We start from the raw sequence: 72,089 nt of genomic DNA, 5'->3' as shown, positions 1-72,089 counted from the left end.
GAGTGAATATATTAATAAATTATTTCTTCTTTTCTTAGTTGGTTCATTGACAACCCATAGAAACTGCACAGTAGTAAAGTAGATGTATTTCTTTCTTTTTTTTTTTTAAGATTTTGTTTATTCATGAGAGATACAGAGACAGAGGCAGAGACATTGGCAGAGGGAAAAGCAGGGGAGATCCCCTGTGGGAAGCCCAATGTGGGACTTGATCCTGGAGCTCCAGGATCACGACCTGAGCCAAAGGCAGATGCTCAACCACTGACACCCAGGTGCCCCCAGTGGATGTATTTCAATTAGTTTGTCTCTCTCTCTCTACAGAGAGATTGGCAATTACCATTACCAACTCCTAGGAGATTAGGTTCCTCTGGCCTCTGACCTAGTAAGAGTAGACCTTTGTGTAAAAAAAAAAAAAAAAGCTACTGGTTCATTAAGAATATGGTCTCTTCAGATTAGTCAGCCAGACAATATAAATTACTAATTAATTAAATAAAATACAAATTAAAAAGAGGGATAGAAGGGAGTTCAACATGAGTTGGAGGGTAGACGTAATGTATAGATTAGCCCAGAGAATTCTCATTCGCATTGTTGATGCCAAGAGATAGGCCTGTAACCCGAAGGGACATTGACAGAGAGCCTGGCAGTGACCCTCCAATGCTTTCTAAATGTACCAGGGAAACTGAAGAATGTGAGGCATATGGTGAGGGAGCCAATTTGTGTGTTTAACCGGCATTTAATATGGAATAAGAAAATTTTCCGATAGAAGAAAGGGTTGGGGGTGCAGTGATAGATGTCTGGAGTGTTGGAGAGCGAGTCTCTGTGTGTGTAGCCTAGGCAGTAACATGTGGCTAAAACAGATGCTAAGAGTCTTCTGAAAGGGGGAAAACGTTTCTAAAAATAGAGGTTGTGTTTAGAGGGAGAAAGGGACTATCTCAAGGGTGGTCTTTAATTAGGGGGAGAAATGGAATATAGTGTAGGGAGGAAATAAAACTCCAGCCATTGTTGGATAGCAGTTAATAGAGTCAAATGTTTTCTTTTCTTTCTTATTTAGTTAATTATTTGAGAGAGAGAGCATGAGCAAGGGAGGGGGCAGAGAAGCAGAGACAGAAGCAGGTTCCCCACTAAGCTGGGAGCCCAATGCGGGGCTTGATATCAGGACCTTGGGATCAGGACCTTAGCTGAGGGCAGATCTTTAACCTACTGAGCCTCCCAGGTGCCCCTAGAGTTGAATGTTTTCTGTCCACTGGTCACCATCTGAAGCCACAATGTAGACACAGGTAGCACAGAACTACCAAGCAATAACCTCCCTGGGCAACTGAACCCTTTTCAAAAGCCATGGGCAAGCCTTTTAAAACCTAGGATCCATGACTGAACTTGGAAATGTGGGAATGCCTGAAACACATGTTTGTGATCATTCCCACGTGTATTTATTTCTGGAGAAATTTTTTGTAACTTTTTCTTGGATTCCTAAAGGGGTCTGAGATTTTTAAAAGGGCAAGATATGCTGCTGGATGGCTTTGCTGATGCTACACTTTTGGTGAGAAAGCTCTCCCACTTTTCCTGAGGTGGTGACAATCCAAGAGACTTTAACAAGGGGGCAAAATAGGTACTAAAAGTCTTTCTATGGCTTGGTAAATCGATGACCAATCCTGCTATGTTGAAAGTAACTCTGGCTATCCAGAGACTCCACAAAACAGTTCCTGTTGCTTTGTGAATATGACTATGTAGATTTTGGCTGATGGACAAATGACTCATTGCCCTTGAAAACACTATGGAAAAGCTATGCTTTGCATCTGTCTTGGGAATAAACTTGCTTTTGATTGACACTGTGATGGCAAACAATTTAAAGTAAAGGAAGACAGAATGTCATCTTTGGGGGCAGATACTAGTATGAGAAGTCAAAAGTGTGAGGGAAGTGCTTTTAAAGAGGTGCTATTTTTCTGTGTTCTTTTATGCCACAGGAAAAAGCACAGGAAAAACATTTTTATTTTTACTCTTATTTAAAAGTCAGTGATTGCAACATTAATTGTAAGTGAAAAAAACACTGTTAACCTGGATACACAGGGTTTGGTAATAAATGGTTTAGGGGACCCTGTAACTTTAATTATTGTCAAAATTTCAAATAACTGAACTGTGTGTGTGTGTGTGTGTGTGTGTAATACTATTTTGTGAAAACTCACAAGTACTTTTTGGAAATTCCTTATAAAACATCAGATGCTTATTTTCCTGGAGCATTGGCCTCAAAATCTTTAATTTATTGGCTAGAATGAATTGTTCTAGTACCAAGATACATTTACGACTCTTTTAATTCAGTTGGTGTATTTGGTATATGCAGATGATATATTAATTTAAAAAAAAACATGATGGAGGATTTTTCAGGCCTGAAAGAATCCAAGCCTCTTCATTCAGGGAGTTGCCTTGACACCAGGAAAATCAGATTTCATGAATATAACTTGATATTATCCTTTAACTTGATATTTACCCCAGGAAGATAAGATGGGAAAACAACACATCCAATTCAATAATAGATAAGAAACATACACTTTTTCTTTTCTGAGAGCTATGTAACCTTTGGGTCAATTTGGATGTTTAGAGAATTTTTCTTTCGTACTTTGTGGGAATTTTAAAGATATATATATATCTCAAAGAGTTTATATCAAACAGAATGACCTACTTAAAATAGAAAAAAAAATTGAACAGTTCCACTCTTCTGAGCCAGCAGAAGCTGAAATTCCTTGATACTATTCTTCTCTACTGAGTGTCTCACTTCAGAGCTTCTCTTTTAATTTTCTTGACACTTCTCATTTCAGAGGGACTAAAACGCATCAGCTGAAACACCCCTTCAAATGTGTATGGGAGATTCTCTCCAGGACACTTCTTGGACTCTTCACTCAGTGTTATTATCTGATAAGAAAGGACCTACATCCAGAAGCCCACACTGTCACTCAAGCTCTCTCCATGCTAGCTATCCTTGAAAGTGACCTAACAGTGCGGATCCGTGCCCACTGCTCTGGGGACACCTCTGCTCCCTGGCTCACTGGAATCCATAGCAAGGCTCTGCTGTGCTCAGTGACCCAGTTGCCAGTTGGCTTTGGTCAAGCTTCAGGATTTAAGATTTTGTCACCTTCTTAGTCTCAAATGTCCACATCACCATGTCATTCCCTACTTCACTGTAACTACTTATACCTCACAGAACCCGGAGAATATACAGGACCTGGAGAGTGTAGAAAAGTCTTTACAAAAGTGAATAATCTGACTTTTAAGAACTATACTTCCCTACTTTTTAGTATTCATTTCTTTGAGAACTTTTGCTGTTTTCCAGATTTTACATGGCCAATGTGAGAATAATCCCCTTTACTGAGCTTTCTAACAAGTTGTAAACTTATTTGAACAGATCTTTGAACCTATTGCTAATTAATTCTGCTTGTTTTCTCTGGGAGCCAAGAGGGAAGAGGAGAGAGGGAGAGACAGAGAAAGATGTGTGTGTATGCATGCCCTTGTATACGTACCATCCATGAGAAACTGGTGTTCAGAATTGTACAATTTTTTTGAGATATAACTGGTATATAACATTGTATTAGTTTCAGGATTACAACATGATGATTCAATATTTGTATGTATAGTGAAATGTTTGCTACAGTAAGTCTAGTTACCATCCATCGCCACACATGGTTACAAATTTTTTTCTTGTGATGAGAACTTTTAAGACCTATCCTTATCAATTTTCAAATTTCAGATGCAGTATTATTAACTATAATAATGCTGTGCATTACATCTCTAGGACTTCTCTATTTTTAACCAGAAGTTTGTACTCTTTGACCACCTTTGTGGTGACCACCATTTTTCCCACTCCTTACCCCAAATTCTAGAACTTACAGGCCTATTTTGCACATGCCCAATTATTGTATCAGAAATCTCTAGTTCCTTTATATTTTTTTAAATTGAAAATTTCAGTCTAAAACATGATTTCCTTAATCATAGTCTTCCCTTTATAGACTATTTTAATCTTAGAAAGCATGCACTAATTTATTTATAGACTACAAATTCAATAATCCTATGAAATCATGTTATTAATCATGATGTTTTGAGTAGATATAGGGGGACTTGGTCAAACCAGAGATGGTTTTTCTAATACCATTCTCAATGTGGCTAGATTTTTTTTCAAAGAAGATTTTATTTATTTACTTATGAGAGGATCACGACCCAAGCCAAAGGTAGACGCTCTACCACTGAGCCCTCCACATGCCCCATGATGAGATTAATATGCAGTCTTATATAGAAACTGCAGACCTCTGCCGACAGAAGGGACAGAATGAGGTAGAAACCTGCTATCTAGTGGCTCAGGGACCTATTAGAAACTGATTCCATTTAATGTAGCAAATTTAAGAAAAAAAATAACAGTGCTTCAGAATCCATCTAGAAATATCAAAACTCTCCATAAAAATAAAAATCTTTACTTATAAGATCTCAGGACATGAAATTTTATCAATTATAATTTTCTCCGTGTAAGACTGGGAGTGATTTACTCATATTTGGAAGCTGAAGTGAGTGTCAGGCTGCTAGGGAGTGAGTTTTCTCTGGTGAGTGTCAGTCAGGACTTGCTCACTCTGTGAGAGAACCCTCCTATGGTTGAACTCATGCCTGAAAAATATCTGAGAGAACTTCAGTGACTTATTCTGTGTTTGTTCCTCTCAAATCTGAAATTCTAATCACGATCTTTGGAATCAGGCCCACTGCATATTCAGGTATTCTCAAAAATAGGTGGACTCTCCTTCTAGCTTGAGATGTTGACCTGAGTCATGAGCAAACCACATGGGCAAGTGGTCTGGTTGGAGGGCTTACTCAGTCTCTAATCATTTGCAAGATATGATGTGCTCTGAGGAACCAGCAAATAGTAATCAGACCGATATTCATCCACCATTGTAATTCTGAAGGTTTTCAAATGAAAACCTTGGTAATCCTATAAAATGACTTATTATTAAACCACTATGATTTTGTACTTCATAAATATATAAGCACGCATACTGAAATTCATTTTGATAGAAAATTCATGTCTTTTTAATCAGAAAATTGATGTCATTTATTATATCCCAAGTATCATTCTATTAATCCTTTCTGGGAAGCCCAGAAGTAAGCTGATCAAAGAAAAGAGCACTACATTATAAAATGATAAATTTTATGTCTGTTTGATATGAAAGAAACTATACTGTAAAATGGGAAAAATAAATGCGGTTGTCTTTGAAGCAAAAATTTTAGAAATGATTCCTTACTCTTACTAAATTAAAAGATAACATCTCTTGATCAGAAAAAAAATCACTCCTGGGGCCACTTTTCCTTTCCTTACCTCGGAGGATTTTTGTGAGGATAGAGGAAGAAAATGTAAAACGTTTTATTCATTCTTTCAAAAATTTTTACTGAATGCTCATTTTATGGAAGCTTCTAATAGTGAGTCTAATCTATAAAATATCTAATCTATGAAAGCGGTTTACATATCAATGCATTATATCTGTTTTCTTTCACCCAACATGGTGCCTTTGTAAGTAGTATACACACCCATGCACAGGAAAAGAAGGGGGAAAGGAACTTCTTTGTTAACAGTGACCACATATAATGTCTTTTCCATTCCCTTTGCTATTTCTTCAGTGCAGTCTGGAGCAACCTGAGCATGGAAATCATCCCTAATAAGTGGGTGACTTCCCTAAATTTGGAAGTGTCCTTTGGATAGGACGCTTTAAGTTACCAAAGTCTTATAGAAGTCCCTGCAGTTGGATGGAGCTAGAACTGAACTGAAATTCTGGCTTAGCATTGGTTTCATCAGTGTAGCCTTTACTTAAAATCGAGGAAGCTAATGTCTGTTCACCTGGCGGATAAAAGCATTTATTAAACGAAATCAGTTGTATGAAGTACCTGGCATCTTGCTCAATAGTGCAGGAGGGCCTGACCAAGAGTGTTGAGGGTCTTTTCAAGATGCAAGAGCCCTGTCTTTTGTTAGATGGGGTGTAAGATGGTGGGGTGTGCCTTTAAACTGTGAGTCCCCTTGATTTGCACTGGAATCATTTGGGTGGGAAAATATTTGGTACTTCAGTGAAACTGATAATTATAAGCATCCAAGTGTATGTAACAAAGGAAACCTCTCAATGAACTCAAGACACTGTCAATGCTATTCAACCAAAGTCCACCAAGATACACATCTTTAGATGGAGGCAGGGACACACACTTTGGGGACAGTGTGGTATCTCAGTAAGAAGTAGTAAGGAAGGACTTCTAGCATTTGGGGCTGTCCTAAGGATTTGGGGATGGTTTAAGAAAGCAGAACTTTATTTTAGATCAGCTGCTCTCAGGGAGAGGGTGTTGGTGTAAAGAGGGAAATGTCTATGACTAGGTATTATATTAGTCCGCTAAGGCTGTCTGGAACATTTGCCAATACCACCAAGCAATTCTCCAATTCTCAGTGGACACCAACTGGGTATCCTACAGATTTAACTTCATTCTCAAACCATCCTTATGGAAACAGCATCAGATACTTCATATTAAGAGCTCAGTCCCACAAAGCTGACTCCACTTCAAATGCCATTCAAATTGTCACCTGTATTTCTGAATGACTGACTATAAATCGGTTTCCCTCAGCTTCCTCCTAGGGTTTGCTAACTTGCTATCATAGCTCACAAAACTCAGGAGAACATTTACTTACTTTATCAGTTTATCATAAAGTATACAGGTGGACATCCAAGTGAAGAGGTACAGAGAGTGAGTTCTGGAAGGGTCTCAAGAGCAGGAGCTCCTGTCTCCATGAAACTGGGGTGTACCACTCTCCAGGTACATGACATTCACAAGCCCAGAAGCTCATCAAATCTTGTTGCTGAAGAGTTCTTGAGCCTTTAGGTTTAATCTCCTGCCTGCCACTCTCCTACCTTTCCCAGTAGTTGGTGGCTGGGGCTGAAATTCCAACCCTATAATCACTTGGTCTTTCTAGTGACCAGCTCTATCCTAAGGCTATGTAAGGACCCCATCTTAAGTCATCCCATTAGCATAACCTCAAGTGTGCTCCAAAGTGTGTCTTGCTATGAATGGCAAGACACACTGTCACTTAGGGGATCACTAGAATTTTAGTTCTGTGTCAGAAACCAGGATGAAGACCAAATATATTTCCTATTATACCACAGGCTGCTATAACAAATTATCACCAATTGGGTGGCTTAAAAACAGGATTTATATCTTCACAATTCTAGAGGATAGAAGTCTAAGAGCAAGATGTTGTTTGGGTTGGTTTCTTCTGAGGCCTCTCTCCATGCCTTGTAGATGGCCATCTTCTCTTTTCGTCTTAACATGGTCTTCCCTCTGTCTCTCTACTCTAATCTTCTCTTATAATGACTTTATCATATTGAGTTAGGTGACCTGATTTTAACTTATCTCTTTAGAGATCTTACCTCCAAAAATAGTTACTTCTGATATACTGATATGGGCTTCAACATATGAATCTTGATGGGTCACAGTTCATCCCATAAGAAATGTCTTAAATAATCTTACCCAGAAGTTCAGACTAGGGTAAGGTATTTACTCATACTAGTTGGGATAGGGATCTTTGGTCCTTAATGTGGCTTTGCCAATGTTCATGTTTTGTTGTGTTAGACACACATGGTAATCTTGTGTTTGTCTTGATCCATCATGGCCATAGAACATCATTTTAAAAAAAGATTTTATTTATTTGAGGCAGAGAGAGAGATCTTGTGAGCACAAGTGGGGGGAAGGGGCAGAGGGAGAGGGAGAAGCAGGCTCCCCACTGGGCAGGGTGCCTGAAGCAGGGCTTAATCCCAGGACCCAGGATCATGACCTGAGCTGAAAGCAGACTCTTAAATGATTGAGCTACATAGGTGTCCCTGCACCCAGAAGTACACCAAGTCCTACGTGGGAGTGCCAGGCCAACTTGTGGATGCCAGGGACTGCTTTTCTCTTTCTCAGCATCATAAAAAAAAAGAGGACAAACTGAAATACAACACCAGTTCATATTGCTACCCTTACCAATTTAAGACTATGTATCTTGGCCAGTACAACATAGGGAGCTTTTCCAAACACCTAATAAGTGTGAATAAAAACCTCTTCCTAAGCAAGATAAATGGATAAATAAGAAATTGCAATGAAAACTATGATGCTAAACTATATCACAAGACTCTTGCATAAAATGACTTATTAAAAACTGAAATAAGAAACAAAATGATTTCCTATGGTTACTCAGCATAACGGGGAAGGCTGAGCAAGTACTGCTTGAGTGAAGGATGAGCCTGACACCATAGATATGGTAACGGGATGAGAGTCAGGGTCATAGAGGGAGGAGCTTGGGCTTTAGTGGCAGGACTTAATTTAAACCTTGACTTTTCTCCTTATTAACTGGGTTGCTTAGCTTCTTTGAGCCTGTTTCCTCACCTATAAAACAGATATCATACTAATACTTCAAGGGTTATTGTGAGGAACAGGAAGGGAAAATGCATGTGAAGAACTGAACCTAGCATACTGCCTGACACACAATAAATATCATAGTAGTGATGATGATGATGATGATGATGATGGGGAGGAGGAATCTTCCTTACACTTTTTGGTCCTCATTCTCCAGATACAATCTTTTGGCAAATCTTATGAGCCCATGCCTTTAAAATTTATAATGAATCTGGCAGCTTCACCATCTTTTCTTTCCCAGTCCAGGTCATCATAAATCTCTTGCATGAACTATTGTACACTCTTCCCAGGTGGTCCACCTACTTCTGTTCTTGACTCTCTGCTCCCATACCACGGTTTGTTATCCACCTAGAGTAAAATTGAACCATGGTACATCTCTATTTGTCCCAACTCCAGAATAAAAGATGGACAGACGACAAGTAAGTGTGTGAAAAGATGATGAACATCATACATCATTGGGGAATTACAGATGAAAACAACAATGAGATACCACTATAGACCTCCTAGAGTGGCCCAAATCCAGAATGCTAACAGACCAAATACTGGTGGAAAACTAAACATTCTCTTACCCTATGATCAGTAATTGTGCTCTTTGGCAGTTACCTAAATGAGTTAAAAAGGTATATCCCAACAAATCCCTGCACATGAATGTATATAGAAACTTTTCTCACAATTGCCAGAACTTGGAAGCAACCAAGATGTCCTTCAGGATTAACAAGCTGGACAAATAAACTGGTAAATCCAGAATGGAGTATGATTCAGTGCTAAGAAGAAATGAGCTATTGTGTCATGAAAAAATATGGAGGAAACTTAATTACTTACCACCAAGTGAAAGAAGTTAGCCTGCATACTACTATTTGTATATATTAGATATTTCATTATAGAAATTTAAAAGTGTTCTGTCTTTATGTATGTTATTACACCTGCCTTATACAAATTCCAAAGTTGACAGTATGCCCAGGCAGAGACACTTAAATATATTTAAATGTCAAGAAGCTTCCAGCTCCTGAGTGCTGTGAATTCTGAGGTCTATAGTAAGGTTACCGGTTATTACCTTAAAATTCTGTTTAAGAATAACTTCCTTGGGCACGTGCGGGGCTCAGTCACTTTAGTGTCTGCCTTTGGCTCAGGTCATGATCCTGGAGTCCTGGGATCAAACCTGGCGTTGGGCTCCCTGCTCAGCAGGGCGTCTGCTTCTTCCTCTGCCTCTTCCCTGACCCATGCTCTTACTCTGTCTCTCTCAAATAAATCTTTTTTTTTTTTTTTAAAGAATAGGGGGATCCCTGGGTGGCTCAGGGGTTTGGTGCCTGCCTTCCCCCCAGGGCGTGATCTTGGAGACCCGGGATCGAGTCCCACATCAGGCTCCCTGCATGGAGCCTGCTTCTCCCTCTGCCTGTGTCCCTGCCTCTCTATTTGTCTCTCTCTCTCTCTGTCTCTTATGAATAAATGAATAAAGTCTTCAAAAAAATAAAAAAGAAATAAAAAAGAATAACTTCTCATCCTTAGCAACTGTAAAAAAAAAAGTGATAATAGTGAATGCTATCACTTGGAGGACATTAACAAAAGGAGATTTCAGAGATATTGCAACTGTATTAAACTTTCCTGTATGACTGTATGATGTGAAAGCAAGTTTAAATAAGCTACCCTTGGAGTTTAGCATTGGGGTCTGAAGGAGAAAAAGACATAAAGAATATGTCAGAACAATAGCAAAAGTCTGAGACATTGTTTTTGTGTGGAAAAATCCTCATTGCTGTGCAGAAATCTCTAGAAATGTTATACTCTAGGGTTTGAGAGACTGAGGTGAAGCAATAAAAAATAAACTCTCTTCTGGAAAAAACCCGAGCTGAAAACTGATGAAGTAAGAATAGTGCTGAGGTTCAGCTGCATTTTTATCTCACATGCCCACCTGCATTCAGATTTGACCAGGTCATGAGGTAAAATGGGTTTGTGTGGTCATGCCTGGTGGCCATTTATCTCCATAATGAACCCACTCAATAACACAAAGGCAAGGAGAGGGTAAATCAGGCCATTTCCAAATGTGATTTTCTAATTTGCCTAAAAGCCGGAGACCCTGTTTGACAATTGACTAGATAATTCTCCTGACAAATCATGTTAATGATATATTTATTTAATTACTTGCTAATCCGTATGGATTATTCGTACACCACCGTGGTCCACGAATAATACAAAGCAACCTAATGAGGATATTTATTTGTGTATTTATTAAAGATTTTATTTATTTATTTGAGAGAAGGAGAGTACAAGCAAGTGGAGGAACAGAGGGAGAGGGAGAAGCAGAATCCTTGCTGAGCAGAGCTCCACTCCATCCCAGGACCCAGAGATCATGATCTGAGCAGAAGGCAATGGTTGACTGAGGCACCCAGGCACCCCTTAATCAGGAGATCTATATAGTTCCTCACATTTAATGTGTTTAGCAAGTTTCATCAGTTCTTACAATAAGGCTGTGAGACCAGGATCAACAGCTCACTTTCACAGCTGGAGGAGCTGCAGTCCACAAAGATTGGTCAACCCGCTCAGTTGCGGGGAGGTATTGGTGTTGTCTCCTTGCTAGGGGGGAAGGTGAAACAGAAAAGAAGCTGATTGCTAAAGAAGACATACCCAGTTTAAGGTAGGATTTAGAGGTGGGATTTGAACTCAGATTTACTAACTTCAAAGGACTGTCATCAACCACTGTGGTTTATTATTTCCTCAAAATGTTTTTCTGAAGATTTTAACCAATAAAAAAAGAATCATTCAGTTGATCCATGTTTCCAAATACTATTTTTAGAACATGGATGCAATTTAGAGTAGATTTCAAATTCTTCTGATGATATGAGACATTTTTATTTCCAAAGTCTTGGTCCAATAAGAAAATTAATAATAAGAAAATTCCGAATATATTCCGGATAAATTCCGAATAAATTCCGAATATAAGAAATAAGAAAATAAGAAAATTCCGCTTATATTTACTTGTGTGATTTTACCCAGTAAATTCCAAGAGAAAGTTAACCTTGGTAGAAAAACATCTGCTGTTTTATCTGTGGAGAAACCCTGAGTCATTGCAGTTGATTTCGAAAAGAGTTCAAAATAGTGTGTTAGCCTTTACTGTTCATTGTATGCTCTCGACAAATGTGTTTTCAACCTGACAAAATAGAATTGATTACCTGTGACTCATTTTTTTTACTATTAAAATGCCATTAGTTTTCAGTGCATTATAGAAGTTGAAATAAGAATATAAGAGGTGACAGTGGAAAATTAACTCTGGATGCTATCCCATTTAAAATTTGAATTTCTTTTAGATGTGAAGAAAAGTCCAAACTGGTGTTGGAAGACATTCTCTGAGAGCTATTTACCATGTATTTAGTCAAAGCAAATACATGAATGAACTGTCTGCTTTTTGCTGAATACTAAATAGTGATGGAATATTATTGTACTAACACCTATTTCTCCTGGCCACAAGGTTTTGAGACTAAGAATCCCCTAAGGCTGACGCTGGCACTCTGCAGTTCAGTTCATGCTCCTCCAGGGGGCACTGGAACCTAGCCTCTGTAACGTTCTTCCTCTGTGTGAAGTGGAATAGGTGGTGCTTGAGATGTGACTATCATGAATCCTCTTGTTGCACTTGATTATCTGGGTCGTCACACTTCTGAAATGCTTGCCTGGGGGACTCCCTAAGAATCTGAAGCCTAGACCTATACCAGTGGTTCACTAATCCTGCTCTGATGCCAGGCTAACCCAGCTGCTCATACCTGGGCCAGATGCCTCTGTGTGGGTGTCTCAGGCTTCAGGCTACTGCAATGGGTGATGATGACCTTTATCTTCTTCACACTTTCCTTCTGTTGTGGACACTCCTTTTAGAATGTAAAACTGATCCCCCGTACCATTCTGATGGTTCTCAAACATGGTTGAGAAACCTCCAGCATGCATCAGCCCCATTTCTCTGGATTTTGGTGATTTTTTCCCTTATATTTCTGGCAAATCACCTTCCTAGGATCCTGTCAACAGATTAGACATAGGTCTTGTCAAAGCTTTTACAACACATAGGTATCAAGCTTTTCATTGGCAGTGGTATAGTGTAGATTTCTCTAAGTACGTTGTGGAGAATTAAATTGGAACTGTTCTTTTTTTTTTTTGTAAATTTATTTTTTATTGGTGTTCAATTTGCCAACATACAGAATAACACCCAGTGCTCATTCCATCAAGTACCCCCTCAGTGCCATTCACCCAGTCACCCCCCACCCCCCGCCCACCTCTCCTTCCCTCACCCCCTAGTTCGTTTCCCAGAGTTAGGAGTCTCTCATGTTCTGTCTCCCTTTCTGATATTTCCCACTCATTTTTTTCTCCTTTCCCCTTTATTTTCTGTCATTATTTTTTATATTCCCCAAATGAATGAGACCATATAATGTTTGTCCTTCTCCGATTGACTTATTTCACTCAGCATAATACCGTCCAGTTCCATCCACCTTGAAGCAAATGGTGGGTATTTGTCGTTTCTAATGGCTGAGGAATATTCCATTGTATACATAAACCACATCTTCTTTATCCATTCATCTTTCGAGGGACACCGAGGCTCCTTCCACAGTTTGGCTATTGTGGACATTGCTGCTAGAAACATCGGGGTGCAGGTGTCCCGGCGTTTCACTGCATCTGCATCTTTGGGGTAAATCCCCAGCAGTGCAATTGCTGGGTCGTAGGGCAGGTCTATTTTTAACTCTTTGAGGAACCTCCACACAGTTTTCCAGAGTGGCTGCACCAGTTCACATTCCCACCAACAGTGCAGGAGGGTTCCCCTTTATCCACATCCTCTCCAACATTTGTGGTTTCCTGCCTTAATTTGCCCCATTCTCACTGGCGTGAGGTGCTATCTCATTGTGGTTTTGATTTGTATTTCCCTGATGGCCAGTGATGTGGAGCATTTTCTTATGTGCTTGTTGGCCATGTCTGTGTCTCCCTCTGTGAGATTTCCATTCATGTCTTTTGAAATTGGGAATGTTCTATAACAATTAAAGAAAAAAAATCAGAACATAATTATAAAAGAGTTACACATGAAACAATTAAATATTAGGAAAAACTCAAAATAAAACATTAAATTTAAGGGTGGCATATAAACTTCCAGTTATAAGTCCTGGAGATATAATGTATAGCATGGTGACTACAGTTGATAATACTGTATTGTGTATTTGAAAATTGCTAAGAGAGTAAATCCTAAAACTTCTGATCACAAGAAAAATAATTGTAATTGTGTGTGGTGACAGATGGCAACTAGATTTATTGTGGTGATCATTTTTTAATGTATACAAATACATATATACAAATATATACACAAATATATATAAACATTTTATAATATATAAAATCATTGTTATACACATGAAACTAATATAATGTATGTCAATTACATCTCAATGAAAAAATAGAATAAATATAAGGTGAGGAAGTTAGCATGTAACAAGCATTTCTTTAAAACCAAGTAGTTTTAGGTTTATGTCTAGGCATGTTGAAAATCTGAATGGTTCACACATAATATTGTCTTTAAAACTGGCCTATTTTACTAAGAATGTATTGGTTGAAACTTTTGCTTAATGACTGGGAAATGGATATTCATTGTGAGAGCCCAGCCATCAATAAGACCTTCGTGAGGTTTTGAAGAAGCACTATACTCAGTATTGACTTTGCTTTTGGAATCTAGGACACAGCTGAAATTGCTTAGCGCCAACGACTGACTGTCTCATCTGGAGTAATCTTCTCACAATCTTTTTTTGACCTAATAGATATTTCAATCTCACACATTCGCCAAACAGACATCAGCTCTCTTCTCTTTCCATTGTCTCCTTGAAGAGAACTGATAGTTCTTTGAAATCCGAAAACGACAACAAAATAGCAAACTTTAGTTCTAAAAAGTAGTGTAGAACTAAGACTATAGCTTAATATGATATAACTTGCTCATATACCACATTTTAGAACCCTTGTTATGTGCTCATAAATGGCCTAATTTAGCATCGAAAAATAATAGTTTTGTTTATTGCTCAGTAGAAAGACATTTGGGTTATTTCTAGTTTTTGGCCATTATGAATAAAGCTGCTAAAAATTGGTATGCTAGTTTTTAACAGAAAATATATCAGTAGTTATGAGGAGGGGCGTTGGGGTAAAAATTGACTACAAAGACAAAGGGGAATTTTTTGGGGAAAGGATGGTTAATGGAATTATTCTGTATCTTGATTGTGGTACAGACTGAACAACTGTATGTACTTGTCAAAACTCAAAGCTGTTCACTAAAATGAGATTTTTACTATATGGAGATCATTCCTTAATATAAAAAAAGGTAATAATTTTTATTTAGTTGTTCTCTTACTGCATCACTCTCTCTGAAAGTATCAAGGACATAGAGTGGAAAAGAGTACAAGAGGTTAAGAAAGGAATTATATAATCATATCATACAAATGATATTACAGATAGAAAATGTTTATAGAGAGATGCCTGGGTGGCTCAGTGATTGAGCATCTGCCTTTGGCTCAGGGCATGATCCCAGAGTCCTGGGATCTAGTCCCACACTGGGCTGGCTCCCTGCAGGGAACCTGCTTCTCCTTCTGCCTATGTCTCTGCCTCTCTTTGTGTGTCTCATGAATAAATAAATAAAATCTTAAAAAAAAGAAAAGAAAATGTTTATGGAGTGAAATAGAAACATTTGCTCTATGCTTAAGAAGGATGGTGTGGTATTGTGAAAGACACTGCTATGTGTATCTTAAAACCATTTTATTTACCTCCTGGGCACACTATTGGATGATAATTTTCAGCCTCCCTTGCAATTATGTCTGGTCATATGACTAAATCCTGTAGAAGTTTTCATGCCACCTCCAAGTTTGGTCCATAAAAATTTAAATTCTACTCTTTCTCTTCCCACAAATTCTGGTTGGATGCAGAAGATCCACTAACAGATTTAAGTTTCTGTGGACTTAACTGGAATTACTAAGTAGAAGCTACCTGAGTCCCTGAATCATATGGAAGGAAACCTTCGATTGGACTATAATGAGAATAAAAAAATAAACTTTTATTTTGTTAAAGTAACTGGAATTTATTAGGTTTCTTTGTTGTAGAATCTGTGTTACTTATCCTAATGTAAATAGAAACAATCATATTTCTTTGCCTTTCAGGCATATTAAGAGCTTGGAATTTTTGGTAAGAGAGTAATGAGGTGATAAATTCATGAGGGTGGAGGGCTACAGATATTTTTGGATGTGGCATATTTGGTGGGAATATTTTGAGGGGATTTCTTTTGATCTATGGGTTTTCGAACACTTTTTGTATTTCGTTTGGGCTATATTATTATATGGTACCTGAGTTGTCTTATTAATGGGAAGGGTATATTAAAAACATTCTACTATGTTGGTAGGTTTTTCTATTTCTAATTGTATTTATGTAATTTTTGCTTTATATTCACTGAAACTGTGTTATTAGTTGCATATTATTTTAGAACTGATATTCTTCCGTGTGTATTGAAACTTTTATCATAATGTGTTGACCTATTTCTAGTAATGCTCTTAGTTTATGAATGAATTGTTGGTATTAATGGAATTATGCAAGCTTTCCTTTAGTTAGTATTTGCTTAGCATATAAATTTATATTTTTATGCTTTTGTACTTTCTATATGTTTTTGATATAATTCCTATAAATAAGATATAGTTGAATTAAATAGTTTATCATTTTCTTTTTCTTAAATTGAAACATTTAGTCCATATAATTTTAAGTTATTAATATATTTGGAATAACCTCTTTTGTTTTATTTATTGATTTCAGGGTGTCTTACCCATAGAATGGTTTTAGTGAAAGGATAGATATATAGATCAATGGGACGGAATTAGGAATCCAGAAATAGACTCATACCTATGTAGTAACTTGTTTTCAACAATGGTGATGAGGCAATTTATTAAAGAAAGGAAAGTCTTTTCAACAAATACTGTGAGAACAAATGGATATTCATATAAAAAAGTAAACATCAATCCTTACCTTACCTTATACACAAAAATTAACTTGAAGTAGATTATAGACTTAAATGGAAAAATTAAAAGTAAAAAAATTCTAGAAGAAATCTTAAGCTGAATTTTTTTTTTTGCCATTTTGAGTAGAAACTTTTTCTTAGATACTACACAAAAAGCATTAACCACAAAAGAAAAAAATTGGTAAATTGGACCTTATTAAAATTACAGACTTTTGCTCCTCAAAAGACACCACTAAGGAAATGTAAGATAAGCCACAGACTTGAATAAATTATTGCAATACATATTTCTGACAAAAAATATATCTAGAATATATATAAAAGCTTTCTTAATTAAAAAATAAGGACATGAACTGCCCAATTTAAAAACAAGCAAAGAATTTCAATAGATACTTTAGAAAACAGTGGTCATTATGACATAAAATGATGTTTGACATCATTAGGAGAATATAAGTCGAGGCCATGAGATGCCACTGCTTACCGGTAGAACACTGACATTAAAATTAGCAAAGATACACATATTCATGAGAATGTGAAGCAACTGAAACTCTCATATGCTTACAAGTACTTTAAAAAATTGACACTTTATTTTTTTATTATTTTTTAAGATTTTATTTATTTGACAGAGAGAGAGAGAGAGAGAGAGAGAGAAAGCACAAGCTGGGGGAGCAGCATGCTGAGGGAGAGGGAGAAGCAGGCTTCCCATGGAGGAGGGAGCCCAATGCTGGGCTCGATTCCAGAACCTTGGGATACTGACCCAAACCAAAGGCAGATGCTTACCTGACTGAGCCACTTTGACGCCCACATTTAATGAGTAAACAAATACCTACCTCATGATCCAGGCATTTCATTTGAGGTACGAAATAAAAAAATGTCCTTTAAAAATTTGGTATATCTATTCAACTGAATATTATTCCAAAATAAAAAAAAACAATGAAATACTGATTCATAATGCAACATGAATCATCCTCAAAATCATTATGCTAAGTGAAAGAGTCCATACAAAAAATACATTTTGTATGATGCCATTCATGCAAAAAAGAACAGAAAATGCTCTATTGGCAAAAATATCTTATCTGTGGTTGTCTGGTGCCAGTGGTAAGGGATGGGATGCACAACAGAGGGGCTTGAGCAAATTGTACGCATTATATGCTTGCAGTTCATTTTCAATATATTATACACTGATACATTTGGATTACTTGTTTTAATTGGATTTAGAATGCTGGTAGCTGATTTCTTGCAGCATACATATAAGCCCACCATCTCTGGTTTCCACTGTCACAAATGATAATCAGCTGTTAACATAAATTATTTCTTTATAGTAATGTCTTCCCTCCTCCTCCTTTTTTTCTGGTTCTATTTAGAACTTCTGTTTTTCTTTGGTTTTTGATAGTTTCATTGCGATGTGGATTTCTCTTTCTTAACCCTACCTGATATTTATTTATGATACTTTCTGAATCTGTGGAGAGAGGTCCTCTGTAAGTTTTAGAAACTTTAAGTCATTGCTTATTCAAATATTCTCATGGTTCATTCTCTTTCCCCTCTCCTTCTATTCAACTCTTATTTGTGCATGCATGGGGCATTGTTTTCTGCTCCTGCACCTTTTAAAATCATGAAAGCCAAGGCTTCAAATTCTTAAGCTCAGAAATTGGCTTTCTCCAAGGAATAACCTATTTTAAATTCTCTATTTACCTTGCTGAATTTCTGCCCTCACTTATATTTTGGCATGTGAGTATTACTGTCTTGTTAGATATAGGTATTTGAAAAGATTTCCAAATACATCTGATTTAGCATTTTAATTTGTTTTTCATTGGAGGATCAGCTACAGAATCCAGTTTGTACTATCGGAAAATGGAACTGCACGATACAGATGACTTCATTTATTTTTTATTTACTTTTTTAAAAATTTTTATTTATTTATGATAGTCACAGAGAGAGAGGGAGAGAGAGGCAGAGACACAGGCAGAGGGAGAAGCATGCACCGGGAGCCCGACGTGGGATTCGATCCCGGGTCTCCAGGATCGCGCCCTGGGCCAAAGGCAGGCGCTAAACCGCTGCGCCACCCAGGGATCCCCTTTTATTTACTTTTTAAAAGATTTAAAAAAAAATTTAGTCGAGAGAGAGAGAGAGAGATCCCAGGACTCCAGGATCACGTCCAGGGGCGGAAGGCAGGCACCAAACTGCTGAGCCACCCAAGGATCCCCCAGATGACTCCATTTTAAAAATTGCATTATGATATATTTATTACAATTTAAATTCTTTCTTTAACAGTCATCCCTTAAACACTATAAACCTCAGGTTCTAACTGTTTTGGGGACATGAAAAAGAATTTATAAACACAAAACACATTAGAAAATCTTGGAGAGATTTTGTTTTTGTGGTATAGAATAATCTCAGGTTTACTTCAACAAGATTGCAACAAAGCCAACTTTTACATTGAAGAAGAGACATTATTGCAAAGAGTACGTGATTCCTTAACAGTTCACATTAAAAATCATGTCTTTATTTCAAGGATAATCTCAAATTACAAGAAGAATATTTGGTAGCTGTGATGAAAATCTTTTGAGACACAATATTAGAAGAAAAAGAAACAATTCATTTCTTTCCTCTAGGTTAGTGAAATAATATTTCAGAAATGACATATCTTACAGGTAAAAAGTTTTAATTTGATCATTAATCAGCTCATGCCAATTTTAAGTGTATTCATTAGACAAGTTATTCTCAATATTTTGGAATTTGATATCTAGTTTGACTTCATAATCATTTTACCTTATTTTATAAAACCTTTGAATTCAGATAATGTGATGGGGTTAACCAAATTTGAGCTGTAGCATTCCTAATGTGCATTTGCCAAAGTCCTATATTTGGCTTATATATGCCAATTTTAGCTGTTTTCTACATCTCTCAGGTATATAACTGTACTCTTAGCCTATAAAATTGATTATACACACAAACACACATACATCAATAAAATAAGCAGTTTGCTTTTAGCTCCAAAAGATTTATATAAACATTTGTAATGAACTAATTTATATGTCTATACTATTTTTGATACTGCTACCAATGTCCTAAACGTATTTGTTGCTCAATGTTTGTAAATAAAGAAGGAAATTCTGAATTTATAGCTTATTATGGGCCATTCTGGATGAGATTCTTACTTTTTTCTTTAAATAAGACATTTCTATGTGACAACTTGCTACGCACTTTGAAGTTTGTTAGTTGTGCATTCATAATTTCGATGCATGGTAATTTCATATCCAGCTCTATTCCTGAAAAAAGTGTTGTTTTAATAAGCCTTACTTTAAATTTCTGAACAGCAAATTAAGAGCATGAGCTTATATCAGGTTCCAGTTTTGAAGAAGCACGTCTTGTTTGGATATGTGTAGTCAAAACCTTTGAACAGAAAGTAATAAGGAAGATGGAGAGCAATATTGGATCATGTGGAATGAGCATAGATTTGGAAGTTTAAGTCTGGCTCTACTGTTTAACGGTATGTAGTAGCAGAAGAAAAAATTGTATTTCTATAAATTTTAAATAGCTCCAATCTAAAATAGGTTGAATAGCCATAAAAAATAAGTAAAATAAGTTGAATATTGCTCATCAAACAGGGTTATGTGTATCAAGTAGAATATGTGTGATTACTGTTACATAGGTACTCAAAAAATTAACTTCTCTAATTTGGAGTTATCCGAAGTTTATTTGTGGGACAAGGACTACAGGAGCGTACAGCTTAGGCTTAAAGCTGTAAGAAAAAGAGAAAAGGAACAATGAGAAAGGAATCGTGTTTCCTGAGAGGAGTCCCTCTATTGCTCTGTTGCTAGAGATAGTTTTTGTTTTTGGTTTTTTTTTTTTTTTTTTTTTGAGATAGTTTTAAACGAATGAATGGTTCTGTTTGCATTTTGTATTTTGAAAACTTCTGCTTCTGATGTCCAGATAAGGCCATCATAGATAGGACAGTTAGGACAGATGTTCAACTGAAGGGGGCATGCAAAGATTCAGTTCACAAGACCTAATATTTTTAATATTTTAGTATTATTTTAACATTTTTCCAAGCCCCATTGAAGACAAGTGATTTGTATGGAGGATTGTTTGATGCAGCCCATTCTTTTCTGTGAACTAAGCTGGAGCTTCAAGGAGCTAAGCAGTTAATATTTATTTATTTTTATTACATATCAGGTATTCTACTAAGAGTGAAAGAGAATGGTTATAACATTTTAAAGTGATCTGTCATCAGCTCTTGCTAAAGTTAATTACTCCTCCATCTTTGAAAAGCACTTTACTTGGTTTCTTTTCTGTCTTGGTTTGCTCCACCCTCACCGGCTTTCCTTTCTAACTTACCTACCTGGTGTTGCTTATCTCCTTGACCTTTGAGAATTGGAATGTCAGTGACTCAGTCCTTGGTTCTTTCCTTCTACAGCTACATCAGCTCCCTTGGAGAGCTCATATAGTCTTGTGGTTGAAATATTATGCTGAAAACTACAAAATGTATCTTCAGCCCAGATCTTGCCCACAGTCTTTTATGTTTAATTGCCTCCATGGCATTTGTACTTGGATTTCAAACTTTACATTTCTTAAACTGAGTTCCTGATTTCCCCAGGGCCTGATCATCTCAGTCTTCTGGGCTCAGGTTAAATGCAAATCCTTCCAGTTGCTCAGGCCAAAAATATTGGACTCCTGTCTTTCCCTCATCTTTGACTCCTCTCTTAATCTCTCATCCCAAGTATAATCTATGAGTAAATTTTATTGGTTCGTATTTGAACTATGTCAAGGTTCTGACTGCTTCTGCCACTGTTACCACTCTGATCCAAGCCATGTATCATGTTTCACCTGGATTATTACAATCGCATCCTGTGTTACAACAACTGCTATAACCTCAGTGGCTTTCTGCCTTTTCTTCTTTGTACCTTGGCTCAAATATTGTTTTCTCAGTGAGTCCATTCCTGTTGCCCAATTAAAATTGCAACCATCAGTAGGAGTATGATAAGTCCAGGTGTGCATGTGTGAAAAATAAGCTTGGTGCAGTGTGTGGGGAGACTGAAGGGCAGGTGGGAGGGGTATAATTGAAAGGCTGATCTGATACTCCAGACAGAAATGATGAAAACCTGACTTAAGATACTCAACAAAGGCTCAGATGTACACATCTAATCAATCACAAAGATCTCATCTAAACTGCTTACTTGCAGTCTCCCAGTAGCAGGGGTGAGAAGTCTGCCCAAGTGTGGATAGCACTTTAGAGCCCAGAGATCACCAGGAACACTGGTGTTGGCTGAAGCTAAGTGCTGTCTGTAATGCTGTCCATGGCCATGACAGCAAAGTTCTCAAAGTGTGGATCTCAGCCATCTTCTCATGAAGATATGATTTTGTGATCAAAAGAAGATATGAGCATTTACATTATTAAATGTTCACAAATTGCTGGGTTTTGAATTTGATCCTTGATTCTTCAGGCCTATTTGGCTTCTCTCAAATGAACATCATGATCTGTAAATGATTTATGTTGTTATTGATTTTATTCCCTACAACTTAAAAAGTATTGAATAACTACAATGCTCACTTTGTAAGGGACTATTGGACATACCAATATGACTAATACTTAGAGAAAAACCTGCAAACAACAGCACCTATTTATTACTGTCTTGGCCCATTACAAGCATCCCCTTATTTGCAAGGCCCATAAAAACTTGTGGGTTTTCCAAGTAATACTTTAATAGAATTGCTTCTTTAACAGTTTACCATTTGTGTTTATATTAACCTTCTAAATCTGAATCCAATAATTTCCCATATATGGTCTTTTTGTTTTTGTTGTCCTAGAATGCTCTGAAATTTAGCATGTGATGTTGGATATACTAAGTTGTGTGTGTGTGTGTGTGTGTGTGTGTGTGTGTTTGCACGCACATGCAGTTATGCCATGGCTAAGGCACAAGATGGATGAACAACTAGGTTACAACCAAGTGAGTCCTAAGGAACCAAGACCATCCATCATTTCTAACTGTCAGAACATGTTTATTCCTCTAGACAGTACAAAATCCAGAAACAATTTGTTTTGTTTTTTAAATGATAGATGCTGCTTCTCATTAATGATTTTTTTCTCTATTTGATACATGTGTATGTTAATAGTGAAGAAATATGGAAGCCCAAGCTTCCTAGGAAACTGCACATTTGTAAAATCCTCTAATGTAAAACATTATAAAGAATGTGTCTTTTCCCAGCACTGGAGAAAATTTGTGATCTAAAGCATCTGAGCTTGGATTGTAATTCCTCTGTGAGTTCATTTCACACTGAGTAGTAGAACTCGATAAAATATACTTGACTAAATTCTGGGCACTGATGGTATTTCATTTTTGTGGGTGTTCTTAGCTTCACTGGACTTAGAAATAGCTTTGTTCTAGGGGTGTAAATAACATTTTCTCATAGCCTTCTCATCCTTTATATTTCCTTTGCAGGATCCTTCCTTTGTGTCACCTTCTCATTCTACATCTATCTGTCCCAGCACAAGCTGGGTATTCCAAAATAAACTTATTTTGGGGGGAATCTTGAAATTAGGAGTCTTCATTAGCACACAGTACATGGCTGCACATATTTCTCTTTTAGACTCACTTCTCATTTTAGTAAAATAATTCATTTGAAAGGCTTTGTGGTTTGTTGGGTGCTCACTTTTTTTCTTTTCTGGAGGAAAATTATGTGGTTCTGAAAAGTTAAGTGAAAGATTTTTTTCCCATTGTTACAAGCCTTGCAGAGAAAAAGGAGAGTGTAGGAGGCATATGTGCATTATTCTAGAATAGGGTATAAACAAATGAACAAAAATACTCTCCATAGCAAAATAAAATTTTTGTTTAATAGTTGTTCATTTTGGGGAAAATGAGACAGAATTTTGTTTTGAACCTTTGATACCCTCAATAAAAGAGGTACCATCATAAGAAATTATCATTGGTGTGGAAGGATAAGCAGATGATCACTGAGGAGGCTGCTAAATTCCATTGAGAATTGGTCCAACAATCAGGCTGTTTCCCCGCAAAATGTCAGCTTAACTGAGGTATAATAAACATACAAAGATGCAATGTTTAAACTGTACATCGGGGCAGCCCGGGTGGCTCAGCAGTTTAGCGCCTACCTTCATCCCAGGGCGTGACCCTGGAGACCCCGGATCGGGCTCCCGGCATGGAACCTGTTGCTCCCTCTGCCTTTCTCTCTGTCTCCTCTCTGTGTATTCTCATGAATAAATAATAAAATCTTTAAAAAAAGATAGGTACTATTTAAAAAATAAACTGTACATTGTGGTGATTTGATATACATACATGTTGATCTATTTAATTTTCTTGGGGAGAACATTTAGGTTTTACTCTGGTAGGAAATATTAAATTAGGCAACAATATTATCAACTATCATCACCATGTTATATAGTAGATCTGTAGAACTTTTATCTTACATCTTATATCTTACTTCTTATAGCTGAAGGTTGGTACCCTTTTACCAACCTCTGCTTGTTGTCCCCCTTCTCCAGCCCCTGGCTACAACTTTTCTACTGTTTATATGAGTTTGGCTTTTTTTTTTTTTTTTTTGAGGTGTTATGCTGAATGAAGACATTGAAGCAGATAAACCTGAAAGAAAGCGTTTCGAAAACGCAAGTGATCTTGTAAACTGTTCCCAAATAGTATTTCAAAATCCAATTATGGCGAAAGAAATGTTTTGGTAAAAGGTATCAGTATCAAATTTCTGTAATATATATATGTATATGTATACATATACATATACAAATATATATATATATATATATATATATATTTCCTCTTAAGTGTTCTCATGAACAGTTGTATTAGGACAGTGCCTGGTGTGCAGGAAGTTCTCAATAAAATGTTCACTGAAAAATTTTGGAAGTGATATTTATTGAGCACTTACTTGCCAGACACTCCTCTAAGCAGTGGAAGTATGTGGAATATAGCAGTACATGGAAACAACAGTTGGGATGTAATGAGAATTCTTGTACCTCTCTCCACTGGGTTTACAAGCCTTTAAAGCACTGGCACCTCTCCAAAGGTAGATGTGCTGGAACATGATGCTCCTCAAAAATGTGACATTTAGAGTGCCAACATTGAGATTACTTTCAGCCAAGGTGGTAGGTGATTAACACCAACCCCTACGCATTCCCAAGCCAAAGTAGTTTTAAGATCACATCTAAGCAGTCATCTCTGAACTTTTTGATTGAACACCATGCCATGATATTTTTGAGCACCTCTTCTAAAATATATGTATGTGTGTAGTATACAAATGTATAACTGTACTAAATATTATCATTATTATAAAACCTATACAAATAAGAAATTGCAAACTGATGAAATAACAATAACAAATGTGAATAAAAGTTATAATATTCTTTTCTGTAATCCCAACAGATCATCTTGTTGATTCCCTTAATCTTAGCGTTTGAATCAATCGGAAGCTGCTACATGAGGACAGCTTTCTCTCTGGTTATAGGTGCTTTTGGTGTTTTCTTTCTCATAAAGAAGAATTTTAGATAGATTTCTAAAATTTTATAGCAACAATCCAGCTTCATTCCTGGCATATCAGGTACTTAAAGCAAATGAGATCTCTTTATTTTACATCTTAGGTACTTGCCAGAAAGTCTGGTGTGGATTTTACTGTCCTTTTGTCTCAAAAGACAGATTAAAACAATTCATGTTTGAGAGTCATAATTTAAGGCTCTTCTCAGCTGGTGTTACCACAGAGGAGTTGAAGTTATGGAGAGATACTAAGTCTGTGGTCCTATCCAGTTGTAGGCTTGTTCAAGACCCTTGGAGGGACATGTAGGAGTCTGAAAAAGTATGGCCCAAGAGATAAGTTGATCGTTAATTTTCTGGATTTTCTAATGTAATATCACCAGAAAGTTAGATTGATACTTTGGATTACTTTAGTTCACTGTAGAAATTTACTCAAATAATTATAACAAATGTTTTAAACATTAAAAAAATTTATTTATTTAAGAGAAAAAGAGAGAAAGAGAGAGAGAGAGAGAAGGCACACATATGAGTGAGGAGGGGGAAGGAGCAGAGCTGGAGAGAAATTTTAGCAGACTCTGTGCTCAGCATGGAGCCAGTGGATGGCCCAATCTCACAACCCTGAGATCACAACTTGAACCAAAATCAAGAGTCAGTTGCTTAACTGACTGTGCTACCCAAGTGCCCAGCATTTTTGTTTTTTAAAGAAGATTATCATAAAAAATCCACATAGAATATATTGTTATGGAAGATACACGCATTTAGCAATATTCATCATATCATTAAATATTATTAATGCAAATGAAAAGTACAATAGGGCAACAATAGTTTTTTTACTTCCCATTTCATGAACAATTTTATTACTTTTTTTGAGGGAACCCAAATGTTAAATTTTATAGTTAGTTCATCTTATATCAAGAATTAAAAAATAGGGATGCCTGGGTAGCTCAGTAGTTGAGTGTCTGCCTTCGGCTCAGGATGTGATCCTGGAGTCTTGGGATCGAGTCCTACATCTGGCTCCCTGCAGAGAGCCTGCTTCTCCCCCTGCCTATGTCTCTGCCTCTCTCTGTCTCTCATGAATAAATAAATAAAATCTTAAAAAAATTAAAATACATTTTCTTCAAAAGACTGCCATTTTTATAAAAGGAAGTATACCTTAAGGAAGTATTCCTTACAAAGTGTGCTTTAAAGATTGCCATGAAAATTGTAGGACTGAGAAAAATACTTGGGTGTTTTTTAATTTTTTTGTGAATGATTTGATAATTAAGCTATATAACTCTGATATTTCCCAAAGGGATACATAAGGATGGATCTTTTTCATCTTTGAAAGCATAAAAGATATTTGAAATATTTCCTATCCAAAAACCTTCTCTTGACCCCTCATATCCCACCAGTTCCTGTCTAATTTATCTTCCTCACTAGCAAACTTCCTTGAAATAGTGTCAACACTTTCTGTCTTCTCATGTCCCACTGAATCCACTCCAGTCTTTCCCCTCATTCCACAACTGTTTCTTATCCATGCCCCCCCAATGTCCTCTATGTTGCTGAATCCAGTGGTGAATCCTTATTCCTTATCTTGCTGACTGAGCAGCGCCATTTGATATTACTGGTTGCTCCATTTTCTTTGAAACTGTGTCTGCACTTGGTCACCAGAATATCATTCCCTTTATGTTTTTTTTCTGCCTCACTGGACTGTTTTCTTTGCTGGGTCCTACTCAGCTTTGTGACCTCAAATATTGTAGCCTCTCAAGATCTAGTCTTTGGATCTTTTCTCTTCTCTGTCTATATTCACTCACTTGGGTGATCTCATCTTGACCCAGAGATGTGACTCTCAAAAAGTATCTACCTTTTCCTTAAACTACATATTTTAAAATATCAGCAGCTCTGCCTTCAACATGGATCCTAATTTTGGGCAATCAATGAAACATTTTTATATTTCAAGCCACCATTATCTCTTACTTGGTCTATTGCAATAGGTTTCAAAATTGTCTCCCAGTTTCCCCTTTTGCCCTGTGATCCTCCTCTTCCCCTGCCCCAATAATGACTTGCAGTTTCTCTCAGAATGAAATTCCAAGTGCTTACCATGGCAAATAACCTTATCAATGAAATCACCTTTACTTATTTCTTTCCATCTCTTCCCAATCTTGGCCTCACTCATTCTCCTTCAGCCAAGCTCACCTCCTTGTGGCATCCATGATCATGCTAAATCCACTTGGGACGTGGCACATGGTGCTGCTTCTGTCAGAAGCACTTTTGCCAGATAGCCTCGTGGTTCATTGTCCTACTTCACATAGGTTTTCTATCCAATGCCACACCACCTAATCCAAGAGTCCCTCCTTGAACCTCCCTCAAACATAGGCGCTCTGCCAGCCATTTAATTCCTTTTTTATCCTATTCTGTTAGTATATACATCTCTAGGAATGCATCCATTTCTTTCAGATTGCCTGATTTGTTGACATATAGTTGCTCACAATATGTTCTTATAATTGTTTGTATTTCTTTGGTGTTGGTTGTGATCTCTCCTCTTTCATTCATTATTTTATTTGGGTCCTTTTTCTTTTCTTTTTGATAAGTTTGGCCAGGGGTTTATTAATCTTATTAATTCTTTCAATGAACCAGCTCCTAGTTTTGTTGATCCGTTCTACTGTTCTTTTGGTTTCTATTTCACTGATTTCTGCTCTAATATTTATTAGTTATCTTCTCTTGCTGAGTTTAGGCTTTATTTGCTGTTCTTTCTCCAGCTCCTTTAGGTATAACGTAAGGTTGTGTATTTAAGACCTTTCTTGTTTTTTGAGAAAGGCCTGTATTGCTATATACTTCCCTCTTAGGACCACCTTTGCTGTATTCCAAAGGTTTTAAACAGTTGAGTTTTCATTTTCATTGGTTTCCATGAATTTTTAAAATTCTTCTTTAATTTTGTCGTTGACTCATTCATTCTTCAGTAGGATGCTCTTTAGCCTCCACATATTTGAATTCTTTCCAAATTTCCTCTTGTGATTGAGTTCCAGTTTCAAAGCATTGTGGTCTGAAAATATGCAGGGAATGATTCCAATCTTTTGATACCAGTTGAGACCTGATTTGTGACCCAGTATGTGATCTATTCTGGAGACTGTTCCCCGTGCACTTAAGAAGAATGTGTATTCTGCTGCTTTAGAATGGAATGTTCTGAATATATCTGAGAAATCCATGTAGTCCAGTGTGTCATTCAAAGCCCTTGTTTCCTTATTGATCTTCTGCTTAGATTATCTGTCGATTGCAGTGATTGGGGTGTTAAAGTCCCCCACTCTTATTGTATAATTATCAATGTGTTTCTTTAATTTTGTTATTAATTGGCTTATATAACTGGCTGCTGTGAGGGGCACAAATACTTATAATTGTTAAATCTTCTTGTTGGATAGACACTTTAATTATGATATAGTGTCCTTCCTCATCACTTTTCTTTACTTTAGAGCACATATCAGTATTACCTATTGATTCAGTTGCTTGATTGTTGCCTTTTTTCAATAGAATATAGGGTCTCTGGTCACAGGGATTTTGCCTTTGTTTTTGCAGTTATAGTCTGAATGTTGGAGGAGTGCCTGACTATGGCAGGTGTTCAATAGGTATTGTTTTTAATGAATGAATAGAAGAAATGGGAAATAGCTTTTATGGTATTGGTTGGAAGCATTTCCTTTTCTAATTTGTAATCTATACAATGCTGGTGTGGGTATACAATTAATCAACACTATGACTATCCTGAGAATTCTGTATTCTTCCGGCTGAGCTCATGCAGGTAATGCAAGGTCATTTCACATGCTCTTTGCTAAAAGAGTCTCTTCCTGCTTCCTGCTAGAGTTATAGTGGAAAACCAATCCAGCACTGCAAGAAAGGTGATTGCTGTGAAACTTGTCTCCTACTCCACAGTTTTTGGATCCTGGATTGAACAAGACCAGTACCCTTTGGTCACCTCTTCATGAGAGAAGGACTTATTTTCAATTACATAATTATTTTCTGGAACCTAGTTTTATAGAATCCTTATTTTGTTATTTTATGGGAAGATGCTGGGGGAAGGTATTTAAAATGCTCTAAAACAAGGATATATTAGAAGTATTTTCTCTGTGGCCAAATTTTCTGAATCTGACTTTGAAGTCGATATTTTCATTGGATATTTAGTGCTTATCAAAATCATTTGCAGCAAAATAAAATGTCAGTCAGAGGCATACATTTTACTGCTACAAATTCAAGATTTCATAGGATTTTTTGTGATGTATATCTCTTCAAGGTACAGTTTGACAGAAATTAAATTAAATCTGCCATTTCAAATAAATCCTGAGGATAGAAAAATTATAGATAATTTTTAATATTTGATAAATATATGTTCTTCTCTAGCAGTGAGTGCCACTGTTGAAATAAATAATAATTTTAAAAATTATTTGAGATAAAGATTGTTTTCAGTAAAAGGTATCATTAAAGAGAATACCATGGAAGTCCTAATGGAATAAATATTACAGTAGTAAGATGATTAAAATTCTCCATGTAATTATCATAAATTACAAAATTAATGTAAAAATTAGATTTTTTTTGCTATTTCATTCATTAAAATATTTCACATTTAATAGATGAGGTTTTCCTAGACTTCTTGTGATATATCATAAAATAAGTTAGAATGCTCAAATATCCTCATATGAGACTTTTAACTTTGAAAAATATAAAGAATAGTCTCAGAAGGAAACCCAGGACAGAACATATTACTATATTACTATAATACATTCCATAAAATTACATCATTTTAAACATAAAATAGCTATAAAATTAATGAAAAATTTAAAGCAAGAAGTTGGAACATTCTGATGCATAAATTACATTTATTTTTCATGTTTTTCCAGTCCTTACCTCAATCCATACATATTTTTGATGGATATAATCATGTTACATGCAATTTTATATCTATGATTTTAAATTAAAATTATATATGTTTTCACATATTCTTGTGTAATCTTGTAAATATCATTTTTAATGATCACAATATTCCATTCAGTGGATGGCTCTAATTTGCCTAACTACTTCTCTCATGCTGGATTCAGTCACACTTGTTTGCTTCCTGAGAAGGCACTTAACATATTAAGTTATATTAAATAATTCCCGATGTGGTATGATTGGAGTAGGGCTGAAAAATACTTCTCACTTTGAAATGTCCATGCAAAATTATTATTCATTATTAACCTTGGCCTGAACGAGTTAGCTTATTAGTTCTAGTCAAAATATGAGAAATACATTTTGAATGGAGAAGACAGTGAGTGCTTGAACCTAGGCTTGCCCTGGGAAACCCAGCTTGTGGGCTGACACTGAACACAGGCTCTTGTATGAGAGTCAACACCCAAAGGGTCATGAAGACACCTCATTTGCAGTATAAAAACTATTATTGGGTTGAAGCGTGCAAATTGTACAATTTGTATGGAGGTTAGTTTGCACAGACGTGGAAAGAACCTGAAAGGAAAAAGAAATGATTTTAAGTATTTTTTTCTGTCTTGGGTTGGAGGAAGTTTAGGGAGATATTACTGATTCATAGTGTATATTCAGTGTTGGTAGAAGAATAATAAATTTACTTGAACAGAAACTTAACACAACACAGAAACATGACTATGGTAACAATGGTGCCAAAGTCAGAGCCACATTTGTCAGTTTTGTTTGTCATTAAGCCATGAAGAAAATATTAATGACTGGTAAGATTTTTTTTTTTTTTTAGATCGTGGTCCAACTGACCAAGACATCACTGGATCAGGGGTTCATCTTAATTGTAAGACAGTATACAGGGAGCAATAGGATTTCTTTATCTGTTAGTGGGCTGCATTATAATTTATTTTTTATTTTCTGTTTTTTGTTTTTGTTTCTATTGTTTTTTTGTTTTTAATAATAAATCTATTTTTTATTGGTGTTCAATTAGCCAACATACAGAAAAACACCCAGTGCTCATCCCATCAAGAGCCCACCTCAGTACCCGCCACCCAGTCACCCCCATCCCCCGCCCTCCTCCCCTTCCACCACCCCTAGTTCTTTTCCCAGAGTTAGGAGTCTTCCATGTTCTGTCTCCCTTTCTGATATTTCCCACTTATTTTTTCTCCTTTCCCCTTTATTCCCGTTCACTATTATTTATATTTCCCAAATGAATGAGACCATATAATTTTTGTCCTTCTCCAATTGACTTATTTCACTCAGCATAATACCCTCCAGTTCCATCCACGTCGAAGCAAATGGTAGGTATTTGTCATTTCTAATGGCTGAGGAATATTCCATTGTATACCACATCTTCTTTATCCATTCATCTGTCGATGGACACCAAGGCTCCTTCCACAGTTTGGCTATTGTGGACATTGCTGCTAGAAACATCGGGGTGCAGATGTCCCGGCATTTCATTGTGTCTGTATCTTTGGGGTAAATCCCCAACATTGCAATTGCTGGGTCGTAGGGCAGGTCTATTTTTAACTCTTTGAGGAACCTCCACACAGTTTTCCAGAGTGGCTGCACCAGTTCACATTCCCACCAACAGTGTAAGAGGGTTCCCCTTTCTCCACATCCTCTCCAACATTTGTGGTTTCCTGCCTTGTTAATTTTCCCCATTCTCACTGGTGTGAGGTGGTATCTCATTGTGGTTTTGATTTGTATTTCCCTGATGGCAAGTGATGCAGAGCATTTTCTCATGTGCATGTTGGCCATGTCTATGTCTTCCTCTGTGAGATTTCTGTTCATGTCGTTTGCCCATTTCATCATTGGATTGTTTGTTTCTTTGGTGTTGAGTTTAATAAGTTCTTTATAGATCTTGGAAACTAACCCTTTATCTGATACGTCATTTGCAAATATCTTCTCCCATTCTGTAGGTTGTCTTTTAGTTTTGTTGACTGTATCCTTTGCTGTGCAAAAGCTTCTTATCTTGATGAAGTCCCAATAGTTCATTTTTGCTTTTGTTTCTTTTGCCTTCGTGGACGTATCTTGCAAGAAGTTACGGTGGCTGAGTTCAAAAAGGGTGTTGCCTGTGTTCTCCTCTATGATTTTGATGGACTCTTGTCTCACATTTAGATCTTTCATCCATTTTGAGTTTATCTTTGTGTATGGTGCAAGAGAGTGGTCTAGTTTCATTCTTCTGCATGTGGATGTCCAATTTTCCCAGCACCATTTATTGAAAAGACTGACTTTCTTCCAATGGATAGTCTTTCCTCCTTTATCGAATATTAGTTGACCATAAAGTTGAGGGTCCACTTCTGGATTCTCTATTCTGTTCCATTGATCTATGTGTCTGTTTTTGTGCCAGTACCACACTGTCTTGATGACCACAGCTTTGTAGTACAACCTGAAATCTGGTAACGATGCCCCCAGCTATGGTTTTCTTTTTTTAAAATTCCCCTGGCTATTTGGGGTCTTTGCTGATTCCACACAAATCTTAAAATAATTCTAACTCTCTGAAGAAAGTCCATGGTATTTTGATCGGGATTGCATTAAACGTGTAAATTGCCTTGGGTAACATTGACATTTTCACAATATTAATTCTTCCAATCCATGAGCATGGAATGTTTTTCCATCTCTTTGTGTCTTCCTCAATTTCTTTCAGAAGTGTTCTATAGTTTAGGGTATAGATCCTTTACCTCTTTGGTAGGTTTATTCCTAGGTATCTTATGCTTTTGGGTGCAATTGTAAATGGGATTGACTCCTAATTTCTCTTTCTTCAGGCTCATTGTTAGTGTAGAGAAATGCCACTGACTTCTGGGCATTGATTTTGTATCCTGCCACACTGCCAAATTGCTGTACGAGTTCTAGCAATCTTGGGGTGGAGGCTTTTGGGTTTTCTATGTAGAGTATCATGTCATCGGCAAAGAGGGAGAGTTTGACTTCTTCTTTGCCAATTTGAATGCCTTTTTTGTCTTTTTGTTGTCTGATTGCTGAGGCTAGGACTTCCAGTACTATTTTGAATAGCAGTGGTGACAGTGGACATCCCTGTCTTGTTCCTGATCTTAGGGGAAAGGCTCCCAGTGCTTCCCCATTGAGAATGATATTTGCTGTGGGCTTTTCGTAGATGGCTTTTAAGATGTTGAGGAATGTTCCCTCTGTCCCTACACTCTGAAGAGTTCTGATCAGGAATGGATGCTGTATTTTGTCAAATGCTTTCTCTGCATCTATTGAGAGGATCATACGGTTCTTGGTTTTTCTCTTGCTGATATGATGAATCACATTGATTGTTTTACGAGTGTTGAACCAGCCTTACATCCCGGCAATAAATCCTACTTGGTTATGGTGAATAAACTTCTTAATGTACTGTTGGATCCTATTGGCTAGTATCTTGTTGAGAATTTTTGCATCCATGTTCATCAGGGATATTGGTCTATAGTTCTTTTTGGTGGGGGTCTCTGGTTTTGGAATTAAGGTGTTGCTGGCCTCATAGAATGAATTTGGAAGTACTCCATCTCTTTCTATCTTTAAACAACTTTTGTAGAATAGGTATGGTTTCTTCTTTAAACGTTTGATAGAATTCCCCTGGGAAGCCATCTGGCCCTGGACTTTTGTGTCTTGGGAGGTTTTTGATGAGTGCTTCAATTTCCTCCCTGGTTATTGGCCTGTTCAGGTTTTCTATTTCTTCCTGATCCAGTTTTGGTAATTTGTGGCTTTCCAGGAATGCGTCCATTTCTTCTAGATTGCCTAATTTATTGGCGTATAGCTGTTCATAATATGTTTTTAAAATCGTTTGTATTTCCTTGGTGTTGGTAGTGATCTCTCTTTTCTCATTCATGATTTTATTAATTTGAGTCTTCTCTCTCTTCTTTTTAATAAGGTTGGGTAATGGTTTATCTATCTTATTAATTCTTTCAAAGGACCAACTCCTGGTTTTGTTGATCTGTCCACAGTTCTTCTGGTCTCGATTTCGTTGAGTTCTGCTCGAATCTTTATTAACTCTTCTTCTGCTGGGTGTAGGATCTATTTCATGTTTTTTCTCTAGCTCCTTTAGGTGTAAGGTTAGCTTTTTATTTGAGTTCTTTCCAGTTTTTGGATGGATGCTTGTATTGAGATGTATTTCCCCCTCAGGACTGCTTTTGCTGCATCCCAAAGATTTTGAAGGGTTGTATCTTCATTTTCATTAGTTTCCATGAATCTTTTAAATTCTTCCTTAATTTCCTGGTTGACCCTTTCATCTTTTAGCAAGATGGTCTTTAATCTCCACGTGTTTGAGGTCCTTCCAAACTTCTTGTTGTGATTTAGTTCTACTTTCAATGCATTATGGTCTGAGAATATGCAGGGGACGATCCCAATCTTTTGGTATTGGTTCAGACCTGATTTGTGACCCCTTATGTGGTCTATTCTGGAGAAAGTTCCATGTGCACTTGAGAAGAATGTGTATTCAGTTGCGTTTGGATGTAAAGTTCTGTAGATATCTGTGAAATCCATCTGGTCGAGTGTATCATTTAAAGCTCTTGTTTCTTTGGAGATGTTGTGCTTAGAAAACCTATTGAGTGTAGGAAGCAGTAGATTGAAGTCACCAAGTATAAGTGTATTATTATCTAAGTATGTCTTAACTTGGTTATTAATTGATTGATATATTTGGCAGCTCCCACATTCGGGGCATATATATTGAGGATTGTTAAGTCCTCTTGTTGGATAGATCCTTTAAGTATGATATGGTGTTCCTCTTCATCTCTCACTACAGTCTTCGAGGTAAATTTTAGTTTTTCTGATATAAGGATGGCTACCCCTGTTTTCTTTTGAGGACCATTTGAATAGTAAATTGTTCTCCAACCTTTTATTTTCAGATTGTAGGTGTCCTTTTGTCTGAAATGAGTCTCCTGTAGACAGCAAAAAATGGGTCCTGTTTTTTTATCCAGTCTGAAACCCTGCGCCTTTGGATGGGGTCATTAAGCCCATTCACGTTCAGAGTTACTATTGAAAGATATGAGTTTAGTGTCATCATGATATCTATTCAGTCCCTGTTTTTGTGGATTGTTCGATTGGACTTCTTCTTATAAGGGAATTTTAAGAGTCCCCCTTAAAATTTCTTGCAGAGCTGGTTTGGAGGTCACATATTCTTTTAGTTCCTGCCTGTCTTGGAAGCTCTTTATCTCTCCTTCTATTCTGAATGAAAGTCTTGCTGGATAAAGTATTCTTGGTTGCATGTTCTTCTCATTTAGGACCCTGAATATATCCTGCCAGCCCTTTCTGGCCTGCCAGGTCTCTGTGGAGAGGTCTGCTGTTACCCTAATATTCCTCCCCATAAAAGTCAGGGATTTCTTGTCTCTTGCTGTTTTAAGGATCTTCTCTTTATCTTTGGAATTTGCAAGCTTCACTATTAAATGTCGAGGTGTTGAACGGTTTTTATTGATTTTAGGGGGGTATCTCTCTATTTTTTGGATCTGAATGCCTGTTTCACTTCCCAGATTAGCTATGATTTGTTCAAATACATATTCTGGCTTTCTCTCCCTTTTAGCGCCCTCAGGAACCCCAATTAAATGTAGATTTTTCTTCCCCAGGCTGTCACTTATTTCCTTTATTCTATCCTAATGATCTTTTAATTGTTTGTCTCTTTTTTCCTCAGTTTCCCTCTTTGCCATCTATGGCAACTCACTTGTTCTTCCACCTTGTTAACCCTGGTCGTTAGGACCTCTAGTTTGGATTGCATCTCATTCAATTGATTTTTAATTTCTGCCTGATTGGATCTACATTCTGCAGTTATGATTTCTCTTGAGTCCTTTATGCTTTTTTTCTGGAGCCACCAGTAGCTTTTTAATAGTGCTTATGAATTGGCTTTCTGACATTGAATTGTAATCCAAATTTTGTAACTCTGTGGGAGAGAGGATTGTTTCTGATTCTTTCTTTTGAGGTGAGGTTTTCCTTCTAGTCATTTTGCTCAGTGCAGAGTGGCCAAGAACAAGTTGTATTGGGAAAAGGAGAAAAAGGAGAGAAAGAAGGAAAGAAAAGAGGAAAAGAAAAAAGAAAAAAGGAAGAAAAAGAGAAAAAAAAGAGAAAGAAAAAAAGGGTGGGGGAAGCAAACAGAAAAAAAAAAAAAAACCCACGGGGGAGTATCTTCTGATTCTGTATACTTTAAGTCCCTTGGCTTCCCCTGGAACTGTCCGTCCAGCTGGTCTTCTGGGGGAGGGGCCTGTTGTGCTGATTTTCAGGTGTTAGCACTTGGGGGGCTGCTCAGCTCCCTGCCTGGTGCAGGGCTCGGCGAGTAATGTTTAAGCTGTTTATCAGGTGAGGCCACTGTGAGGCTCAGTGGGGGTTGTTTACCCCGTGAGGCCCCAGGAGGAACAACCCCAGTGGCGGGGCCAGCTCTGGAGCCCTGGAGTCAGCCCCCGCAGTAGCTCCGGAGCTCTCCGTCTGCAGGGCCTGGAGGCTCCGGGCCGGGGCCGCTGATCTGCTCAGCTCGGGGCAGGAGCGTCCTTGCTGTCCTGGGCCCTCCCGGCCTCTGTCTGTCCCGGGGGAGGCCGGATCCTGGGCTGTGTCCCGGCGCCCTGTGCTCCGGAGCCTGCGCTGGTGGATTCCCGCTCCCGCCCCGCAGCCCCCTCCGCGGAGCCGCCCCCGAGCCCCTCCGAGCTGCTCCGGGCCCCGCCGCCCGCGCTGCAGCCCTTAGGGAGCTCGGCTCACTCTCCCGGGGCGCAGGTGTCTGTTAGTGTCCCCGGGAGCCCGAGGGCATCCTCGCCCTCCTGGGTCCTGCTCCACCTCCCCGCGCGCCCCTTTCCGCCCGGGAAGGGTGGTGCAGCTCCTGCTCCTCCGGGACGGGGCTCTCCTGTCCTGGGGACACTCGCCCCGGCCTCAGCCCGGCTCCTCGCGGGCCCCTCCCCCTTGGAGGCCTTTTGTTTCTTTATTTCTTTTTCCCCGTCTTCTGACCTTGATAGAAGCGTGAACTCTTCTCACTGTAGCGTTCTAGCCGTTCTGTCTTTAAATCTCAGGCCTAATTCGTAGATTTTCAGGATGATTTGAAGGTTACCTAGGTAATTTGGTGGGGACAGGTGACTTGGGGACCCTACTCTTCTGCCATCTTGCCCCCGCATTGTAATTTAAAAGCTAATTTTTGTTCACTTAATTGAGCTATGGCAATTTATGACCAAAATGATAATACTCAATTTTAAAGACTTAATTGGAGCAATGAAGTAAATTGTAAATTTCATGAGTTGTTAATTATGTGTGTAAATGTAGCATTAATTATGTTCATTCATTCATTAATTCACATTATAACAATATTCACATTCATAACAATATTTTTTGAGTTTTTGCATGTGGCAGGCCCTAGTCTAAGGGATATGATAGAGAACAAAACAAAGTCCCTACTCTAATGCAACTTATATTCTAGTGGAGTGAGATAGAAGCTACACGATAAACATATACATTTATAAAATTTTAAATTTCAGATTGTATAGTAAAATAAAAAGTAAGGTAAAAACACTGTAGGTAGGCCTATTTTATTTTATTTTGTTGTCTTTATTTTATTTCATGCCCTAATTGGGGCTCAAACTCACTACTCTGGGATCAAGAATCACATGCTTTACTGACTTAGCCAGCCAGGCGCCACCAGATGTATTTTATATTAGATGGTCATAGAAGGTCTAAGGAATTAGACTCTAGACCTGAGGACAGGAAGGGACAAGCCTTCAGGTACATGGAAGAACTTCTAGGTAAAAAAATAGCAAGTGTCTGGGTGTTGAAGTAGAACAGTTTGGGTATTGTCCAGAGAAAGCAATGAAGCAGGTGTGCTGGAACAGAATGGGGAATTACATACAATGAGTCAGAAAGGTTGTGTTGGGGAGTGCAGGGTGTGGATGATGTAGAACTTTAAAAACTGTAATGACTTTGGCTTTAAATTAGGATGAGAGAAGAATGCATTGCAGGGTTTGACCACAAGAGAGATATGATCAGATTCGTTTTAAAGGCATGACCCTACAATGTGGAAAAAAATATAAAGATGAGAAGAGAAAAGGGAAAGTAGATAGCAGTTTTGTGCAGAGAAGGCAACTATATCTTTGAAATACTGGAAGTTGTCAGATTCAGGATGTATTTAGAAGGATAAGGGATGGGTCTTCTGTTGGAGTGAACATGTAGTGTGGCATTGAAAAGACAAAGATAACTGAGGCTTCTGGTCTGAACAACTGGTAGGATGAGATTGCCACTTAGTGAGATGGGATAAATAGCTCTTTGATCCATTTTGAGTTAATTTTAGAATATAGTATAAAGTAGGGGTCCAACTTTATTCTTTTGCATGTGGATATCCCGTATTCCCAGCAATGCTTGTTGAAAAGACTGCCTTTTCCTCATTTGAATGGTCCTTGTCAAAATCATGTGACCACATATAGGAAGACATGTATGTCTTCTGGGATCTCTATTCTATTGCATTGGAATATATGTCTGTCTTTCTTTTTTTTAAGACCTAATTTGAATAAATGAATGAGAGAAGAGAACACAAGCAGGGAGAGTGGCAGAGGGAGAGGGATAAGCAGGCTCCCCACTGAGCAGCGCCTGATGCAGAGCTTGATTCCATGACCCAGGGATCACAACCTGAGCCAAAGGCAGCCACTTAACCGGCTGAGCCACCCAGGCCCCCTATATGTTAGTCTTTATGATAGCGCCACCACCACAGCTTTGACTGCTGCAGCTTTGCAGTAAGTTTTGAAATCAGCATGTGTGAGGCCTCTAAGTTTGTTCTTTTTAAAAAATTTTATGTAGGTTTATTGCCCTAAGTAGGGCTCAAACTCACTACCCTGCGATCAAAAATCACATACTTTACTGTTCCGGGATCCTTGAGATGCTATATGAATTTTAGAATGGATTTTCCTATTTATGCAAAAAAAAGTCTTTAGCATTTTGAAAGGGATTGCATTGAATGTGTAGATCACTTTGGGTAGTATTGATAGCTGAACGTTGTTAAGTGTTCTAATCCGTGATCATGGATGTCTTTCCTGTTTATTGGTGTCTTCTTTAACCACTTACAGCGACATCTTACAGTTTTCAGTCTTTGCCTCCTTGATGAAGTTTATTGCTAAGTATTTAATTATTTTGTGATGCCATATTATTTTTTATTTTTAAATGTCTTTCCCAGCTTTATTGAGATGTGGTTGATATATATCATTGTGTAAATTTAAGGTGTACTAGGTGACGATTTGACAGATGTGTATACTATGAAATGATGACCTCAATAAGGCTAGTTAACACAATTTGAAGCTATTTTAAATGGAATGGTATTCTTAATTTCCTTTTTGGATTTCTTATTGTTAATGTATAGAAATGCAACTGATTTCTGTTGAATCCTTTCTTTCCCTCATTTAATATCCCTAAAAATCCTGTAAAACTGTGGTCCTAGAGAGCACGCTTTAGAAAATATTACCCAAAGGGATATACTTATTTTTGTTGTCATTGCTGTTGCAAAGCCTTCCTTTAAACCTGTTTGCTTTTCCATATCATTTGGGGAAATTTGTTTATGTCATTTTTCACATTTATGATACATCATATTCTTATTTATTTTGAAGGAAAAGACTGTAGAGAATTTGAATAATGTCTGTAGTCAAATAAAAGTTGATAAAAAATAAATAAAAGTTGATTTATCCATCTACCAGAATTCCCTATTTACCTTTGTATCATTAATGCAAAGGACAAAAGTTCAAATCTAAGTTCTACTGTAGGTGAGCTATGACTTTGAACATCATGCTTCATGATTCTGAGCCTGAACTTTCTAATCTGTAAAACAGGGTAACAATGTTGGAATTACTTTTTTGTTGTTGTTATAATCAAAGGACACGTGTATGTCTATTTCACTTAGGGAGTGTTTTAAATTGGAAATGAAGAATGTGTGTTGCATTTAGACTCTTTTAGGTTCTTTTTTTAACTGAAGTATAATTGACATATAATGTTATATTAGTTTCAGGTGTACGACTAATGTATGACTAATTTGTCCAGTGACTGGACAAATCTGTACATTATGCAGTGCTCAGCACAGTAAGTGTAGTTACCACCTTTCACTGTACAATGTAATTTCAATATTATTGACTATATTTCCTATGCTGTATTTTTCATACCTGTGACTATTTACTTAAAAACTGGAAGTTTGTACTTTTTAATCTCCACCTATTTTGCCCATCCGTCCCAGCCGCCTCCCCTCTGGCAATCACAAGTTTGTTCTCTGTATTGGTAAGATTATGGTAAGATTATTTCTGGTTTTGTGTGTGTGTGTGTGTGTGTGTGTGTGTGTGTGTGTGTTTATTTGTTCATTTTTAGAAATATTCTTTTTTTTAAAGATTTAATTATTTACTTGAGAGAGAGTCAGGGGAGGAGCAGAGGGAGAGAATCTTCAAGCAGACTCCTTGCTGAGAGTGGAGCCCAAAATGGGGCTTGATTTCATGACCCCTGAGATCATGACTTGAGCTAAAGGCAATAGTCAGATACTCAACTGATTGAGTTACCCAGACGCCCCTTATTTATTTTGTTTTTTGAATTACACACATGAGTAAAATCATATTGCATTTGTCTTTCTCTGACTTATTTCAATTAGCATAATATTCTCTAGTTCCATTCATGTTGTCATGAATGGCAAGATTTCATTTTACTTTATGGCTGAGTAATATTCCATTATATAAATATATCTATCTCACATCTTCCCAATCCATTCTGTGGACACTTAGGTTGTTTCCATATCATGACTATTATAAATAATATTGCAATAAATGTAGAGGTGCATATATCTTTTCAAATTAGTGTTTTTGTTTTCTTTGGCTAAATACCCAGTAGTAGATTACTGGATTATATGGTATTTCTATTTTTAATTTTTTGAGGGAACTCCATACTATTTTCCACAGTTGCTACACCAATTTACATTCCTACAAGGGTTCCCTTTTTACCACATCCTCACCAACATTTGTTATTTCTTGTCTTTTTGATTCTAGTCATTCTGACAGGTGTGAGGTGATAGCTCCTTGTGGTCTTGATTTCCATTTCTCTGATGATTAGTGACGTTGAGCATCTTTTCACGTGTCTGTTGGCCAGATGGCTATCTTCTTTGGAAAAATGCCTACTCTGCCTCCTTTTTTACTCAGATTGTTTTTTTTTTTTTTTTTTTGATGTTGAGTTAATATAAAATCTTTATTTTGGATATTAACCCTTTATCAAATATGTCATTTACAAATATCTTCTCCCATTCAGTAGGTTGCCTTTTTGTTTTGCTTGCTGCTTCCTTTTCTGTGCAAAAGCTTTTTGGCTCAAGATAGCCCCAATAGTTTATTTTTACTTTTGTTCCCTTGCTTGAGGAGATATACTCAGAAAAAAGTTGCTAGGCCAATGTCTAAGAGATGACTGCCTATATTTTCTTTTAAGAGTTTAATGGCTTCAGCTTACATTGAGATTTTTAATCCATTTTGAGTCTATTTTTGTGTATCATGTAAGACAGTGGTCTAGTTTCATTCTTTTGCATAGCTATTCATTCTTTATGTTCTAAGTTATAATACTAGACTTAAATTATTTCTTCATTCATGGAAAAATAATATATATGCAAATTATAAGGTCCAATAATATCATTAATTAATTTCTGTTATTTAAGCTTGACAGTATTGCTAGACTTATTAATTTCTCTGATGTGGTCTGACAGCTGACATTTGAAAGCACAAAATGGGTGATTGGGGGGTTGGATGAGACATTCTTAAGTATGATTTCTAAGAAATATTGTTTGAGCAAACTAGTAAGTAAGAAAGAAACGGAAGGTTGCTTTTTGGTACCAATCTTCCCTTCTCTTCCTTACAAAACTCAGCCATTTTTCTATAGCTCTATACATTGTGTGAGAATAAACTTATTGATAAGGATAAAACACCATTGCTGCACTTGAAATCACTGACTACAGAGACTTGAGTTGTGATTTTTTTTCTTGTTCTCTTATTCAAACTTGTGGAACAGATTTGCCCTGAAATATTGTAATTATTCTTTTCTTTAATCTCAGTTCTCTCAGGAAAAGTTTAAACTAACTTCTTATCACTAGCCTTAGAGGTGGCATGCTATTATCTTCATGGTGATAACGTGCTTTCTGCTGTACAGAATATGGTTGTAGTCATTTCCCTAAAGGGCTTATTTCCAAGGCAGGAATGTCCATGCTAGTGTAAAATACCCTAATGAGAAATATCAGCAGTGTGCAGTTACTCATTCCTTGATTCTGGTTGGAGGCAGGAAGAAAAGAAATGAGATTTTAGTTCCCTGAGAAATACTATCGTTAGAGGTGGTATCAGCACTTGTATCTTTACAAATGCCATCCCTGTGTTTCTGATGTTCTGATGTGCCACCCTGGTGTCAGGAGGCAGCTCTGCCTCTCATTCAGGTCATCAATTGTCCATCCCACCAGCCCTCCCAAAGAGAGGGAGGAATTCCATAATTCCATACCATTGGTTCACCCATTTATCAAAGCTCTCAGTGCCAGTAGGGTTCAATAATTGATAGTTGTCTCCCTGTCAAAACCACAAATGCTCAGGAATGTGCTCATCCTTTCTTTCTTTTATTTGTGTATTTGCTCATTTGCTCATCAACATGAGTAAGGCAATTCTGGAGACACAATTCTGGAAACAACATATAATTTCTGACATCAAGGAATTCTCAGTCTGTTGGGGGTAATGAATATATCATTCCATAACAATACAATTATGGCTGGGTGCAGAGGGAGAGGCATCTTACCTATGAGGTGGAGGGAGAAAGTTACACTTAACATTGAAAGGTAAGAGCAGTTTTCCTAATTTAAGGAGTGGAGTTTAGAATGCTAGGCATTGTAGATAGCTTACATGAAAGCACAGAGCAAAGGCACAAGGAAATTTGGTGGTGTTGTTTGAGGATGGACATCTCTCAGGTGGTTCTCCTTGAATGCCTGCAATGGGTGGCCAGGCTGCTGCTTGGTCCTACTCTGTGAAAGAGTGAGTGCTTCCTCCAGGGCATGAGCATCCAGTTGGGAATTGAACCTGATGTTCTTAAACAGTGGCAGGGTTAGATGGTTCCTGTCCAGTTCCAATTCCGGAAAGTAACTGTAATCCTACTCTTGACCACCTTGTATGAATCTCCTGGAGTGATCAGACTTCTTATTATGACTCTCTTGGTTTCTTCATCACTTGATGGTCTACATGCTTCATTATCAACATCTCACTGAGATGGGATCTTACTCCCTGCAGGACTTTTTCTGCCTTGCCTTAGGTGGGTGTCCTCCTTAGACCCACATAATGGCTAGCTGGCAGACATGGTCCCATACCTCAAGCATGGGTCTTCCTGGATGGAAAGATTGTTCCAGAAATAAGTTATCATTTAAGACTTTAAAGGGAGTTGAGGATGCAAAGGGATTATAGATGGCCAGTAGTGGCCATCTGAATAAAACAAAAAACAGTAGTGAAGAAGAGAAACCAAATGGTAAAAGTAGTAAAGTGGGGGAAATGTTGATACATATTACTGAACTATGTAGAATTGAAATGGTGGCCCCAAAGCCTTCTAGGAAGGGATATGGATACATTGGTTGTCTGGACAGATAGATGGCAACTGTGACTTAACAAATGTATTTTACAATAATGGTTAAAAAAAATCCCCATCTATTAGTCCTTTTTTACAAACTCCACCATTGGATCTCTCAATTACAAAAAATAATCTTGATGGTAGTGGCCACTTATCTTTTTGGTGCAGTCTGAACACACTCTAGGAAATCAGGGCTTTCCCCAGTATCCTTTCCCCAGTATCCTTCCAGGCCTGCAGATAGGGCACAGGCAAAACCTAAAGGGGCCAGCATCCTAATTCCAACACTGTTAATCCAGTTGGCCAAATATGACCCACTTAATGGATAGAAAAGAAATCAGCAATTTGACAGCAATAAGTTAGAACAGTCATAGCCTTATGCCTCGGGCAGGGATTAGTATACCTGGACCAGGTGAAATCCAGACCATTGGGAATTCCTTATGGGACACCAAGACAGCAGCTGCAGCTCAAGGTTGCTGCATTTGCTCTAATAAGATTCCTCTTGCCCCAGATACAAATGTTGGGTAATCAACTCGAGAATTTTGTGCACTCTTTTATGAACTTTTCCCTCAGAGCTTTACCCCTCTCTTTTTTGTCAGTTACAAGATACTAATATGCTAATATGCTAATGTTGGCCTAGACAGGGGTCATAAATATTCAAATCAATTCCATGTAGTGCTTGTTATGTGCCTCGCTGTAGCTCTATTAAAAATGAGTAAAATACAGTTCTGATCCTCAGAGAAGCAGGCTAATTGTTTGGGAGGAATGCCTAAATTTAGATATGCTGTTGTTTTATATTTACACGGGAATTATACCTTGAAATACTGAAGCTTAGGGTAATGCATGACAAAGGACTCAATGAGCATCCCAGATAAGGAATTTTAGATTTATGTGTACATAGCAGGTTACATCACTGTGGGTTTGTGGTTAGAGAGGAAGTTTCTGTGAATGGATTAACTTCAATGGCTTTGAAGAATGAACAGGAGCTCAGTAGATAGAGTGGTGGTTGGGAAGACATTCTAAAAGGGGAAACAGCAGAGCAGTCTTGGAAAGCTGAAGGAATATAGTGAGGCTGTCCCCTTGCACTCCTGTGAATGGCAGACAGAGAAAGATAATATTGGAACATGTTATGGGCAAATTTTGGGAGACCACGAAGATGGGATATTCGCTCTTTATTCTGGAGAAAATTGGAAATCAAAATTATTTGAGCAGGGCATTTGTGAATAGGTTCATTTATTTGTTAATTTCTTGAAAATAAGGAGCTTAAAAGGTACTAACCTCCAGTTATAAAATAAATAAGTCATGGGGTGCCTGAATGGCTCAGTCTGTTAAACACCTTACTCTTGATCTCAGCTCAGGTCTTGATTTCAGGATCGTGAGTTCAATCTCTGTGTTAGGCTCCATGCTGGTCATGGAGCCTACTTAAAAAATAAAGAATAGAAATTTAAAAATAAGATAAATAAGTCATGAGTGTACAATGTATACCAGGGGGCTGTAGTCAATAACACTGTATTGCAAATTTGAAAGTTGCTAAGAGAGTAAATCTTAAATGTTCCCATCACAAGAAAAAAAATGTTGTAACATTGTATGATGACAGATGGTAAGTAGACTTAAATATGGTGATCATTTTTCAATGGGTACAAGCAATGAATCATCATATTATACATATGATTCTAGTATAATACCATATTTCAAGTATACCTCAATTTTTAAAAAATATATTAGATGTGGAAAATAGAGAAGGCAAGGAGAGAAGTTGATGGGATGGTGAAGCAATCTGGGAGTACATAAATATTCTTTTTTAATTAAAGTTGTGGTAGCAAGAACAGAAATGATCAGAAAAAATAATAGCTAATGCAGATCCATTGTGATGTGGGACACTATTATTTTATTGTATTATTCATTTACTCCTTGCAGAAATTGTCTATGTGGTATGTACTATTATAATCATCCTCATTTTTACAGATGGGAAAACTGAGCAAGAGGTCATGTAACTTCTCCACGGGACATAACTCTTAGGTGATAACAGCCTGGATCCCACTAGGCAACATGACCACACAGTCTATGCTCTTAGTGGCTAAGTCCCATTGCCTCTGGGTGTTCATGAAGAAATTTAGATAGTATTTGGAAATTCTATGTTGTATGTGAGGACAAGCAGCAGCTTCTCTGACCCTTAGATAGCTTTTAATAACTGTTTATTCAACATAGTGTGTCATTTGAGTTAGGGATGGATAATGCATGTTTAAAATGGAATGATGTGAGATAAATTTTTAAATGTCTTTCTTTGATTTGTTTTTAAAAGGGTAGAGATATCTTACATCTGCTTATTCAAATGCCTCTAAAATGATAGGCATTTATATTTTTTGAATATAAATGTTGTGTTTTGAGGTGTTTATCAGAAATGCAATTGAAAATGTAAATAGGTGATTCATACTGTATGTAGAATTCAAATGAAGACTTCTATACATGTTAGATTAGTTGATTTTATGTTATGTAGCAAAACTCACACATTTTCCCTTATAAGGTGGGCAATTTGCCAAAAAAGCTTTTGGATAACTTACTAATTCACCAATAAATAGCCTGCCTTCAGTTTTACTGTAATATGAGTACTCAGGCCTTATGTGTGAAGACAGAAAAGACCAGTGGGGAAAAAAAAAAAAAAAAAGACCAGTGGAGAAAAGTATTTTTTATCATTTCTCTGGTTCTTATTTTTTTATTTAAGTGGTGCATTGTGTGCCTCTAAAGAGAGGATAATCTCACACTTGGCATTTGTTGTTAAATACGTGGTTTGCACCTTCTTTGGAGGTGAATTTTTAAACTGTTCCATAAAAATGCTAACAATTTCATTCTAATAACTAATCAACACTAATAGAAGTGCGGAATATTTTAATTAATGTCATATTTGATTGGACTTGTTCTGAGCTTAATGATGGAACAGATAATATATTAAAGACCTCAAAATGTACATATGAGATATTTCATTGGTCTTGTCTGAGCTATAATTTCTTTGAACTTGGTTTCTAGTCTGAAACATGTTTGATTTCAAACAAGGAAGATACAGCTTCCTCTTTTGAAATCAAACATGTTTCAAACTGTATTTATTTTGTATTATTTGTATTTATTTTGTATTATTTATGTATTTATTTCTTTCCAAAAGAATGGGTTGACTTTAATTAATTTTTAAAGAAATATAAAAAATGATCTTATTAATATGTGATGGAATATGATAGCTCTCATTTCTAAGAAAACTGAAATTTTCATGTGTTGTATTGAGGTATTTGGGACATGCTGGATATTCTAGTGCAAAGGTTCAAGCTCTTTCTTATATTTATGGTTATTTGCAAGGGAGGACAATGATATAAAAGACTTTTGACAAAAAAGCCTAGTCTTTCCAAAAAAAAAAAGCATTTTCTTTCCAGGACGTTTCTAAATTTGCTTTGGGGGCACATGGGGGGCACTGTCAGTTGAGCGTCTGACTCTTGGTTTTGGCTCAGGTTGTGATCTCACAGTTGTGAGATTCAGCCCTGTGAAGGGCTCCATGCTGGGTCTGGAGTCTGCTTGAGACTCTCTCCCTGTCCCTCTTCCCTTCCCCGCTGCCCTCTACCCCCTGCTCTCTTTCTCTCAAAAAAAAAAAAAATTGCTTTGGAAGTTCTGTTGGTCATTTAAGTTTTGCTTGTCTTACCTTGTACAATCAAATTATTTCATTTCCCTGTAGGGCTATGTGTTTTAATAAAGCATTTGTGAAAGGATTTTGTTTCTGGATGAAAGACTTTAGGGTCTCTATAAGAGGCAGACAGAACAAGCACAGTGACCTTCAGAATTGCTTTGAGGTCAAATGCCAAACTGATTATTTGTATAGTCTAAAGTCACAAGAATTGTCTAAGTATAATTAGTAAGGAAAGAAAGAAAAAACAAAACAAAAATTGTGTTTGTCTCCAAATGGCATTCATTGTATATTTACTCAATGATTTCTATGATTTAAATAGCAATATTTTCCAGAATAGATAATTTTGTGATATAGAAATAAAAAGTGGCCCAGATTTAAAGGAGCCAAAAATATAGTCTGATAAGTTGCTATATGTATTGCTGACTTTCTAGTGATTGTAGATCTTAAGATAAGTTTTATGGTTAGTTTCTCCCTTTGCATAGCATTAAAATATTAACAGTAGAAAAGTGCAAAAGTTTAGCTATGACCTTATTGTCAAGATTATGTGGGACTGCATGAGCAGATGAGAATAAAGTGTGTCGGAAGAGCAATAAATCAGAATCAGAAAAGTAATATTGATGATTATAAAAATAAAAATAATGCAATATAGACAATTTGAAGGTATAGAGAAGTAGAAGGAACAAAAACTATAACATGAAACCTGGAAATAACTTTTGTTAACTCTTTGTTATATTTCCTTCCAGTATTCTTTATTTTCAGATATGAATGCAACTAATTGGGATCATATTTAATTATTGTTTTTTATTATTTGTGCATTTTTCATCTATGCTGTATCAGGAACATCTCATTAAAATTCCTTGAAAATTAAGTTTTAATAACAGAAACAATCAAGATATAATATAATTCATTTAATGAACCTATTATTTGGACGGTTTATTTCTATTTTATCCCTGTCACAAATAATGCATTAATAAACATGTTGATAAATAAATCTTTGTCATTGCTACCTTATTATTTCCGTAGAGTTGATTCCTAGGACTGGAACTACTGGGTTATTTGCTTATTTAATCATTCCTGCAAAAAATATTTTTTGAAAGCCAACTTTGTGCTCTGAAACATTTTTTGTCTTTAGATACATATTATAAAGTTGCTCTCCAGTGTGGTTATACTAATTTATTGGTGATTATTCCAATACCTCCCTCCTGGTATTTAGGCCCTTGAGGAGTCTCTTCCATAATGAATAGGAAAGTCCTGTATAAACCAATATGATATTACGGAAATGAAGGTTAGTCAGAAAGGACATTGCTATATCTGCCTTGCCCTCTCTTGGACAGCATGCTCTGAGGGAGCCAGGTGCCATACCATGGGAACACTTAAGCAGCCCCAAGGAGAGGTTCCCATGGCAAGAAGTTGATGCTGTATCCCAAGAACCAACAGGGACCTGAGTCCTCCAGCAAGCAGTCATATAAATGTGTCATCTTGCAAGCATTCTCCAGGCCTAGCCCAGCCTTTCAGATGACTGCAGCCCTGGTCAGCAAGTTGATGGACACCTCATGAGAACTCTTGAGCCAGAATGACAAAATAGCTAAGCCACTACTTGATTCTTGACCCCCAGAAATTGTGTAGGATAATAAATACTTGTTAATGATTTCCCTGTGTTTAATTAACCATATTTTTCTCACTTCAATGGTGATTTGTGTCTCTCCATTGTTTTTTAAATTAGAGTTTCAGTTTTTTCCTTGATTTTCCATCAAGAACCATTACAACAATATAAGAGTGCCAATAGGGACCATGAGGAAACCTCAGAAATGCATGATTCAAAATATTGTTAGATTAAGAAAGAGTCAAGATTTAGACAAAAACAAACACTTGAAGATGCAGTTTAGCATTTCTCCTGGAACCCTCTTGGATCATCAAAGCAGCTGTGGGAGATTCTAAAAATACCAGAACAATATTTCCCATCTACTTTCTCTTCCTATAACCATCCTTCCATTGAGTGATTGGATCTATAATCTCCATCACTTTGAGCCTGGAAGACTTGAGACTGCAAAGGTGCAAGTGAAACTATGTGAGTTTTGAAGTTAAGTCATAAAAGATGCTATAGTTCCTTCCTGATTCTCTTTTGATGCTTCCTCTTGAAACTCAGCTACTCTCTTGCAAGGAAGTCAAAACTAGCCCACTTAGAAAGGCCACTTGTAGGTTTTCTATCCAATAGTCCAGTGGAGCTCCTAGTCAACAACCAGCACCAATTCCCAAATATGTAAGTAAAGATGCCTTCAGAAAATTCCAGCCATTGAGTCACCTCCAGTTTTTAAGTCTTCCCAGCTGAAATGGTATCCATTTTGGAGCAGAAACAAGAGAGTCCACTCTGCCATATTTGAATTCCTGACCTACAGAATTTGTGAGCATAATAAAATCACTGGTTTATATCTCTAAGGTTTGGTTTGCTATGTAGCAACCATATAAGGAAAAATAGGTTAGTCAGATGATTTTTTAAAAAGATTTTATTTATTTATTTATGAGACACACACACACACAGGCAGAGACACAGGCAGAGGGAGAAGCAGGCTCCATGCAGGGAGTCCAACGTGGGACTCAATCCTGGGTCCCCAGGATCAGGCCCTGGGTTGAAAGCAGGCACTAAACCGCTGAGCCACCCGGGCTACCCAAGTTAGATGTTTTTAATCACCATTTTACTTGTGGAAATATAAGTAGAGAGAGAGAGAGGGAGAGAGAGAGAGAGATTTTCAGGGTTTATGAATAAGTTAGTGTCAGTTCAATAGTGGACTATATTCACCACTGAATACTCTTTTGAAGATATAACTACTGATAAAAATTTAATGGAAGCATTTTATACTCAATGATTCATTCAGAAATATTTCTTGAGTAGTACTAGTAGATTCCAGGCAATAGATGAGATTTTGGGGGTAAAACAGTGAGCAAAAAACAGGTATGGGCTCCACCTACCTGGTGATTATAAACCAGCACAGAAGTGTGCTGGCTGTATTTGTATTCACCAAATAACACACATACATAAACGTTAACAACTGGGTACATCAAATAAAGGAAATTATGACAATACTCTAAAAACAAAACCAAATTGATTGTAGTCAGGAAAATGTGATTGCCATTTACTTGAGAACTGAAGGATGGGTAATTATGTTTAGCTGTACTTACATTTTCTTTTCACATGTTATTTAGTTTTTTATTTGTCCATTCACTTTTCCATATCAAATTATATACTGCTTTAGACCAGAAAATGTACTTTCCGTTTCACTTGAGTAACTCCATGGAACATAATTATACTCATAGTTATGCTCAGGCTTCTGGAAATAGCACAATGGATTTAAGAATAATTCAGCTTAGGGTTCCATTTCTATAGTTGTTTTATGGTGCTTCTTTCCTATCACTCACCATCAGGTTTTAGCTGAGGTCTCTGCATCACCTGTAGCAAGATGTTAAATGTGAAGCCAACATATTGGGACACTGATCTACAGTGGAGGATTCAATTAGCTGATGCTTTTTTTTTTTTTTTAATAATGGGTTATGTCCACTAACAACTTTAGTCCTTCCTATGCTACGAAGTATATAAGGACACTTAATGGTTATGAATTGGCAAGATAAGCTAGTAAGAGTTTATAAAGATTTATAGAACTGAATTTATTCTTACTAATAACCTAAGAATGGAAAGAAAGTGATAAGGGGTAGGATTCAAAATCTTAAAATTCTCAAAAACCCATTTTACAACTTATGGCCCTATTAAGATTCTCAATATTCTATAATGAAGTTTCTATGAAAGAACTGTAACTATAAAGGAAAATCCCAGTAGGTTCAGACCCGGAGGGTCACAGGAGGTTATGCAAGGGGATGATCAGGAGGCAGGGGGAAGATGGAAGGGAACCTGAGGCAGAACACCATAATTTAGTCAAGCATTTGTACTCCATGAGGGCTATAAAAAGCAGATGTTCTGAGATGTACATCACTCCAGAATTGCTCTCTGATTTATGGCCTCCTTTCTTTTGGGAGATCTATCTATTGTGGTATTATGCCTCTCCTAGACTTGCTGAAATACAGTCCATTTATCTTCTTGTCAGAGACTTTAGCTCTCTAAGGATTGAGCAAAGGTTGAGGTGGACAGAATAATATCAGAGCATTTGATATATTGGAGTTGGGGACCAAGAGATGCCATGAAAGGGAATATCATCTGGCATAGGTTCTGATTTGTACCATGGGCAAGTAGATGGTACAGTAGACTTGCTAGTAGTTTAATTAGAGCTGTTTCTTTCATTTGAAGTTAACTCATTTGCTCTCATCAGTTTGATGACAGGAAAGAAATACAATCATATCTGAGGCTTGGAAAAGGATATCTCAGATATGAGATAAGATTATGGGCACTTGGCCCATAGTGATGTGATTTGGGAGGTCACATAGCCAAAAGTCTTATAAGAGCAGGTTTTTTTTTTTTTTAAATAAAGTTAGGGAAAAGGCTATTGTTGTATATTCAAGGTCACTAGTAAACCAAAAAAATTGGTTTTAAATCTGTTTAATCAGTCAATGACAGTTCTATAGCTATTGTAGTAACCAACAGACCTGGTTTAAATTTCTTTAGTTGACTAATGACTACCATTTGAGTTAACCACAAATCTAAAATCTAACCACAAATGATAACTTCATACTTTGAAAGTCAGACAATTGATGGTGAAATCATTCCAATGAATATACATATAAGACTGATGTAACTCAGTCCCTGATGTTAACTCAGTCTCATCTCTGTAACAAAAAACATGTTTACATCAACTCATTCCTGCTGACATAACTAATACAACTCTGAAACTGAATGCTTTCTCAAAACCCTGTATAAAGGAAGCAACTTCCTTTGCCCAAGAGACTATACCTGGTCAACATAGCTCTCTTTTACTAAGGTAAGCAATAAATTCAGTTTTTAATTTCAGGTACCAAGTAGTGGTCTCTTCCTGTGATAGTTCCAAAGGCATTGAGCATACCATGGAAATCAAGAGAGGAGATGTGTGGGGATCTTTGTGTGGCATAACGGGCCAGGGACCAGACCTCTGAAAGATGGTTGTTGAGGGGACCAAGATTCTTCTGGACTATTTTTAAGAATGTACAGTGAACATCCATGGAAGAGAGAGATAGTGTCTTCTAGTGTCAAAGGTAGTATTGTTCAGTGTACTAAGAGTAAGGAGGCAGATATTTAGAAGACAGCAAATCAGGGAGGAGAAAATAGGGTCCTGAATTAGTGGAGTAACAAAGGAGATAAAGAGGATACTAATTGTGCTATACATCTTCCATTTGTCCCTTTGTAGCCTGTTCTGAAGTGTTAGAATCCAGAAGCCAAACAGTTTGGACTACATTAATGGGTATTTTTATTCTCTGGCTTCCAGCTATGTTCAGACAATGATGTGTGAAGGCTGGACATCAGTGGAGTGATAGAATGTGAGATCAGGATATTTATATCCTGCCCCCTACCTCCACCAGCTTCTTTTTTTTTAAGATTTTATTTATTTATTCATGATACACACACAGAGAGAGAGAGAGAGAGAGAGAGAGAGAGCGGGGGGCAGAGACACAGGCAGAGGGAGAAGCAGGTTCCATGCAGGGAGCCTGATGCGGACTCCATCCCAGGTCTCCAGGATCAGACCCTGGGCTGAAGGTGGCACTAAACCGCTGAGCCACCCGGGCTGCCCCAGCAGCTTCTCTTTTAGGGGATCATCATAGACTTGTTGTGGCCCAAGCCTATAGTTTCTGTTAGACCTAGCCTTTTCCAAGTGGCTTCCTATTTCCATTATCATTTTTTTTTCCTTTTGTTGGTCCTTTAGTCCTGGGGGTAGTAATGGGTTCTCTCCATAATATTGTATTGATGCCTTTATTAACCTTTCCTCAAATTGCCCACTTTGAGTGTGCCATCTCAATACATTACTGATGTGATGATGCAAGGGAAGAAAAGATAGGACTTGGCAACTGTCTGAATGTCAAGGGCAGAGAAGGGAAGGCAACAAAGTGGATGCTGTTTAGGGGAATGGAAGTTGTTCACACAGACCAGAAGACCAGGGGAAGGTTTAGAAGAAACACTGGCAAATTTTAAAGATGTTGTATTTGAGGAGAAGGCTGTTAAAATACAAAATTGGTGTCCAGGACAGAAAGCAGGACTAGGGGTATAAATAGATTCCTCTACAAAGAGAGAACTGACTGAAAACAATCAACGGAGACTCTATAGTTCTTCTACTAAGCTAGACCTTATGTATGGTTTAGACAGGAAGTAGAATAATTATCCAAAGACATGCAGTTCATTAAGTCTAAATCAAAGTAATTAAAGTATCTATTATATTGCCACGCACTATGAAGGAGATAAAACGTACACAGTTAACTCTTGAAATCTTTATTCATCTATTATTTCCCACCCATGGTAGTTTTTTCCCCTTTTTGCAGCACCTTCCTTCTAGAAACTATATGTCCATCATGAAACTTCCTTTCTTGACATCCCTCTATTTATTAGTCTCCTGATTCCTTCATAATGGTGAGAGGAGGTCAGATTTCAGATATATTCTGGAGATAGAGCCAGGAGAACATGCTAACAAACATGATTGGGGATGTGAGAGAAGGAGATAACCTCTCGCAGGTGTGTGTGTGTGTGTGTGTGTGTGTGTGTGTGTGTGTGTGTTTGGTGGCATTGACATCTATAACTGATCCATTATCTATGGAGAGGGTGAAACTTGAAATAGCCCTAGAATGGTCTGATGGGAAGTCAATATTTTTATCAATCTGTATTCCATAATCACTTCTCTAAGACCTTGAAAAACCTTTATGAAATTGCATTTTTGTATTTTTGTTGTTTTGGTACTGGGTGTTTACAGTTCAATTTTCAAAGCTCTCACTATATTATTATGTATTTTTATTTTGTTTTTAGATGAGTGATTACTTGACATTCACCTGAACTGCCTAACAGAGGAAGTCTCTAGATGCTGCTAAGGAAGAATGATGATTTAAGGCCCATTCAAGCCAGACTGCAGTAGAATGCTAGTAGAAGTCAGAATATAAATTATAAACATGTGGAACTGAGATAGGCATAAAAGGATAGAACCACCTAAGTTCAATGAATGCAAAAAATTAGATTCAGCACATGATAGCTGTCATTTGCTGTCCCTAAAACAACCCCAAATTTATAATTTTAAAGTAAATTCACTACTGAGAATAGAAGTAAAAGAGTACCTCAAATTTACCCAGTTTAACAATGTCAACTTTGCCTTTGTTAACAGATGTGTTAATTTTCGAAACTTAGCTGTCTTTGTTGTTAAACTAATTAATTTATCCCATATTACCACCAGATATATAAATACTTCATACATATTTTTAATCTTCTTTATCCTCACTACTTTAGTTTAGGTTCTCCTTGATCCCCCAGAATTTATGGAGTAAAGTTAAAAAAAATCATTACATAGAATATAAAGTCCTTTATAACCTGGCATTTTCCTGTGCTTCTGTTCTAATCTCCTTCCATTCTTACCACCTCCTTCCCCAGTGCAGGCATACATGCCAAAGTATGAGTGGTCTTCTGAACATACTAATCCAGTTAAAGATCCTGCCTTTACATTTGTTGTACTGTTTTTTCATTGTTGGGACAGCCTTCCAGGATTTGCATATATCCTGATCAATTCCTTATGCTATAAACCTCAGTTTGGAGAGGGCTTTGCTTTTGTTTTGTTTTGTTTTGTTTTGTTTTGTTTTGTTTTGAGAGGGCTTTGAAATAAATCTGTTTTCATCCCAGAAAAAAACTTGGTTGTTCAAGGGCCTTCTTAGCATCTAAACATCTAACAGTTACCACAAGGAATTGTAATTATTTTCTTACTCATCAACAGGCTCTTAACAGGAAGAGCTCCGATCTTATTTTTCCTTGTAGTCCTAGTCCCAGAAGCAAAAAAGATTTACAAAAAATGTTGAGTGAATATAAAAGATTCTTTTCTATTGGCAGTGTGGTAAATGGCCCATGGTAACTAGTAAATAATCGATGAATCATATACTGGATGAAAAGCGTCTATTTGGGCTAGGTCCCCTGAAATGTAAATGATTTTTAAAAAAATGTAATCATAATGACTGAGGCTTTTTAAAAACAAATTCCACTTATCTTACTTGACAAATGTTTTCATCAAGACTACAGAAATCATGTCAGAGTTCAAATTTCTTTTGGTGGCAGGATTTGTTAATCATGATTGTTCTATTTGATAGGTTTTCTTATATTCCATAAATCAAAACGAGGAATATCTGATCACAACATTTTTTCTTTAAGTTTTACTAAAAATATTCTTTCCTTCAGTAGAGTCTCAGGTAAAATAGGGTTTCTGGTGTAAGAACATCTTATCCTCTGTTAAGTGCAGGGACTTGTTTGCTAAGCCTGTTTTCCTGAAATGTGTGCTAATAATGCCTTATCTTCCTCAGAGCTGCCATTAGCAGGCTTTTAGGACCCCTCCAATCAAACTCTAACAAGGCCTTGCTCAGATGAAGCTAAAAGGAAAAAAAAATGTGTACAAAAATAATGCACAAACACTCTCAAGTGTTTCAGGGAAATAATTAGTGTTTACTCTGAGTCTTTCCCTTTGAAGACATTTTTAAAAAATCAGATTTGTAGGATCATTAGGAAGACTTATGGATAACATAGTTGCAGATAAAAACTCTAGAGAAAAAGCATCATTTCTTTCTGAGTTCTTTTTGTTTTTCTTTTTAAAAAGATTTTATTTATTTATTCATGAGAGACATAGAGAGAGAGGGGCAGAGACACAGGCAGAGGGAGAAGCAGGCTCCATGCAGGAAGCCTGATGTGGGACTCGATCCCAGGCCTCCAGGATTATGCCCTGGGATGAAGGTGGTGCTACAGTTCTTTTTGAATATAAAGTCAAAATGTGTATTCTCACAGTTAGATCTATATTTGTTTTTTAGGAGGGCTAACCTCATTTTCAGGCAGGATTAATTTTATACCTAGAAAGCTGGGTAGTATTGTTAGAAAATGTCAAGAAGGAGTAGTTTTCACAAAAAGCAGATTCCTGAGGGATCCAGGGCCATTCTGGCTTTAAAACAGTATATCACATCCATCCTAAAGTGGCAGAATACACGTTATTTTCAAGTGCACATGGAACATTCTCCAGAATAGACCACATATTAATCCACAACACAAACCTCAATAAATTTAAGAAGACTGAAATCATACCATGCATATTTTCCAACCACAACACTATGAAACTTGAAGTCAACCATAAGAAAAAATCTGGAAAGACCACAAAGACATAGAGGTTAAATAACATGCTCCTAAATGATGAATCGGTCAACTAGGAAATCAAAGAAGGAATAAAAAGGTACATGAAACAAATGAAAATGAAAACACAACAATCCTAAACCTCTGGAATGTAGTATAAGTAGTTCTAAGAGGGAAGTTGATAGCAATACAGGCCTACTTCAAGATGCAAGAAAAAATCTCAAATAAACAACCTAACCTCTTCACCTAAAGGACGTAGAAAAATAACAACAAACAAAACCTAAAACAATCAGAAGGAAGGAAACAATAAAGATTAGAGCAGAAATAAGTGATATAGAAACTAAAAAAACAATAAAAAAAAAGAAACTAAAAAAACAATAGAACAGATCAATGAAACTAGGACCTGGTTCTTAGGGAAAAAAAATCAATAAAATTGATAAACCTCTAGCCAGACTTATCAAGAAAAAAAGAAAAAGGACTCAAATAAATAAAAGCACAAATGAGAGAGAAGAAACAACCAACACTAAGAAATAAAATTATTAGAGAATATTATGAAAAACATATATCACAAATTGGACAACCTAGAAGAAATGGATAAATTCCTAGAAACATATAACCTACCAAAACTGAAATAGGAGGAAATAGAAAATTTGATTATCCCAATAAGCAGCAAAGAAATTGTGTCAGCAATAAAAAAATTCCTAAAAAACAAAAGTCCAGAACTGAATGGCTTCACAGGTGAATTCTACCAAACAGTGAATATCTATTCTTCTTAAACTATTCCAAAATATGGAAGAGGAAGGGAAACTTCCAAATTCATTCTATGAGGCCAGCATTACCCTGACACCAAACCAGATAAAGACACCACTAAAAAAGAGAACTATAGACCAATAGCCCTGATGAACATAGATGCAAAATTTCTCAATAAAAATTTAGCAAACTGAATCCAACAATACATTAAAAAAATCATTCACCATGATCAAGTGGGATTTATTCCTGGGCTGCAAAGATGGTTCAATATTCACAAATTAATCAATGTGATATATCACATCAATAAGAGCAAGTATAAGAACCATATGATCATTTTAGTAGATGCAGAAAAACATTTGGCAAAGTACAACATCCATTCATGGTAAAGAAACCCTCAATGAAGTATGTTCAAACAGAACATACCTCAACATAATAAAGGCCATGTAGGAAAAAACAATAGCTGAGAGCTTTTCCCCTCATGTTGGAAACAAGACAAGGACTCTCACCACTTTGGTTCAACATAGTACTGGAAATCCTACCCACAGCAATAAGACAAGAAAAAGAAATAAAAGTAATCCAATTGGTAAAGAAGTAAAACTCCCACTATTTGCAGATGACATGATACTGTATATAGAAAACTCAAAAGACTATCAAAAAAACTGCTAGAACTGATACATGAATTCAGTAAAGCTGCCAGATACAAAATTAATGTACAGAAATCTGTTTCATTTCTTTTTTTTCTGTTGCATTTCTATACAGTAATACTGAAGCAGCAGAAAGAAATTAAGAAAATAATCTTATTTATAATTGCACCCCAAATAATAAGATACATAGGAATAAGCCCAACAATAGAGGTGAAATATCTGTACTCTAAAAATTATAAAACACTGAGGAAAGAAACTGAAGATAACACAAAGAAATGGAAGACATTCCATGCTCATGGATTGGAAAAGCAAATATTATTCAAATGTCTATACTGCCCAAATTATGCAAACTGAAATCAATATAATCCTTATCAAAATACCTCTAGCATTTTCCATGGAACTAGAATAAACAATCCTAAGATTTGTATGGAACCATAGAAGAGCTTGAATAGCCAAAAATATCTTGAAAAAGAAAAGAAAAGCTGGAAGTATCATGATTTCAGAGTTCAAATTCTATTACAAAGCTGTGGTAATCAAAACAGTATGGTACTGGCACAAAAATAAATACACAGATCAATAGAAAAGAATAGAAAATCCAGAAATAAACCCACAATTATAGGGTCAATGAGTCTTCAACAAAGCAGGAAAGAGTATCCAGTGGGAAAAAGATAGGCTCTTTAACAAGTAATATTGGGAAAACTGAACAGCAACATGTAAAATAATGAAACTGGATCACTTTCTTACACTATACACACAAATAAATTCAAAATAGACAATGTGGGACCGGAAACCATAGAAATCCTAGATGAGAACACAGGCAGTAATTTCGTTGACATCAACCATAGCAACTTCTTACTAGGTATGTCTCCTGAGGCAAGGCAAATGAAAGCAAAAATAAACTATTGGGCCTACAACAAAATAAAAAGCTGCATAGTGAAGGGAACAACAAGACTAAAAGGTAATCTGTGGAATGGGAGAATATATTTCCAAATGACATATCCAATAAAGAGCTAATATCCAAAGTATATAGGAACTAGTATCAAAAATCCAATTAAAAATGGGCAGAAGAAATACAGACACTTCTCCAAAGAAGACATCCAGTGGCCAACAGACACATGAAACTGCTCATCATCATTCATCATCAGGGAAATGAAAATCAAAACTACAATGAGATATCACTTCACACCTGTCAAAATGGCTAAACTCAAAACAGAAGAAACAACAGGTATTGGTGAGAATGTGGAGAAAAAGGAATCTTTGGGCACTGTTGGTGGGAATGCAAATTGATGTGGCCACTTTGGAAAACAGTGAGGTTCCTCAAAAAGTTAAAAATACACTACCTTATAATCTAGGAATTGCCCTACCGAGTATTTACCCGAAGAATATAAAAACACTGATTCAAAGAGGTACGTGCACCTCCATGTTTATAGCCCCATGATTTACAATAGCCAAGATATGGAAGCTGCCCAAAATGTTCATCAACTGATGAAGAAAAAGATGTGATATATAAATATGATGGAATATTACTCAGTCATAAAAAAGAATGAAATCTTGCCAGTTGTAACATGGGTGGAGCTACAGAGTAGAATGCTAAGTCAGAAAAAGACAAATACCATATAGTTTCACTCATATGTGGAATTTAAGAAACAAAACAAACAAAAGGGAAAAAAAATAAGAGAGAGGAAGAACAAAGCAGGAAACAGACAATTATAGAGAACAATCTGATAGCAGAGGAGAGAGGGGCCAAGGGATGGGTTACATAGGTGATGGGGATTAAGGAGGGCATTGAGTCACTATATCGTACACCTGAAATGAATATAACAGTCTATGTGAGCTAAGTGGAATTAAAATAAATAAAAACTTAAAAAGAACCACATTATACCATGATGGCCAAAGTAATAGGATTAACAATAGACCATTGGGGTCAGTTTGTTCAAAAGTACAGATTTTATCCCTACTCACTGTAGGAAGCTTATAAATATGGGGTCTAATAGGGCACCTGGGTGGCTCAGTTGGTTAAGTGTCTGCCTTAGGCTCAGGTCATGATCCTGGGGTCCTGGGTTGGAGCTCGGTGTTGGGCTACTTGCTCAGTGGGGAGTCTGCTTCTCTCTCCCCATCTCCTTCTTGCCCCCCTCCCTGCTTGTACTCTCTTTCTCTAGTTAATAAATAAACAAATAAGTAAATAAGTAAATAAGTAAATGAGTAAATAAATAAATAAATAAAATCTTAAAAAATATGATGGAGTCTGGGTGAAAAGAATAGCTAGATCAACAAAAGTATCATCTCTGAAAAAAAAAACCAAAATATAACAAAGAATAAATGTAAACCAAAACCAAATCAAGTCCTTTCTTCTTAAAAAAAAATTAACATTTACAGAGGATGAGTCAGGGTCTTAGTACGTGAAAAAGAGCATATTAAGAGAATTAAGCTCTTGCTTTCATAACTCTTAAATTAACTCTTTTTTTTTTTTAAAAGAAGATTTTATCTATTTATCTGAGAGAGACAGAGCACATGCATGAGCAGGGGGAGGGGAGGGCAGGAGGAGCAGAGGCAGAAGGAAAAGCAGGCTTCCAGCTGAGCAGACCCTGAGATCCTGACCTGAGCTAAAGGCAGACTCAACCCCGCTCAACTACTCAACTGAATGAACCACCCAGGTGCCGCTTAAATTAACCCTTTCTTTAAACAAACCAAACTCAACCAATAACAACTTTGGTTTGCATTAACAAGTTTGTAGGGCAGCCCCGGTGGCCCAGCGGTTTAGCGCCGCCTGCAGCCCAGGGTGTGATCCTGAAGACCCGGGATTGAGTCCCACATCGGGCTCCTTGCATGGAGCCTGCTTCTCCCTCTGTCTGTGTCTCTGCCCCTCTCTCTGTGTGTGTTTCTCATGAATAAATAAATAATTCTAAAATAAAAAAAAGTTTGTAATATTAGGCATTGTTTAATGGTAGTACCAAGGGACCCGGATTTTTGAGGTACATGTGCTAAAATTAGCCATGTCACCTCAGACATGAACTCTGGTCTTCAGCTTTTTCCATTTGCAAATTGAGAGAATTTAATTAGATAAATTGAAAAGTCTTCTGGCTCTGCTGTTGTTTAAGAAGGGTTTCAGAGGAAGAATGATTATATTTGGAAGCATAGGTCTGCAATGCCAACTGACGTTATATTAGGACATTTCCTAGAGCTGAATGTTGCTGGAAATTTTAGATTAATTACTCATCATCACTAGTGCAATATTCAGTTGACTTCTGGTTCAAGCACTGGAACAGATCTGAAATTGCTCTCTAAGAAATCTTGGATGACCTGTGTGAGCTCCATATCTTCCACTCTGGCCATATTTCAACTCGGGGATTTTACTTCACATAATAAAGCATATATTTTAAAAAATCATTTCTCTTTCATTTGTATGTCCAATAGCTAGGACAAAGTTTTTCAAGCTTTATTGTACAAAAAATCACCAGTAGTCTTAGTTAAAATGTAGATTCCTGTATTCCATCACGAAGAAGGGGATTTTCCTGCTCTGCGATGTATTTTTGTATGTATTTTTAGCAAGCTATTAAGGGGAATGAGCCATACTTGGACAAACTGATCTTAGAGACCATGGTTTCCCTTACTTTCAGCCAGTGTATCTGCCAGACCCTTCCTGTTTCTTTTTCTTGAATCAGAACAATTCCAGCAGTGACCATAGATTTTTGAAAGTGGGAGTTCTCAGAGGTGGTTTTCAACAATCAAGAGGATCATTTGTTCTATATGTAGATTCCTGGTCCCAGCTCAGAGATCGTAGGGAGCAGTCTAGGAATTTATACTCTTGCCAGCTCCTGTGTGATTCCTAGAAATTATTAATTTAGGGAAACACAGGCTTAATGGATTTGTTAATTTCTCAAGCTTTTCTGAGCATAATCTGATACTAGCCATTCTTCCACTGGAGGAAGTTACCAGAAGTCTACCTACCTGTACAAAATCATTAGCACTATGCTCTTTGCTTTCATGGAGGCTTTGATATTAAAAATAGCCATGTGTTGAATGACATTCTTTGTTCTTTACTGCTTTAGAGTTCACAGCCCATTACATTCTCAATGGTCCTTATAAAAAGACTTTTGGGACAAACTTTTCCTAACATTTAGATTTAAGAAAAAGTTTCTTTTGCCTGATGAACTGATATGCTTTCTTTCCCTAGGTGGGAGAGGTATATAAACATATCAAACTTTCCTAGGCTGCTGGGAGGTTCAGAGCAAACCTTTGAGTTTAGCTGTTTTAGCTTTCATCAGTCAGTATTTTATGGATATTAAATGCTACCTTCCATCCTTATAAATTGGTATTTTAATTTTTTGAATCTTTATTTTTTAAGAGATTTTATTTGAGGAGAGAGAGCACACGCCCAAGCGAGTAGGGGTAGGGGGAGGAGCAGAAGGAGAGGGATCAACTTTGGGTCCTTCAGTATAACCTACGGTGCTTTAAAATATACAGGTGCTTCAGCCCAAACTCTTTGTCTGCCAAATGAGTATCTCTTGGGTTGAGTCTGAATGTGCGTTATTTTGAAAAAAGTTGATTTGGGTATCTCTGCAATGGGCATGCTCTTGCCCTGAAGAAGTTTAGTAATTGAGATCAGTAGTTCTTGGTCCTATGAAATGCCTAGAAAACTTGTAGTGATATAAAATCTTGAACCCCACTGCAATTTTACTGAATCATAAGCTTTTGGAGGGAGGACAAGAAATCTGTATTTCCAAAAAATTGAAATTAAATCTGCTGATTCAGCTACGTTTGAGAACTTATATAAAATCAAGGGACTTTGGGAGAAAAGTATTTGTGAAATAATTTTTTAAGGGCTAATAGACCTCAGGCTAACACCTGGGAGGCTGTAGAGATCTAGAGCAGTATTTTTTCTAATTGTTGGTCTGAAGATGGCTAAAGCAAGGTTTTACAATGTCACATCTTCCTTATTATCTTTCCTTTCCCTTGTGATAATTCCAATCTTTCCCCCTGTTTTCCTTTCTAACTTCCTGCCTTTCTTTTTTCTCATTCATGCCTGGAATCTGTATTACAGAATTTAGTTTACTGAGTTGTATAATTTGTCTCAATAAGCACTGTTTGGATATGATTTTGATTAGGTTTAGAGTTTCTCAAATCTGACCTTACATTTGAATTATCTGGGGGAGTTTAGAAAAAAATGCCTAATTGCCGCCTCGAGTAATTCAATCTGAGGCTAGTATTTGTATTCTTCTGAAAGCTTTCCAGTTGATTCTAATGGCATTCAGGGTTGAGAATAGCTAGGTAATTGTACTTGTTATTAATGCATTCAAGTTTTTAAACTAGCACTGAGATCTTTTGCATTATGCCTTTTTCGTTGTTGCTTTACATATCTTTTTAATGCAAAAATTTATATTATACAGGACAGACTTTAATGAGATGGCATATTGCTTCATGGAGGCCCAAAAGGAAAAACAATGGGATCAGACATTACTTTGTACCTTGTAACCAAAGCACTTACCACCAGGTTTTAACATATGGATATAATCTCCATAAAACCAGGATTTTAGTTTGTCTCTTGCCATCCATTTTCAAAGAAAATATAATTCCAAATATTTTGTAGTGGACTATGTGTTTCCTTAGAGACTGAAGTATTGAGGCCTATAACTTCTAAGATGTGCCATTGTGTCTCTAAAGTGAAGCCCTTTTATTTTTTTCTTTTCCAAGTAAGGAAGAGCTTAGATTGTGAACGTTTTTACAAAATCTTTTTAAAAAATCCATAACTAAGTATAATTTGGGGTACTGGTTTAATCCAAGCAAGCAAAATACTGAGCTATTTTGTTTCCTTCAGAGCATTAATAGTTGTATTCTTCATACATTAGGGAATCTCTATACCATGTGCAATGCTGGATACTGGGAAAGCTTATACAAATACAGTTTCCTCAGTTAAAAATATACCTGCCCTACGACCCAGCAATTGCACTGTTGGGGATTTACCCCAAAGATACAAATGCAATGAAACGCCGGGACACCTGCACCCCGATGTTTCTAGCAGCAATGGCCACGATAGCCAAACTGTGGAAGGAGCCTCGGTGTCCAACGAAAGATGAATGGATAAAGAAGATTTGGTTTATGTATACAATGGAATATTCCTCAGCCATTAGAAACGACCAATACCCACCGTTTGCTTCAAGGTGGAGGGAACTGGAGGGTATTATGCTGAGTGAAGTAAGTCAGTCGGTGAAGGACAAACATTATATGTTCTCATTCATTTGGGGAATATAAATAATAGTGAAAGGGAATATAAGGGAAGGGAGAAGAAATGTGTGGGAAATATCAGAAAGGGAGACAGAATGTAAAGACTGCTAACTCTGGGAAACGAACTAGGGGTGGTAGAAGGGGAGGAGGGCAGGGGGTGGGAGTGAATGGGTGACGGGCACTGGGGGTTATTCTGTATGTTAGTAAATTGAACACCAATAAAAAATAAATTAAAAAAAAAAAACAAATACAGTTTCCTGTCCTCAGGGAGCTCACCATCGAATGAATGAAAAAATACACTAAACAATACAATAGAGACAAATGCGGCTTAGATGGGAAAATAAAACCAATATGCATGACACAAATATTAAGAGATGGTTATTCGATCATAATTGGAAATTATTAAAGAATGATTAAGTGCTAAAGAGAGAGCTGCTGGATAGAAATTCAGTAAAGGGTTAGAGGAGGTGGTCCTTTGGAGGAAGACAGAACTTGCGTAGAGGCATGTGGAAAAGGGGGCAATTCTGGGTTTGGGATCCAGCAGAGCAAAGGGGCCAATGAGGGCTATACATTAACGTTTGTGTAGAGGGGCAGGTATCATGTAGACACATAGAAGAAGTGAGTTCTCATGTTTTGGTTGGGGGTGGCATGAATCCTTTAGAGAAGCTAATGAAAGTGGTGCAACCCTTTCTCCAGAGCAATACATACACATACAAATGCAACATTTTGTATTTAATTGTAGAGATTTACAACTTCTTTAAAAGCTAATGGAGGAAATACCACAGAAGTGGTTTCTTTCTTTTTTCTTTTTTTAAGTGGTTTGTTTCAAAGTGACTGTTGATTTATGAGCAGGGGAGTGAAATTATTCTATTGGGACATTTTTCTGGTTTAGAGAAATTATCCTGGTAGCAGTATAAATAAAATAATTGGAGCCAGGACAGAACTGAGTAGAGAAATGTAAATACGAAATGAAGGTGATTTGAACTAGAAAGGCAGCTGTAGGCATGGAGATTTAGGCCAAAAAAGGAAGATACTGCTCATTAAGTAACTGAAGATGAGTTTTTTAGTCAATGGAATAAAATGAATAATTTTCTGTGTGCATTTTAATTTTTATATTTAATGTTGAAAATATTTTAGGAAGTATTCTATGATATCAGAGGTTATGTAGTTAGTTATCATAGAGGCAGGATGGCTTTAGTAAAAGTTTTTAAGAAGTGGCTTTTGGAAATGAATTTAGTTTGTAGGAGATGCAACAGAGGAGGGTTGAAATTTGATAGTGTTATCAAAATCTTCAAAATGGTTGGAATTAGGCAGGAAGGAAGATTTTGTGTATAATAAGTTCAATAAAAACATAGTTTTAAGAATTTTTTTATTTACTTATTCACTCATAGCTTACTGAGGTAACTTGGTTCTTTAGACAGTAGTGTAAAATAGAAATTCTGATGTGTGAAGGAACCACATATGTGAGGAAGAGATGAACTTGAACGCCCTTTTGCTTGAGGAAGGCAGCTATTAACCAGCAGAGGGAGTATGTTAACTGGATTTGCCAATAGCATTAACATTTCTTACACAAGAGGCTGAGTACTACTGAAAAAAGCTCTGTTCTGCTTGCAATTAAAAAGAAAACAAGGTAAGCCTGCTTCGAAGATTTCATCCTAAAGAACACAAGTCCTGTTTTTCTTTCCAGGAATCTTTTGTTATCAGCTGGGCTCTGTGGAGATTATGAATCCTGTCTCCTGCAGAACGTCCATCCCATTAGAAACCGTGTTTCACTATGTTTTTATCCACTTTAGACTCTGTGTTGATCTTTCCAGATCTCTACAGTTGGGCTGAAAATAGTAATGGACAAAAGCCCTGGGAAGGATTCGTCCCCTCAGGTGTTTTTGCTGCTGGGACTCAAACAGGGCTATTTTTCTGTGTCCTTTTCCTACGACTGCAGCAGAGTAGGCTGAAACTATGATATTATTATTATTTTTTTTGAAACTATGATATTATTAAGAAAAAGAAAAGTATTCTCTTTTTCCCTCAAATTACACCCTGTGGTGTTGAATTAGCCCCTGGAGGTAGTTGAATAGGGATAATGCATCTGTTCAAGAATTAGATGCTTTACAGTTAATAAGACCGCATCTGATGCCGTATTATTCCCTTGTCAGAACTTTATAAATCATTTCATAATTTTGAAAGAACTGCAGGACGTTGTAATAAAACTTTGCTACTCTCATTAGCAGCCCTTTGTTACCCACAGTCTCCTCTAACTTTGAGGACTTCATCTTTTTGATGATTTATTTAATGTGTTCTAGATCCTCTGAGTTTGGCAAAGAGAAGCTACATTTAAAAAAAGTCACTAACTGCCCTCTTTGTGAAATTTATGGGTCTCAATCCTTGTACGATAATTTTTTTCCCAAGCACATGAAAACAATTCAGAAAAGATTTCAAAAACATTTGAAATAACCAGGCAAAATTGTTCAGATTGTGTCACCACATACCAAACACATAATTGTACTATTTTTTTTTTTTGCAGTCACTCTCAATGTGTGGGGGAACTAAATTTAATCACAACTAGATTAAAATTTGTGCATCTTCTTGGTACTAATAAAAAAAAATAAGCGGTTCGGGTAAGAGGTAGAATCAAGTAAAATGAACAGATTTATTTCCTAAACATTTTTATAGTTACCCAGTAACAGCAAAGCTGTTAATTAAAAGTGTCATCAATAATAAGAAAGAGAAAATGAAGGTACTCGAAGCACATCTCGGAAAGTCTCCCTTTCATCACATATTTGGCTAAATCTCATTTGTTTTTTTCCTGGCAGCTCAGCAGAGCAGATAAAAAATAGGGAGAGGAGGATTTTCTTGTGCCAGAGTCACCACTTCTGTGGCTCAGTCAGCTCTCATTTGTCATCATGCAATCAATCCATATACCCTGGCTTGGATGACCCTCTGTTCCTAGGACCTGCTTCATGGGTGACCAATACAGGGACTTGGAGTTTCATGCTTTGCAATTGCCATCTTGAAATTCTTAGTAATTTAATCTTTGAGTATATGCTAGATGATGGAGGTCTGATGGGACAATGAAGTATGGGCTGGGGGCCTGGAGCCTTGGCTCGGGTGAGGGCTTGCCTTCTGCCACATTGGTGCTTCCCCAGGACAGATGCTCCAGCACCTGCTCTCTTGCTCTTCCCAGTTACTGCCTTGTTACTGCCCAGCAGGAGGCCTGGGTGTGGGTGCAGGGAGCCTCTTGTGGTTGGGTGTGCACCCTCTTTCCAGCTGCATGGAGCTGTGAGGTCTTCACTCTCACAATATAGTGCAAAATTTAGTAGTAAGTAAAAAAAAAAGCACCAGGGCTGGTCAAGAGACAATGGCAAGAGCAAAGAGGGAGCTTTTTGCCAGCTTTGTGAACAGAGAAGTCCTGCATTTTCATTTTGCGCTATGCCTTGGAAATTATGTCACTGGCCCTGTCTGTTACACCAGGATTTTTTCCCATCCCACCCTTGCTATCAGGTTGTTTTCTTTTGAAATGTGTAGATAGAATAAAAATAACATATTTTCCTTGTTTCTCCCCCCCATGCGTCTAAGTACTTTTATGGGGTTTTTTCAACTGGTTAGATCTGAGTCTTAAGGGCTCCAAGGACACTTTCATACAAAGGCCATTGTCCTAAGTACTTCAGGATGAAGTCTTTTTGAATGAGTCTATTGATTTTTTTTTTTTGTTCAAGTAATTCAAGGAACTATTACATGAAAGATTTCTGTAATGATTGTAATGTCTCATACTTAGTTTTGTTGATTAGCATCATAACCTTATAGTCTGAAAGACCCATCTGCTTACTTCTCAAGGCAGGACAGAAAGGCTTGCCCATTGGTTTTCCTGTAGTTTTTGATTGGACTACCTCCCCAAGCTGGGTGGGCAAGTCCTCAGATGAACTGTTTCCAGTGATCACTGAATACTTTTCTCCTCTTGGGCCCCATAAAGTAAAAAAAAAAAAGCCATGCTACTCTACAGATCACTCAGAAAATCCTTTTTTTCAGATGTTACCTAGCCCTCTATACTGATACGCCATAAAGCAAATTTTTGTAATTGATTACTTGATTACTCTCATTATTTACAGAGGTACACCATCACATATGCCAAGTTGAAATAGGTAACTTAAAAAAGTTAGGCAAGTATGTTGAGCATACCTAGCTTAAGGGATGGAAGCTGAAGCCAGGCAGTATTTCTCTCTTCCTTTTCTGAGGCTCTCCTGGAAAGAAGCCTGATAGCTCTCTTAGCAACTTGCATTTCTTTATAGCTATGACCACCCCATACTTGCTTTGTAATCTTGGTGCTGTGTAGATATGTTTTCCACAAACTATCATCTACACACCTTTCTGGTCCCCTGAAGTTAATCCCTCATAAATGGGCTATGACCAGGAAGTGGTACACATGCCACCACCTTCTAGGAGAATCCCAGCATGTATCAGCTTATTGAAGGCTCTCAGTTGGCCCATAGTAAATAGTGTTTTTTTTAAAGATTTTATTTATTTATTCATGAGAGACACACACACAGAAAGGCAGAGATACAGGCAGAGAGAGAAGTAGGCTCCATGCAGGGAGTCCAATGTGGGACTTGACCTTGGGACTCCAGGATCATGCCCTGGGCTGAAGTCAGGCGCCCAATGGCTGAGCCACCCAGGTGTCCCAGTGAATTGTGTTTAACATTTTTTAAAAAAGATTTTATTTATTTATTTGAGAGAGAGGGAGAGAGCATGATGGGGGATGGGAGGGGGAGAGTGAGAGGGAGAAGCATACTCCTTTCTGAGTGTGGAGCCTGATGTGGGGCCCTGAGATCATGATCTGAGCCCAAGGCAGATGTTTAACAGACTGAGCCACCTGAGTGCCCTGTGTGTTTACTGTTTTTCAATGTTGGGTTTTCTAAACTGATTTGATCATGAGTCACATTTCTCCCCATCAGTATCTATTAACATTTGAGGGCAGAAGCAACTGAGGGCAACCCTTTTGTAAATTGCTAGTCTAGACAGTTGGAATTTGTTGAGGTGGAGGTGGGGAGCTTCACCTTTAACTATTGATCTGCAGGATTGTAAAAACATAGGGGGACTTGGTGATGTCTGAAGATGTCAGAGTGCCTGGAATCCAGCAGTGTTTGGTTCAGATCTAGTTGGTGTAATTGTATGTTGCAAGAAACTAAGAGTCTATACAAAAAAGATAAAATCATGAAATGGACCCTCTGAGGACAAACATCTCTAATACGCAAGCAAAGATTACTCATTCCAGTTCTCTCAATAATATTTGTGCCTCTTATTATGGGATAAGAAAGTTGAACTTGAAGAACATTTTGTAAGATTATGCAATGTGAACAAAATTAGCTGAATAATGGCCCCAAAGATGTTGGGTACTAATCCCTGGAAACTGGAAATGTTACTGTTTATAGGAAAAGGGTATTTGCAGATACAATTAATGATATCGAGATGGAGATATTATTCTGAATTATCTGGGTGAGCCTAATTGCAATCACAAGTGTCCTAATAAAAGATAGGCAGGTGGAGATTGCACACAGAAGAGAAGGCAATGTGATCAAGGAGGCCGAGTAGAGTGCTGTGGCCATGAGCTAAGTGTATTAATCAGGATTCTCCAGAGAAACAGAACCAATAGAATAATTTTAGGAATTGACTCAGACGAGTATGGAGGCCAAGAAGTCCCATAAGCTATCTTCTGCAAGCTAGAGAACCAGGAAAGCCCATGTTATAATTCAGTCCAAGTGAGAATCTGGGGGATGATGATGTAAATCTGGCGTGTGTCTAAAAGCCGGAGGACCAGGAGCACTGATACCCAAGAGCAGGAGAAGATGAATGTCTCAGCTCAAGCAGAGAGAATGAATTTACTCTTCCTTTGGCTTTTTATTCTATTCAAGTCTTCAATAGAATGGATGATGCCCACTCATATTGGCGAGAGCAATCTTCTTTAATCTATTATTTCACATGTGAATCTCTTACATAGGCACCCTCACACACCTGGAAATAATGTTTTACCAGCTATCAGGACATCCCTCAGCCCAGGCAAGTTGATACCCAAAATTAACCATCACACCAAAGAATGTTGACAGTCACCAGATGCTAGTAGAGGCAAGAACAAAATCCCCCGAGAGCCTCGGAGGAAGCATGACCCTGCTGAAACTTTGGTTTTGGCCTGGTGATACTGATTTTGGACTTCTGGCTTCTGTGAGAGAATAAACTTCTGTTCTCCTAAGCTACCTAGTTGGTGATAATTTTTTGTAGCAGTCATAGGAAACTAATACAGTGGATAAAGAGAGAACAACAGTTAAGGTTTTCAATTTTTACTTTATTGATGTGGGCTTTAGAGACCTGTCTCTTATTTCCATAAAGCTGGAAGATCAAGGGATCTTTAGCATTTCTTCAGATTCAGATTGAAGACTTGTATCTATCTTGGCTGTTATTTCAGGATTCTCCAGGAGGCCATCATTACAGGCAGAGGAATACATGAGAAGGTAGGTCTTGAACCCCATAACAGGAACTATTTCAGTTCTGCTCTAGGTGGAAAGAAAATGGTATAATAACTATGAAATTGATGTATTTTCTTGCTGGCCTATTTTCTTGAGAAGTTCTCTCATATTTGATGTGCTTTGTCCACATTCTCTAGAGAGCGCAAAATCAAAATGGAAGCTCGTTATTAACAAGGATACATACTGTTTCATGGAATCTGACTTGAATATAAGATCAGAACTGATGGAGATAAATGACTAAAAACTGAAGGATAACAAGAGAAAGACAGACAATATCTGATTTTCTTTTAGCAAGAATTTGTGAAGAATAAAACCAAATATGGGCATTTTCAAATTTGTGGTGATTAAATATGAGTATGCCAGCATGTCTCTTGGCTCAGAAAAAATAAGTCTCTACAGTCATGACTACATAATATCTTTAAATTTTATTTATTTCTAAACTCCCATTCATACCACAAAGCTGTCTCCAATGTGGCACCATCTAGTAAGAGCAAAACTTTCATTTCCAAATCTGAAAGGCTTAGCGAAGCTCACCTGAATGGATGAGTGCATACAATGGTATTTATTTTAGGAGGTGAGACTTCATGAATACTAAGGACTGTCCCTTGACTGAATTAGCAACAAGGAAGAACCAATCCAAGTGCATTGATGATGAGAATGATTTGGTCTCCTCGTGTCCAGGGCAAGCCCCCATGGGCCTACTAAGCTGATTTGGTCACATCTGAAGTCCAGGAGCTGGGTGTCAATCCTGGGTTTTGTTGCACATACAGGACTGGGATCACTGGCCATTGGTCAGTTGAAATGGAAATGAAAATCCTTCCATGCTCCATTGGCTCAAAACTGCCTGCTTGAAGCTTTTCTGGCATGCTGGCTGTTCCCTTGATTATTGCCCTGTCCCTGAACCCTCCCTGTCATACAGCCTAAGTTTTGCCTTTCAGACTGCGATTTAGCCACTCTCTGTGGGTTCTGATTTCAATCTGTGCTGAATCCCTGGACCAATTCTTCACCTATCATTAGCAGGCCTTAATCTCTCCCCCTGGCTAAATTGTAATTCTCGATGAGGCTCGCCACTGTTGTTATTTCTTTTCATTGTGACACTCAGCTTCAAATCCTGATAATTGGGAACTCGGCATATTGGGGACCAGGAGGGATCGTAATTTTTCTGTCTTTCTCATCAAATATTAAGCTCAATTATCTTGCTCCCATCATCAGCAATTATATAGGCTGGCATAAATTTATACTGCCACAGTAGTCATATTGCTCAACTGAATGCCTGGCAAGTATAAATGTCATTGTCAGAGGCAATTTACAGCACAATTCAGAAAGACATGCTTCTCAACCAAATCTCTTTCCCCTTGATTCTCTGGAAGCCTAATTAGAAAACTGCAGAAAACTACATGTGAGGACAAATAGAAATGTAGTTACTCTCTTAAAGGAAGAGAGAACTAACAAGGCAAAATGATTATTATTAACTTCCTTGATGTGTGTATACGTGTGCATGTGTGTGCTTGAAAGGGTTAGAAATTGGGGAGACAGGTGGCAGGTCATTTTCCTAGGTAGTTGGGTCAGCTCAGTTAAAAATTCTTTCAATAGGGGCACCTGGGTGGTTTGGTGGTTGAGCATCTGCCTTTGGCTCAGGG

The 72,089-nt window shown here is 37.3% G+C and overlaps 2 long non-coding RNA genes across 2 annotated transcripts in view; both read left to right on the top strand.

Moving 5' to 3' along the window:
* LOC140633223 (uncharacterized) overlaps positions 1–3,404 on the top strand; it is a 4,253-nt gene extending 849 nt beyond the window's left edge. Inside the window, exon 2 of the long non-coding RNA XR_012030853.1 lies at positions 2,808–3,404. This is a non-coding gene — a long non-coding RNA (uncharacterized lncRNA). The remainder of the gene's footprint in view (positions 1–2,807) is intronic.
* A 15,117-nt stretch (positions 3,405–18,521) lies between these two features.
* On the top strand, positions 18,522–48,694 carry LOC140633224 (uncharacterized). Its single transcript, XR_012030854.1, has 3 exons — positions 18,522–19,053; positions 19,759–19,931; positions 48,394–48,694. It is a non-coding gene; the product is annotated as an uncharacterized lncRNA (long non-coding RNA).
* The last annotated feature ends 23,395 nt before the right edge of the window (positions 48,695–72,089 follow it).

This window comes from Canis lupus, chromosome 5 (assembly GCF_048164855.1).
Source record: "Canis lupus baileyi chromosome 5, mCanLup2.hap1, whole genome shotgun sequence".
NCBI classification, from domain to species: domain Eukaryota; kingdom Metazoa; phylum Chordata; class Mammalia; order Carnivora; family Canidae; genus Canis; species Canis lupus.
This window is presented reverse-complemented; position numbering and strand designations above follow the sequence as displayed.